Source organism: Schistocerca cancellata, chromosome 2, assembly GCF_023864275.1.
Source record: "Schistocerca cancellata isolate TAMUIC-IGC-003103 chromosome 2, iqSchCanc2.1, whole genome shotgun sequence".
Taxonomy (NCBI): Eukaryota; Metazoa; Arthropoda; class Insecta; order Orthoptera; family Acrididae; genus Schistocerca; species Schistocerca cancellata.
The window spans coordinates 357,724,260-357,796,348 of record NC_064627.1 but is presented as its reverse complement, the minus strand read 5'-3'; the positions used below and the strand labels follow the sequence as shown (position 1 = coordinate 357,796,348).

The following is a 72,089-nucleotide window of genomic DNA, read 5'->3' as shown; positions in this document are numbered from 1 at the left end:
AATTTCTCTCTGAGTGATATGACAATCGTCCTGAATCGATCTGTCAACATTTTGCTTGTGAAACTTGGTGGTTGCTGTCACAGGACGTCCAACTCTTTGTCATGCAGGTCAGATGTTCCCACCTCAACATCTTTAAACTTACTTGCCCAATTACGCACAGTACTCATATCAACACAATCACCTTTAACTGCTTTCATTCTCTGATGAATCTCCTTTGGGGTGACACAATTTGTTGTCAAGAATTCAATGACTGCACGGTGCTTAAATTGCATTGACTGACCATCTGTGCAGGGTTCCATACTTTACACTGTAACAACACAACTGTTCAATGCTAAGGCTTCCTGCCAACTGGAGATGTAGAGAAGAGGCTACAGAACAAGCCAGTACCTGCCGCATACCAATGCTGCCAACTGTTGAAGAGTTATGAAGGTGGAGGCATTATTTTTCAGTCAACCCTCGAAGATACACCGCTTTGTTAGTTAGCATAGTGTGTAGGGAAATGATTTTGCATGAGTGTAGACATGAAGATGGATAGTTGTGTAATAAAAGTCATCATTAAATTCTATTTTACTTAAAACTTAAGCAAATGGAAAATTCATGTTATTCTGTTCTAGGAGGAGGAGATTACAGTTTAACGTCTCGTCGACAACGAGGTCATTAGAGACAGAGCACAAGCTCGGACTGGGGAAGGATGCAGAAGGAAATCAACCGTGCCCTTTCCAAGGAACCATCCCGGCCTTTGCATGAAGCGATTTAGGGAAATCATGGAAAACCTAAATCAGGATGGCCGGACGCGGGATTGAACCGTCGTCCTCCCGAATGCGAGTCCTGTGTGCTAACCACTGCACCACCTCGCTCGGTATTCTGTCCTATAGTACTTTATTTTCTGTTATAAAATGTGGGGGTCACATGAAATAAATTGGCTGCTAACTACCTACACAGATGGCAGTGAGGATACACAGTAGTGGGTGGGGGTTACATTCAGACACAAAATAGACAGTATACAGCAGGGGATGTCTCCTTTGATTTTTATGAAACAGTGTAAACATGAATTGATAGCTGTTTACTACTATGGCTTGAAATTGACAATACTCTGAAACGGATGTAATCTGACTGACTAAACGAATACTTTTACGAAAGGAAACGCTAATGAAACAAATTGTGATGAATATTTAGTTAAAACTTATCCCACAAGCTTTTAAATTCATTACTGTTGACATTTGCAGGCTATGAACTGCCACTACTTTCACCTTTGTCTATTAAGTATCGGGTTTTTCTTCCAGCATTTTTATTTTGCTTCTTAAGTTTTCTTTTCTGGGACTTTGAGCTGCAGGAGTTTCAGTGTTTATACTAGTGCTGAAATTTTCGTTCATTTTTTCAACCTGAAAGTAACACATGGGTATTATTTACTTATCTATATGAAAAGTCATTAATGACAATTGGCAGCCATCTGACATTAATTCGAAATAAACTGGCATGCACTCATAGCCAAAGTACGATACAATGGCACTATGGCTGCTACAGCCATTATGAAATTCATGAAATGTATTTGCAGTTGCAAATATGGACCACCATCAGCAACATAATGGAATGATGACATTGTGCAGATTGGGACTTGAACCAGTAATTAACACTTATCGCAAGTGGTCACCTTACCAGTAGGCTATCTGAGGATGCTTCAAGGCCAGACCCAAACTTCCATATGTTGTCAACCATATGTCTGCAACCTGCACTTGTGCATCCATTATGTACACTCCTGGAAATTGAAATAAGAACACCGTGAATTCATTGTCCCAGGAAGGGGAAACTTTATTGACACATTCCTGGGGTCAGATACATCACATGATCACACTGACAGAACCACAGGCACATAGACACAGGCAACAGAGCATGCACAATGTCGGCACTAGTACAGTGTATATCCACCTTTCGCAGCAATGCAGGCTGCTATTCTCCCATGGAGACGATCGTAGAGATGCTGGATGTAGTCCTGTGGAACGGCTTGCCATGCCATTTCCACCTGGCGCCTCAGTTGGACCAGCGTTCGTGCTGGACGTGCAGACCGCGTGAGACGACGCTTCATCCAGTCCCAAACATGCTCAATGGGGGACAGATCCGGAGATCTTGCTGGCCAGGGTAGTTGACTTACACCTTCTAGAGCACGTTGGGTGGCACGGGATACATGCGGACGTGCATTGTCCTGTTGGAACAGCAAGTTCCCTTGCCGGTCTAGGAATGGTAGGATGATGGGTTCGACGACGGTTTGGATGTACCGTGCACTATTCAGTGTCCCCTCGACGATCACCAGTGGTGTACGGCCAGTGTAGGAGATCGCTCCCCACACCATGATGCCGGGTGTTGGCCCTGTGTGCCTCGGTCGTATGCAGTCCTGATTGTGGCGCTCACCTGCACGGCGCCAAACATGCATACGACCATCATTGGCACCAAGGCAGAAGCGACTCTCATCGCTGAAGACGACACGTCTCCATTCGTCCCTCCATTCACGCCTGTCGCGACACCACTGGAGGCGGGCTGCACGATGTTGGGGCGTGAGTGGAAGACGGCCTAACGGTGTGCGGGACCGTAGCCCAGCTTCATGGAGACGGTTGCGAATGGTCCTCGCCGATACCCCAGGAGCAACAGTGTCCCTAATTTGCTGGGAAGTGGCGGTGCAGTCCCCTACGGCACTGCGTAGGATCCTACGGTCTTGGCGTGCATCCGTGCGTCGCTGCGGTCCGGTCCCAGGTCGACGGGCACGTGCACCTTCCGCCGACCACTGGAGACAACATCGATGTACTGTGGAGACCTCACGCCCCACGTGTTGAGCAATTCGGCGGTACGTCCACCCGGCCTCCCGCATGCCCACTATACGCCCTCGCTCAAGTCTGTCAACTGCACATATGGTTCACGTCCACGCTGTCGCGGCATGCTACCAGTGTTAAAGACTGCGATGGAGCTCCGTATGCCACGGCAAACTGGCTGACACTGACGTCGGCGGTGCACAAATGCTGCGCAGCTAGCGCCATTCGACGGCCAACACCGCGGTTCCTGGTGTGTCCGCTGTGCCGTGCGTGTGATCATTGCTTGTACAGCCCTCTCGCAGTGTCCGGAGCAAGTATGGTGGGTCTGACACACCGGTGTCAATGTGTTCTTTTTTCCATTTCCAGGAGTGTATATTCCCGTACAGGGGAGACATTTGAATTCAAAGTTGCTTGTCCGGAATTGGCAGATAAATATGTATTTCACAAAACATAGAAACATTTTCATATCTAATATAGCATAATGTTCACACAACAACATAACGCACTGTTTCTCATTGTCCTAAGAGCTTACTAGCAAGAGCAACATGAACTGAACATCTGAACTGATGTGAAATTTAATTTTATTCTAGAAGCATCCTGAAAATTTTAAGATTTAAGACAGTATTAAATAAAGTTATATATTTTTGTGAATCAAAAACTTAAAAATATAATGAAAATAAAAAATTGTTTATGTGAGAATGAAAAAATTAGGTTATTTCAAAACATTTGCCATATATAAGTTTTACATATGTAATAGACTAACTTTAAACAAGACAGAGCATTGCTAGAGAGCTTGTGCAATAATGGAAACACGTTAATCATATACTTCATACCTGAAAATAGGTACAACTGTATCTGAAAACAGAGTGATATCGCAAGAAAGGTAGTTGAAAATCTGGGTTCATTATAAAATGACTCCTCAATGAATAGTGCACACAGCTCACTTTACCTTCCGCCTACTGCTGTGCACCTGCACTTCACTCATGTGGCATTGCAAGCAAATGCCACAGAGTGGGTTTTGCTATGGCTGGTTTTGTGAACACAGCAAAATTTGAAAATTGTGGTGAACCTATACACATTGTAGTCTCCATAAAAGACTGCAGTAATGCAAAATAAAGAATTACAGAACAGGAGAAAGTGAGCATTTGATAGTCTCTGCAATATCTTTCTACAAATGATTTAATGTCACCTTTCCCCAACACAGCAATAGTATTAAGAATATTTCTTACTCTATCATTTACTGTTGTATCTGGTGAAAGAAAAGAACCATTTAAAAATTAAAAATTATAAAACATTATTTAATATCACCAATACATCAGCCAAGGCTTCCTAGTTTGTCTGTTATTTCAATAGAACATAAGATCTTAAGACAGTTTAGATACTACACCAACAACAGAAGATTTTGCAAATATAAAGGTAAGAAAACTTCAGTCTTAAAGCAACTTTAATTCTCAAACTAAATCAACAAACATACGCAAATTAAAACACTCTCAGATTTAGCAAAATAATAGTTTGTCGCAGATAACACCAAACAAATTATGGCAAACAGAATCTCTGTTTCTAAAATTTTTGGCTTAAGAAAATTCAGTGTCATTAACATACTAATAACAGTAAATTGTTTGGTAATGAAAAGTGTTTCTTTGCCTTATCTGCATACTTCTAAATAAGTAAACTGATAGCCCTTTATGCAACTCTGGTCTTGAAGAAGAGGTTTGATGGGGGTCGGGGGGATGGGGTGGGGGAACAGACAGCATTATCAGATTACATCTGTACCGAGACACCAAAGGGGCTCATGACAGGCCTAACCATGCAAACTGTGTGCAGAGTGGAAAGTTAGGTCCATGGAGACCAATAAGTGGTGTGACAAATATGGGCAGAAGCATAGGGCTCCAGGAACATGAGGATCCTGCACCATAACTGGTCGTTGCTAATGAAAGTGTGCCTGTAATATGTGGGCTTAAAAATAGCATTATCACTGATCATGAAGACATCCTCTCAACTTCTCTGATGAGCTGTATGACTGTTCATTTTAGTTCAAACTTTAAATGTTGTGAGGCATACCAAGTGGCTTTGAGTGAACTTTATTTTTAAACTAGCCTTTTTCCAGTGGCTTCACCTACAGGTGCATTTGACACATATGCTGAACACATCTCCTCCCCCTTCTCTCTGTCCACCTCTTTCTCCATCTGTCTGTCTACCTCATCCTCCCAGCTCAATCTGTCTATCTCCTCCTCCACCTATCTTTGACTATTTTCACCTCCCTTCTCTGTGACAATATCTTCCTCCCCCTTTCTGTTTCCTTATTTGCCTCCCTCTCCTCCTTTTCCACCTGCCCCCACACCTCTACACTTTCCATCTGCCTCATGCATTTCCCCCCTCCTCCCTTTTCTCTGATCATTTCCTCCTCCCCCTCATTCTGTCCATTCCCTTTTCTGTCCATCTCAACCTGTCCCCAGCTGTGTTCTTCAGCACAGGCAATGCTGGAAACGGAAGCCAGGTGACACACCAAGGGCTTGAAAATCATTTATTTGCCCCTGATTTACAGGTCACCATGAAAAGCAGGTCAATAAAGCAGGCTGATACTACTCCAACACAATACACCTGTGATGCAAAAGCAGTCTACACGATGGGGTCTGGGAAACTGTTTCTTGCCCTCTGACAAGTGGGATGCCCCGCAAAGGAGATTGCTTTCACATGCCAATAATGTTCCCATACAACATACCCATTGTGCAGGACAGCCTATATGCCAAGGGCTGGAAAAACACTTTTTCCTCGTATCTCTGCTCTTCATTGGATCTAGAAGGTTGTAGACATGACAGCAATATTACTTGTGAGGCCTGCTGTTACTGTGCCAAATTTGGTTGAAATTGATCCAGGGGTCGGGGAGATGATCTCAGACATAAACACATACACTCAGCTTATAAAACAGACAGATGATAGTTGTTACTGCATCTGTTAAAATTTTGTTTCACTGATGTCTTCAGTCTCCTATGTCATTGTCACATTGTCTAGAGTTCCAAACATGTCCTACTATTGAAAACCTGATTGACTTCAATTATTAAAAGACAGTTTTAAAAGAGTAATGCTGTCAGTTTTGACTTTTTGTTTAAAACATGATTGAAAGTAATGACACCTCAGTAATTTAGTTATTCTTTTCCATAATAATCAGAGATAGTGTATGTTACTAAGACCCAGCTGAAGTAAAAAGTAAAGTAAATTTAACTAGAGTATTACTGGCATACTAATATTCAGTCTAAAGATACACATTTTGCACATTTCATTTTATGCTATTTGTCAGAATGTAATTTTGTGTTGGCTTGCTTGGTTTGTATTCTAGTATTGCAAATGTGCTGAAGGTTTATTGTTATTTGTACTGTAAATGTGTGCTCTGTTCATATAAGTAAATGTTACTGTGAGACAACATAATCCTTATTATAACAGTGCTTCCACCAGTCTATCATTTCAGAACAATGATTTAAAGCAATTGCTAACAATTTAATTGTTATTTTGACCGTATTGTTGTGCAGGTTGTGTGTGTGTGTGTGTGTGTGTGTGTGTGTTTTCCTTCTGTTGTCACGCATTTATTCCACACATTTATTTAAACAGACATGTAATTTTTGCTGCTCTCAGTATTGATTATATAACAAACAGATCTCGTCCAATTACTGTTGACCGTTTAATTTTTCAGATTAATTCCTTTTGATTTTGCTTTGTGCTACTTAGGATTTCTTGGTGCTCCTTTTTGTTTTGTACTTCATCGTGTGTGACTGTACTGTTTCATATACATTATTCAAAACTGAAGTACGATGAGGATACCTGAAGTTATTTGTAAGAATACCTTGCTATACATTTCTTCCCACTAATAAGTTATCCACTTTGGAAATGGTTGGCTTAAAATTTTCTTTTTGTGATTAGGCTCATGTGATCTCTATCAATGAATTCGCATTAAGCGATTAATACAGAGAGACTAATTTTTTCCTACAGGTTTTTATTTTATTATTTTTTTTTAATTTTTAATTTATTTCATTTTTATTTTTTTTATAATAGACTTGTGGTGTTAACTCCTTCAGGTATTTTAACCTTAGGTGTTGAATAACCGGAAGAAATTTTTTAAACTTCGTAGTTCGCCACATTAATATTAGGTGTTTGATCTATATGGTTTAGTGCACAATTAAAATCCCCAGCAACAATCGTTGGGGTTCCAATACTGTTTTTAAGTCTGACTATTTCTGTGGCAAAAAATTCCTTGTATGCGTGTTTCATGTAAATCTTAATAATTTGAATTCCTAAAAAGGCAACTGCAGTCTGATTCGTTAATAGCTACTGGTGCACAGTGTGGCCTGTCTCCAAAATTACTGACGTGCTGGGTGCTGGCTTCTCTTGTGAGATTCAGTATTGCATCATATTCTGACATCCATTAATTTAGGGGTGGTAATTTCCTCTAATAAAATACAGCTGACATCATTGGAAATTTATTATCTTAGACACCAATTCCGTTCTCTTTATGTTAACTGTTGTAAGAGTTAGCACCCTTGCATGCCTTTAATTGAACTTATCTTCCATATCATTCAACAAATCTGATCTGTGTTCATGATCAGATTTGCGCTTCTCCATATTTTGCTCCATCACTGACAGGGAACGATTCTGTTCTTTTTCCCATTTTGCTAGGCCATACCATTCTTAGTGATATTGGTGTCTCTTTCTCCATTTGGTTTGCTGGTTAGCCTACAGTGTGCAGTGTAATTTCCTTTCTCATTCTTTATGCTGAGTGTCAGTACACATTCTCATGATGTATTTGGTGCCACTTGTTACCACTGACTCGGTATAGTCAATGTCAGTCATATCATCTAGACATACAACCTGCGAAAGTCATATTTTTCGTCCGGTTCTCTGGTAATTTCACAATCATGTGGTGAAGTGTAATCTTGTGAATCAAAAGCTTCAGCCCTTCACAATCATGTTCTCTGTCCAGTTTCCCCTCTTCTAGTCACTTTTAATGAAATGTTACCTATTCCCTGATAATACATCTTCTCCACCTTGCCTGCACACTGTGAATCAGTCTGCATTGGTTTTTGTCAGTATTTACACACATTACATTTCCGGATTTCCGAGAGTGTTGCTTTTCTCGATTACTGATATGGACTTTGCATGGCTATACTGTTTACCCTTACTAATTGAAAACTGTAGGCTGACTGATCGATAATGTTGGTTGAAGGGAAAATCTATGTTGTTACACTGTGTCGTGTTCGTCTTCAAGTTTATTGACAGTTGAAATTTTGACCCCTCTGCTGGGATCTTCTGAAGTTTCTGGTTAGCTGAACACCATCAGAGACCAGTGGTGTGTTCATTTACAAAATAGAGGTTTTCTGTGCTTATCTGAAGAACTTGTGTTATTGAATAAAATTTTTCCAGCTGCTTTTGGTGAGCCATTGTTATTGGACAGGTAGTGATGACAGACAGAAAGAGTTGGGGGGGGGGGGGGGGAGGGGATGTTTACTAAAATACTATTGTCACACTACAGAGTTGGCTTCCTGCTAGTTGTTTGTATCTATTCCTCATGCACCATGGATGGGTATTTACTTCCTTGATGAGACTAAGTCATCTCTACCAAAATTACTTTTGTTCTAAAGGATCTCAATTGATTCTCAGACTTTACTTCTATAAATGCTGTCTTCTTTTGCTAGCACTTGTACCTTGTTTTAATATACATTCTGGCTGCAGTTCTCCTGATGTTGTTCTACCATATTCACACTTTCTTTTAAACATGTATGACATTTCTGCTCTTTAATCCATTCTTTATTGTCCTCCCAGTTTCACCTATATGCATTTTGCCACAGCCATCCTCACTTCATAGACTTCCAAATTGTGGAGATGATCAGATGCATCCATTTAATGTTGGAAAAAATCTTATTTTGTACTGACAAAATAAGAGTTCTGCATGCCATTTTTGTGAAAAGTTTTGCTTATTGGACAGTAACTATAGAAACAAAGCTTAGAAAGTAGAAGGCGGTTCTCACCCTTATTAGCATAATTAATACTACTTTGTTTAAGGCTCTATCTATGGTCAAACCATTACAGCCATTGGCCTTCACTATGTTCAAGAAATTCAGCTCTGACTGCCACTGATAGGGTAGGCACGCGAAGACTTTTTAACACTACTTCCTTCTGGGCTATGTGGTATTGGTGCAAAATGGCATCTAAATGCCTTTCTGTACACACAGTCCCCTAGAGTACTGTCAGATCTTCTATAGCTCAACACATCTAGGAATGGGAGACCGAAAGAAACACACACACACACATACACAATACAAGTAAAGAACGCATTATAGACAGGGAATCCACAGATGTAAAAGGGAAAAGGCTAAGAATGTAATGGATACCAGTTGGTCCATTAATAATAAACCAAGATAAGAGAAATAATTAAGGTCACACATGGGCTCTGCATGCAAAGGAGACACTGGCCCTCCCCTCCCACTGCCCTCACATCCCCTATCAATTACAGGCATAGTGTTAAAGAGGAGAACAGTGCTCACTAATCAGAAGAGAGCTACTCCTAAAACATGAAACAGGGTGCAGCAGAAAAAAACCTCCAGAAAGCAATTAAGACAGAGGAATCGAGGGATGGCAGAGGCAGTATGCAAAGGAGGCAGGGTCAAGGGTCCCCAGACCCAGCATGTGACCCCCCCAACCACAGCCACCTTGACCCTGCTCCAAAAGTAATTTAAAATGTTGTACCTGAGAAAAAAACCACTGTCACAGAGAAATTGTAGAACCAGTTCATTTATGTGTGAGCTGCCCACTGACTGAGAGGGTAAGACCATGCTAGAAGGGAGCATTCTGTCAGTATATGAGCAACTGTCAGTAAGACTCCACCACCACAATGTGGGGGTGACTCGTCACCTAAAATAAAACTATGGCTCAGTGTGGTATGTTCGGTGCAGAGGCGACATACAATGGTGGACTCTTTGTAGTTGCAGAGACCTTACTTTCATCCACAAATCCACACCTGTGATCTTCATATCAAATGGAGGGCCCGTAATTGCTTCTCCAGCCAAATGTTTGGCCTGTTCATTTCTGAGATACCCACATGACTTGATACCCAGAAAAAGTTAACCGAGCAAGGTGTGTGATTAAATTCTGAGAGGAGATCATGAATCGTTCCAACAGCGGATTGGGGTCCTTTGGTTTGGAGCTGAGTGGAGGGTCTCAACCAGAGGCTTCGTCGACTCTGTGATGGTCTTGGCTGCAGATTTCTAGACTTGCGCTATTGGGTGGGGAATTGTAGGACAAAGGAAGCGGCTACTCGGGTAGCAGAGTACTTGTGGTGCGCACGTGGGGGTTTTTTAGGCTAGGCAGTAGTGTGAGGTGTCCTGATGAACACTCACCAGTCGATGTGCAGGCAAGGAAATCAGGATGCACTCAGTATAAAGACACTTCAACTATCAAGATATTAGCAGTAAATTTTCAGAGTGTTCGGAATAAAGTTGCTGAATTTACTGCCCTCCAGGAAGCATGTGGCGCGCAAGTTATTGTCAGGACTGAGACCTTGCTGAACCCTGAGATAGGAAGTTCTGAAATATTTAGTGAGGGTTGGAACGCATATCGGAAAGACAGATTAGACACTGTAGGAGATGGTGTCTTCATTGCAGTTGACAAAAATATTGTGTCTACTGAGGTCAAAGTAGAGTGAAGTTATCTGGACACATTTAACAGAGCTAGGGGAAATAAAGTTAATTGTGGGGTGTTATTACCGGCCACCAGGTTCCACCGTGACAGTTCTAGAATCATTCAAAGGGAGTCTACATTCTGTATCACAGAAGTACCTGGATCATGCTATATTAGTCGGAGGCGACTTCAACCTACCTAGTATAGACTGGGATGACTATGGATTCATTACAGGTGGTACAGACAAGCCGTTGTGTAAATTACTTTTGAACACATTATCCAAAAACTGTCTTGAGCAGCTAAATCGACAGCCAACGCGTAATGGAAATATTTTAGATCTGGTAGCCACGAACAGACCAGACCTCATCGACAGTGTCAGTGTTGAGACAGGCATTAGTGATCATGATGTTGTCATTATGACTATGGTTACAAAAGTTAAAAAGTCGGTCAAGAAGGCTACGAGAGTATTCTTACTAGAAAGAGCAGATAACCAGTTGTTAGCATCCCACTTAGTAAATGAATCGACTTCATTTATTTCCGGTATGATGGACGTGGAAGAATTATGGGCCAATTTTAAACACATCGTAAATCACACATTGGACAAGTATGTGCCAAAAAAGTGGGTTATGGACGGAAAAGACCCACTGTGGTTTAACAGCGCAATTCGGAGAATGCTCAGGAAGCAAAGGCAGTTGCACTCGCGGTACAAGAAAGATTGGGAGAATGAGGACAGGCAAAAGTTAGTAGAGATTCGTGCTGCTGTAAAAAGAGCGATGCGTGAAGCATTCAACCACTATCACCGTCATACCTTAGCAAAAGATCTTGCTGAAAACCCAAGGAAATTCTGGTCTTATGTAAAATCGGTAAGCGGGTCGAAGGCTTCCATCCAGTCACTCACTGATCAGTCTGGCCTGGCAATGGAAGACAGCAAAATGAAAGCTGAAATTTTAAATTTAGCAGTTGAGAAATCATCCACACTGGAGGATCATACAAACATACCGCCGTTTGAGTCTCATACAGATTCCCGTATGGAGGACATAGTGATAGACATCCCTGGGGTTGTGAAGCAGCTGAATGGGTTGAAAATAAATAAATCGCCAGATCCTGATGGTATTCCAATTCAGTTTTACAGAGAGTACTCTACTGCATTGGCTCCTTACTTAGCTTGCGTTTATCATGAATCTCTTGCCCAACGTAAAGTCCCGAGCGACTGGAAAAAAGTGCAGGTGACGCCTGTATATAAGAAGGGTAGAAGGGTGGATCCTCAAAATTACAGACCAATATCCTTAACATCGGTTTGCTGCAGGATTCTCAAACATATTCTCAGTTAGAATATAATGAATTTCCTTGAGACAGAGAAGTTGCTGTCCATGCATCAGCACGGCTTTAGAAAGCATCGCTCCTGCGAAGCGCAACTCACCCTTTTTTCATATGATACCTTGCGAACCATGGATGAAGGGTATCAGGCGGATGCCATATTCCTTGACTTCCGGAAAGTGTTTGACTCGGTGCCCCACTGCAGACTCCTAACTAAGGTACAAGCATATGGGATTGGTTCCTAAGTATGTGAGTGGCTCGAAGACTTCTTAAGTAATAGAACCCAGAATGTTGTCCTTGATGGTCAGTGTTGATCGGAGGTGAGGGTATCATCTGGAGTGCCCCAGGGAAGTGTGGTAGGTCCACTGTTGTTTTCTATCTACATAAATGATCTTTTGGATAGGGTGGATAGCAATGTGCGGCTGTTTGCTGATGATGCTGTGGTGTACGGGAAGGTGTCATCGTTAAGTGACTGTAGGAGGATACAAGATGGCTTGGACAGGATTTGTGATTGGTGTAAAGAATGGCAGCTAACTCTAAAAATAGATAAATGTAAATCAATGCAGATGAATAGGAAAAAGGATCCTGTAATGTTTGAATAATCCATTAGTAGTGTAGCACTTGACACAGTCACATCAATTAAAAATTTGGGCGTAACATTGCAGAGCGATATGAAGTGGGACAAGCATGTAATGGCAGTTGTGGGGAAGGCGGATAGTCATCTTCGATTCATTGGTAGAATTTTTGGAAGATGTGGATCATCTGTAAAGGAGACCGCTTATTAAACACTAATACGACCTAGTCTTGAGTACTGCTTGAGCATTTGGGATCCCTATCAGGTCGGATTGAGGGAGGACGTAGAAGCAATTCAGAGGCGGGCTGCTAGATTTGTTACTGGTAGGTTTGATCACGCGAGTGTTACAGAAATGCTTCAGGAACTCGGGTGTGAGTCTCTAGAGGAAAGGAGGCGTTCTTTTCGTGAATCGCTACTGAGGAAATTTAGAGAACCAGCATTTGAGGCTGACTGCAGTACAATTTTACTGACGCCAACTTGCATTTCGCGGAAAGACCACAAAGATAAGATAAGAGAGATTAGGGCTCATACAGAGGCATATAGGCAGTCATTTTTCCCTTGTTCTGTTTGAGAGTGGAACAGGGAGAGAAGATGCTAGTTGTGGTACGAGGTACCCTCCGCCACCCATCATATAGTGGATTGCGGAGTATGTATGTAGATGTAGATATAGCAGATATCACAGGTTGACAAGAGTAACACCAGTCAGTACCCTGGATTTGCTCATTGAGTCACTACATATAACAGATTGGTCAACGGATGCCTGTTTAATGAAATGGAGGGCTCTGGTAATGGCAATCAGCTCTGCCAAAGACACACTACACTTTCTCAGCAATTAATGGTGTCACTGACTGGCAGGAAACGCAAAGCATAAACTGTCCTAGCCATGGTTTTAGAGCTGTCAATGTAGTCAGCAATTGCACCCTGATACTCCCGAGGAACAGACAACAGAGGGTCATGAAGGTGACAGACTAAGTCCTTGAAACAGATCGTTCCTAATTTGTGGCTTGGTTACCAACCAACCTAGATGAAAAAGGGGGGGGGGGGGGTGTTGTGAGAAAACGTGGGGAGTACATTCCAAGGAGTACAGGTGGAGGGCCTGGAAGATGGGTGCAAGGCACATACCAACTGGTAATCCCACCAGAAGGTGAGTATCGGAGTTGATGCTCCTCATATGCAAAAAGGATTAGATGTAAATTATAGAGTGCAGCAATCAGTCATCTGTTTTTAAATTTTATTACGCAAATCCAGATTTCAGCTAGTGGCTAGCCATTCTCAATGCACTATTTTCTATTCTTGATGCATGTAAGTTCCTGTTGTTTGGGTGACAGTCACATTTCTGATGCCCGAACATCAGGGACTTACATGTATCGAGAATAGAAAATAGTGCATTGAGAATGGCTAGCCACTAGCCGAAATCTGGATTTGCATAATAAAATCTACCAAAGGATGACTGATTGCTGCACTCTATAATTTATAAGCCACATAACAGTTGCTGAGTGCACCCACTTTCCATATGGAAGGTAACCTGATGAAAATTGGATATGTTGGCTAATCAGAAAACTGTTGAATGGTGATTGCATAGGTGAGCAAGATTTAGTACTGTCAGACCTGAAGAGAGAAGGTCCCCACTTTGGCAAGGAGAATGTTTATGGTACTAGTCTGGAAGGGGACAGTGGCCAGTCTGACTCCACAGTAATGGACTGGGTCTAACAACCAGAGATGGCACCGAGTCATAAACCAATTGAAGAGGGACTGGACCAGAGACTGGTAGATATCAAAGAGAGCAGCAGGATCTGCACCTTGAGAGGTGTGGGTAAGTAAGCAGAGAGATTAAGCTTTCACCTGCAGCTGGTCTTCAGTTGTCAAATATGAGGAAGTCATTTCAGCTTCCTGTCAAAAAGGAGTCCCAAAAATCAGGAATGTGCAACAATGTTCAAGTGCTGGGTACCTAAGTACAGTTCTGTGTCCAGCTCATCAGTGGTATGATGACAAAAATGCATGACCCACACATTTGCAATAGAGAACTGAAAACCATGGAAAAGGGCCAGGCAGAGGACCCTCAGATGGCACGTTGGACTGGCATCTAGCCAAGGCTACAGAGTAGGAGCTGTACCAAATGCAGAAGTTTTTGACACATAGCATGGGGGTGACCTTGAACTGACAGATGTCACTAGCCCATTGATGGTGTTGAGGAAGAATGTGACAGTCAGTATGAAGCCCAGGGGGTTGCCATTGTCTTCGACCAGTGGAGTGCTGATTGAAGTGGGATAAAAACTGTTGAAAGCCCTAGTCATGGAGATGAAGTAAAATGTGATGGCACCAGGCCATGTCACATGCCTTATGCAGGTCAAACAAGACTGAAATGAAGTTTTACCATTTAGAAAAAGTCTTTCAGATTGTGTTTTCAACCTAACCAGATGTTTGATTGTGAATCATTCCACCCATAAACCACACAGATAGGGGAGCAGAAGATCCCAAGACTAGAGAACTCAGCATAATCTTAGGCAACCATCCTTTCAAGGAGTTTACAGAGCACCTTGATGAGGCAAGTCGTCTGGAAATTGTTAATGGATTAAGGACTGGAGTGATGATACTATCTCGCCATTGCGAAGGAAAGACACCATTGAGCCAAATATGGTTGAAGACTCTGAGGAGATGTAGCTGTTGAGTAACAGTCAGATGTTGTATCATCTGAATGGGAATAGAATATGGGTCCAGAGCCGTGTTATGATATGAGGTAAGAGACTGAAGCAGTTCCCAGTCAATGAAAGGTTGACTATATAATTCAGTGTGCCAAGGGCGGAAGGAGAGGTTGATGTCTTCAATTCATCGATTACACATCTACAAGGCATCCACATAAGAAGAGGATTCTGATACTGTCACACAGTGAGTCACTAGGTGTTCAGCAAGAGCTGGCACATTAGTAAAGAGAGTATCTGGGAGGAAGAGACCTGGTACAGATGCGATCCTTTGGTGGTCCAGAAGACTGTGGATCTTGGTCCAAAAGAGGGATGAAGAGGCATGTGTTCCCAGGAGGGAGACATAGCTTTCTCAGCATTCTTTCTTACTGTGTTTAATTAGATAGCACACCTTAGCACAAAGTTACTTAAAAGAAATAAAGTTGGTCTGTGGGGGACGTTGGTTGAAATGTTTAAAGGCTCTTCAGCAATCCTAACTATCTGCTGCAACATCTTTGGTCCACCATGGCACCAAATGGCAATCGAGGGGACTACCAGAAAGAAGAATAACAGTTCCAGTGGTATTGGTGATTGTGTCAGGTACATCTTTCACAGCATTCACCGATGAAATCTGCTTGAGAGGGAGTGGAGGTAACAGCAGAGGCATACAACTACCAGTTGGCTCCGTAAAACACCCAGCATGGTAGTTCATCTGTATGGTGGTGGCAAGGAAATGACAGGATCACCAGAAAATGGTCACTGTCACAAAAATCGTCATGTAGTGACCAGTGTAGCGAAGCCATGAGATTGGCAGAAAAGATCATTAGATCGATAGCTGGGAGGGTGCCATGCCTAGCACCGAAGTGGGTAACAGTACCATCTCTGAAGAGACACAGATCATGATCATTAAGAAACTGATGAAGTAGAAAGATCCTACCAGATGAACTGATACTCCCTGCAGGGGAGTGCAGCACACTGAAGTCTCCAAATAGAAGGAAAAAAAGGAGGAAGTTGTTGAGTTAAGATGGTCACTTACTGTAAGTAAGTGGCCTGCCTGGAGGTAAATAAATGTTACTGGTTCCAAAGAGGTTCAAATGGGAATCCATTCTTTGATGACTACTGTATGAACCAATGTACAGATCCCTCAAATGCTCACTTATGGCTAGCATGGTACCGATAAAATGCACGATAATGATGGAGCATTGGGGAATGGGCATCACTGAAGTATGTTTCCTGCACAACAACGCAAACTGCAGAAGAGTACAAAAAAAGGTGCTGTTGTTCTGGCAATGATAGTAATATCCACTGATGTTCAGCTGAATGATCATGTTACGGGTGTCCAGGTTAAGTGTGGAGTCAGCAGGTGGACTGGTCACACTTCAGGATCACTGTCCATCACTGATGGGGACGGAACCATAACCGTGTCAGTGAGCATTGCTTCAGAATCAGACAGCTTTGAGGGATCTGGTGTATCCTGAGTAAACTTGTCCTAATTCTCCTTCTCCCCCTCCTCCTATTCCTCTTCCTTTGCAGCCTCTGGTGATTGGGATACTCGCAAGGATCTATCCGTGATCAGCATGGAGATGGATGAAGAGTGGACAGCCCTGTCACCCACAGGCTGCAGTTCCTTCAGCCACTGGCTGGTTTCAGTAAATTTCCAGGGAGAGGACTTCTGAGAAGGAGTCTTGTCACCAGTAGACACCAGAGGAGGAAGCTGCTCCTCTGGCTGGGTACAAGAAATGGTTCCAGAAGATGATGTCATAGAAACCACAAGAAAGGAGGGCCGGGAGGGGGGGGGGGGGGGGGGAGGACTTGGTATGGAAAAAAAATAAGGTGGTAAGAGTAATAAGGGCTGTACCTTTTGCATAACTGGTTGTCACATCAACAGGCTGTAAGTGTACATATCTCTTTGCCTCCGTATACAAGGGCTTATTAACAGATTTATGCCCCTGTCTTTTCTTTTCTTTCTTGAAGACTGGGCGAACTGGTGAATGTAGAGAATGGTATTCCGTGCAATTGAAACACAAAGATGGTTGTTCATAAGCACTACCTTTGTGGAATGATCATCTGAAGTTACTGTGTTAAGGGTCTGCCATGCAGTGGGATAATACGTGATCAAAGTGGTGGTGCGTAAGGTTTCATGACATAACTGTACACCAGGACTTTAAATTTTCACAGGAGCACATTGCCTTCAAAGGCTAAGATAAAGACATATGTATCAGTTTGATTATATTTGGGACCGTTTAGATGGAATGGTAAAAATGTATGACTAAGCACTAAAGACTGGCTTGTAGCTCCTTGTCTGTTTGGAGCATAAGGTTTCTGAGGACAATGATTCCTTTGACCATATTCAAAGTGTTGTGTGGGTCAGTGGTCACTGATACGTCACCCACATTTTCACACGCCTGAACAGCTGTAGATTGTGCAACAGAGGCAGCTTTAAAACGTTGACTGCAACGTGGCCACTAATGGCCACAGTGGAGGTGGTGGTCTTGGTGGTGGTGGTGGTGGTGGTAAGTTCCTACGGGACCAAAATGCTGAGGTCATCAGTACGTAGGCCTACACACTAATTAATCTAACTTAAACTAATGACAACATGCACACCCATGCCCGAGGGAGGACTAGAACAGCTGACAGGGGGAGCCATGTGAACCCTGGCAAGGCGCCTCAGACCACGCAGCTATCCGACATGGCGCCACAGTAGAATCACACTTCTGATGCAATGTTGCCACCAGGGGCCACAGGAGAGCCTCATGCCTAATGCACTGGGCCTGGTCTGGTGGTGCAAGTTCCGCCTGCCTGAAGTGCTTACATCTGGTGAGCAAAGTGCTGTACACATTTCCTCCTGCTGCAGCAACCAAAACAAGGATGTTACGGGTGATGTTCTTACTGACTGCATTTCTGCATTGACTCATGATTGACCTGCAAAGCCTTACTTCTGATAGTACTTGTTGTTGTTGTTGTTGTTGTTGTTGTCTACAGTCCAGATGCCAGTTTGATAAATTCTGTACTAGTTTGTCCTATACAACAATCATCTTTGCATAATTATTGAAACCTACTTCTACTTGAACCTGCTTACTGGACAGTCCCCACTCTTCATTCCATCACCAAACTGACTATGCCTTGATATCTCAGGATTTGCTCTATCAACCAGCTGCTTCTTTTGGTCGAGTTGTGCAACAGATTATTTCTTACTCCCCTCCCCCATTTTATTAAGTAATTCTTAGTTATCTGATCTACCTGTCTTCAAAATTCTCCTGTAGCATCACATTTCGAAAGCTTCTATTCTCTTCTTGCCTACACTGATTATCACTCACATTTCACTTCCTTTCAGGGCTACACTCAGGGCAAATACCTTCGGGACAGGCTGCCTAATACTTAAATTTATATTTGATGTTAACAAATTTCTCTTTTTCAGAAATACTTTTCTTACAAATGCATATATATCCTCTACACTTCAGCTATCATCACTTATTTTGCTGCCCAAATAACAAAAATCATCTACTTTCTGTTTCTCATTTCCTAATGTAATTCCCTCAGCATCACCTGATTTAATGTGAAAATTACTATTTTTAGTTACATACTTATTACAATAATATATTTTACAAAACATGTGGCTATGGTCCATAGCTTAGAATAGTATGCATTGTGGTTCCTACTGTGGTTAGTATTTTTAATGACACAATTTTTTTTTTTTTTTTAATTTGACTGAGTGTGATGTCTGCTAACTGTCTCTGTCATCCACAATTCTTGCCTTCAGGTTTTCAGGAAGCAACTTTCCTTGGTCCAGAGAACTCCAGTCTGGCTTTGATGTGAGTTTTTTAATACCTAAAATATGCAATGAAGAACCAAAGAAACTTGTACACCTGCCTAATATCGTGTAGGGCTCCCGTGAGCACACAGAAGTGCCACAAGACAACTTGACATGGATTCAATTAATGTCTGAAGTAGTGCTGGGGAGTACTGACACCATGAATCCTGCAGGGCTGTCCATAAATCTGTAAGAGTATGAATGGGTGGAGATCTCTTCTGAACAGCACGTTGCAAGGCATCCCAGATATGCTCAATAATGTTCATGTCTGGGGAGTTTGGTCCCAAATGGAAGTGTTTAAACACAGAAGAGTGTTCCTGGAGCCACTTTGCAGCAATTCTGGGCTTGTGGGGCGTTGCATTGTCCAGCTGGAATTGCCCAAGTCCATCAGAATGTACAATGGACATGAATGGATGCATGTGATCAGACAGGATGCTTACATATGTATCACCTGTCAGAGCCGTATCTAGACGTATCAGGGATCCCATATGACTCCAACTGCACATGCCTCACACTATTACAGAGCCTCCACCAGCTTGGACAGTCCCCTGCTCACACACAGGGTCCATGGAATCATGAGATTGTCTCCATACCCATACACATCCATCCGCTTAAAACAATTTGAAATGAGACTCGTGTGACCAGGCAATGTGTTTCAAGTCATCAACAGTCCAGTTTCAGCGTTTATGAGCCCAGGCGAGGCATAAAGCTTTATGTCATGCAGTCATCAAGGATACAAATGTTGGCCTTCGGCTCCAAAAGTGCATATCGATGATGTTTCATTGAATGGTTTACATGCTAACAGCATTGAAAACTACAGCAATTTGGGAAAGGGTTGCACTTCTTTCATGCTGAATGATTCTCTTTAGCCATCGTTGATCACATTCTTGCAGGATATTTTTCCAGCTTCAGTGATGTTGGAGATTTGATGTCTTGTTGGATTCCTGATATTCACGGAACACTCGAGAAATGTTCTTAAGGGAAAATCTCCACTTCATCGCTACCTTGGAAATGCTGTGTCCTGCACTTGTCCGCTGACTGTAACACCACATTCAGACTCACTGAAATCTTGATAACCTACTATTGCAGCAACAGTAACCGACCTAACAACTGAGCTGGACACTTGTCATTATGTAGGTGTTGCCAACTGCTGTGCCATCTTCTCCCTGTTTACATATCTCTGCATGTGAATATGCATACCTGTATCCATTTCTTTGGTGCTTTAGTGTATTTACTGTTTATCAGTAAAAATAAGTAAAGTCATATGGCACTGTTAGCAGGGAGACCCACATACACTCCTGGAAATGGAAAAAAAAACACATTGACACCGGTGTGTCAGACCCACCATACTTGCTCCGGACACTGCGAGAGGGCTGTACAAGCAATGATCACACGCACGGCACAGCGGACACACCAGGAACCGCGGTGTTGGCCGTCGAATGGCGCTAGCTGTGCAGCATTTGTGCACCGCCGCCGTCAGTGTCAGCCAGTTTGCCGTGGCATACGGAAATCCATCGCAGTCTTTAACACTGGTAGCATGCCGCGACAGCGTGGACGTGAACCGTATGTGCAGTTGACGGACTTTGAGCGAGGGCGTATAGTGGGCATGCGGGAGGCCGGGTGGACGTACCGCCGAATTGCTCAACACGTGGGGCGTGAGGTCTCCACAGTACATCGATGTTGTCTCCAGTGGTCGGCGGAAGGTGCACGTGCCCGTCGACCTGGGACCGGACCGCAGCGACGCACGGATGCACGCCAAGACCGTAGGATCCTACGCAGTGCCGTAGGTGACTGCACCGCCACTTCCCAGCAAATTAGGGACACTGTTGCTCCTGGGGTATCGGCGAGGACCATTCGCAACCGTCTCCATGAAGCTGGGCTACGGTCCCGCACACCGTTAGGCCGTCTTCCGCTCACGCCCCAACATCGTGCAGCCCGCCTCCAGTGGTGTCGCGACAGGCGTGAATGGAGGGACGAATGGAGACGTGTCCTCTTCAGCGATGGGAGTCGCTTCTGCCTTGGTGCCAATGATGGTCGTATACGTGTTTGGCGCCGTGCAGGTGAGCGCCACAATCAGGACTGCATACGACCGAGGCACACAGGGCCAACACCCGGCATCATGGTGTGGGGAGCGATCTCCTACACTGGCCGTACACCACTGGCGATCGTCGAGGGGACACTGAATAGTGCACGGTACATCCAAACCGTCATCGAACCCATCGTCCTACCATTCCTAGACCGGCAAGGGAACTTGCTGTTCCAACAGGACAATGCACGTCCGCATGTATCCCGTGCCACCCAACGTGCTCTAGAAGGTGTAAGTCAACTACGCTGGCCAGCAAGATCTCTGGATCTGTCCCCCATTGAGCATGTTTGGGACTGGATGAAGCGTCGTCTCACGCGGTCTGCACGTCCAGCACGAACGCTGGTCCAACTGAGGCGCCAGGTGGAAATGGCATGGCAAGCCGTTCCACGGGACTACATCCAGCATCTCTACGATCGTCTCCATGGGAGAATAGCAGCCTGCATTGCTGCGAAAGGTGGATATACACTGTACTAGTGCCGACATTGTGCATGCTCTGTTGCCTGTGTCTATGTGCCTGTGGTTCTGTCAGTGTGATCATGTGATGTATCTGACCCCAGGAATGTGTCAATAAAGTTTCCCCTTCCTGGGACAATGAATTCATGGTGTTCTTATTTCAATTTCCAGGAGTGTAATTAGAAAGGTTTTTCTGTTCTTCACCATACAATAGCACTTCTCCTCTGCAAAGTGTGAGACTTGTTTCTTTAAGAGAGTCTGGTAAGTGTATGTGACTTAAATGTATATTATTTTGTGTGTGTGTGTTTATGTGGGGACAGGCAGGTGCACACACACTCACACTGAAGAGATTTGGAATTTAATACAGGATACTGGCACAAAATCTGGTGATCAGGAACATTATGCTTTAAAGGCAAAGAGAAAGCTTTTTTGTAAGTGTGTCTACTTTTAAAGTTTTATAAAATAGGTATCAGCCATGTGTGGAAAGTTGGATGTTGCCTTACAGTAGTTGAACTATGAGTGTTTTGAAACATTGTAGCTTGTGATTTCATTGGGGCAATTACAATGCGGTAAAGAATAGTGGTGCTTAATGAGGCTCTTCCAATCATGTATAATACTAGCAAATCATAGAACTTGAGAATATTTTTGACTTTAAGACAGGCAGTGAAAATTGAATTTTGACTGTTAAATGGTAGAAAAGAGAAGGGGTAGTGGGAAAAGTTGACCAAGTAAAGGATGAACAGGAAAACATTTTTTTATAAATTCAAAATTTAGGTAAACAATAGATTTCTCCTGCCATCAGAATTCAAGATGCAAGAGCTCTATGCTAATGGATGATTCCATGTGAAACTAAGCCTGAAAGTTTTTAAATTTTTTTAGTTAAATTATGTTGTAGTTTTCTGAATCTACAGAAGTTAAATTTTACTGTCATGAAAAAACATTATTGAAGTTACAAAACTGTGTTTGAAAATATAGCTAAACAAAGTCAGTACTTCTGTAGATGATGATGATGATGATGGAGGGCAAAAAGTTTGCTTTTTTATATTGGCGGCTATTTAAATTTAATTTGCAGCCACTGTAGTTTGAATTGTTAATTTTCAACAGCACAACTTCATCTTTAGCACGAACTTCAGGTTTTAAAGAAAGGTAAGGTATTAAGTATGCAGCTAATTTACAAAAACAGCTATGCATTTACTGTCCCAGCTGGGGGGGGGGGGGGGGGGGACATGAAAGAGTTTACTCTTTAACTCAGCAATTCTGTTAATTTTAGGTTAGGAGTGAAAAAACCCAATCATTTAACACTTCTTGTCATTTTTAAGTTATGTTGGTATAATCAGAGCCTTGATGGTTTGCAATAATACTGAGGTGTTATTTATTCAGAAAATGGGAAAAACAATATCAGCATAGCATACAAGAAAATACAGAAAAAAGTTGCAGGAAGATGCCAGCAAATACAACACCACAAAGAAACAGAAAGAACTGGGCATAAAATGACAGGAAACAAGAAAATAAAAACATCCTTCAGTCAAAAATTTTAATTCAACATCGTAAGAATGAAGCTGAAAGAAAAAGGCTGTGTAGGCTTTAACTAAAACCTGTTTCAACTGAAGATGAGTCAGATACCTGTGCTTCCTAGATAGGATCTTCTGCCCTTCAGCAATGCTGTTTCTCAGGTAAAGGAAGTGCTTCTTTCAGTCCCTCGAAAAAATGAACAGCAATCATAAAACAATGCTTGCATGGGAAAGCCTGCCTAAAAAGGTCAAAAGCACATTTTCTTAGAAGACAAGAAAAAAGTATTAAAATCAGCAGGCAATTACCAGTATGAAGCATGTCAAGTCCATTCGAGACCCAGCAACTGAGGTAAGAGTTAGCTTGCAGGAATATTAAATGAAGAGAGTAAAGGAAGCCCCCTCCCCCTGTAACGCTACCGCCCTGTCGGACGTGCGTTAGCTCTATAAAGCCTGTACTGTAATAAGTTCACGGACTTCACCTTGTAAACAAGGATTTAGTACATAAATTGACCGCGTGTACCTAATGGAAGCAAGATCGGACCTATACTCAGTCAGTAACTACAGTGATGCGTCAAGCAAATGTAAAGTATAATTACGCGTTCGCATGGACAAGAAGTACACACAGTATATAATACCAATGATTAATAATACGGTCGCCAGCCTAATTAGGCATTGGGTGAGTTTTTCCTTGTACAAGTGTGTGCATGTACAAGCATAACAACACGTAATACTGTTGCGTTATAAGACAAAGTTTGGCATAGGAAAAATCCACTGAACTAAAGTTCTCTCCTTTTGTATTAGTTTGGACGAGCTAAATTTACACAACACCACACAGCAATGATTACTACGAACTGTACTTTGTATATTGATCAGACTGGAATCGGGCATAGATTACCCTAGAATTAGCAATTTTGAAAACACACATACAATGTCACTATTAAAATTGGAAAAACACTAATACACTTAGGTTTGATATAGAAATTGATTTTACTGTTCAAATCTGACCAGTACACTTCAAGATGTGAAAGAATGGGCAAGAGAAGGGGGGGGGCCCTGAAACTGTTATGGTCGTTATATTGAAACTAGTAAGTCCTGAAGGTAAATTAACACTCAAAATTATCAATCTGTGGATAACTACTCTTTTGTCTCGCTTCTGGATTAATTAATTGTCATTATTTCAGTCACACATTAATTAAATAACATCGCTAGCTCAATTCAAAATTTATCTTTCAATTTAATCACACTGTTGTTCTTTACTAACATTTACTTTAACACACCTACATTTAAACTGCTTTATAGCATAGCTTTGTCTACTGATAATTCTCGTTAATACTATCTTTGAACTTTCAGTTCGGGATACTCGGGTTGCACAATATGTGGTAAGGACCCTATCTAGGTCAGTGATAAGGATAAGTAACGGCTAAGGCAATTCTGGTAAAAGTCACGTTATTATTGAACAGTTAGAACAGTTTCGACACTGGTCCACACAGATACACTTCTAAAGATGAAATAAATGTTTGACCTGTGCACGTTGGTGCGGCGGATGGCGGGCAGCGAGATAGCGGGCAGCACAGCACACATACAAGCACGGCTAAGGCTCTCACAGTATCGGCACTTTCATTCTTCTTAGCGTCGTAATCTTTCCAATTTTGTGCCTGAGGAAATAGCCATGCCAAGTAGTCGTCGGAATCGGCTCATCCGAGGCTCAATGGAATCCGCTTTTCCTAGATAGCCTCCTCGTTACAGTACATGTTCCTCTGACCGATGCCCAACTCCGACTGTTATACTGAGCCCGTTGTGCCGAACCGCACCAGTGTGCTTTTTCCCGCGCTCGCCTGCATCCACCTTTTCCCGCTCCCCTACAGGTAGGGTATTCACCACAGGTTTTCTACTACACATATCCTCATGCATTACCTACGTATGGACCAAGTGTATAAATTACAATTTTCACATCATACAATAGTTTTAACATTACATACATTTCCCTTTGGTTATCAAATTGCTTGAAATCTAACATAAATAATAAAATTCATTTCAAAAGTTGTTTACAGTTTCTTTAACATGACACGAAAAGAAAAAGAAATTCAAAACATTACTTATATTACTTTACATAAATTCAGAAAGAAAAATTTATCTAAATTCATAAAGAAAAAAATTATTATAGGTACAGTTGTTATTGTTACACCCCCCCTTTTTTTTAAACACAAAAAAAGAACAAAAATACCCAAACACTGAAATCAAGTTTTTCAACTTACACCCCATGTACATTCCCCCATATATAAAGATTCTGAGATGAGTGATGAACAAAAGAAAGAGATCTTGTGGCCTTGCTGGCCAAGACAGTGTCTGGCAAACATGAAGACAAGCTGTAAGTACTCTCACTATATGCTGGCGGGTATTGTCTTGCCGAAATATAAGCCCAGGATGGCTTTCCATGAAGGGCAACAAAGCAAGGTGTAGAATATCTATGACGTACTGCTGTGCTATAAGAGTGCTGTGATGACAACCAAAGGGGTCCTGCTATGAAACAAAATGGCAACCCTTACCCTCACTCCTGGCTGTCAGACAGTAAGGCAGATCACAGTCAGGTTGATATTCCACTGCTGTCCGAGGTGGCTCCAGACATGTCTTCAGCCTGGATCTCATTGGCTAGAAAAGAATCATCTTCAGCAATGAGTCCCACTTCGAACTGATCCCTGATGACCAGTGAAGATGTGTCTGGAGGCACCCCAGACAGCAGTGCGATACCATCCTGATTATTGCCTATCATACAGCTCGACATCAAGGAGTGATGGTCTGGACTGCCATTTCATAGCAGGACCTGTTTGGTTGTCATCCATGGCACCCTTACAGCACAGCGGTACATCAACAATATTCACACACAAGGTGAAAGTACCTGCAGGTTATTTTCATGCTCGCCAAACTCTACCTTGGCCAACAAGGTCACCAGATCTCTCCCCAGTTGAGAACGTTTGGATCGTTATGGGCAGGGCCCTCCAACCAGCTCAGGTTTTTGATGATCTGATGTGCCAATTGGACAGAATTTGGTACAATATCCCTAAAGAGGACAGATAACAACTTATCAATCAATTCCAAGTCGAACAACAGCTTGCATTATGGCCAGAAGTGGACCAACACATTATTGACTTGTTCAATTATTGAGGCTCTTTCGTTTGAATAAATCATCCAGTTTTTCTGAAACTGTATTCATTTGTGATTCTTAAGTTTCTCCCGGTGTATTTGATAATCAAGGCCGGCGTGTACCAGATTCCATGTCAATGTGGCAAGTCGTATATTGGTCAGACGATGTGTACCATCGAGGATCGATGCCATGAACACCAGAGGCACACTCGACTGATGTATCCGAGCAAGTCGGCAGTCGCTGAACATTGTTCGTCAGAAAATCACGCTATGGAGTACGAACGCATGAGGATTCTGGTACAGATGTTGAGATACTGGGACAGCGTTGTTAGAGACGCCATCAAAATTCGCACCAATGATGACCTCATAAACCGTGACTGTGGCTATAATCTTAGCAAGGCTTGGGAACCAGGGATTGAGTTAATCAAGAGTAAATCGAGCAAACTTATAGTTGTGACGATCACGGCGGACAGAGCCATCACACCAACGTCATCTCAGACGCCTTCGCAATCTGTTCCACCGCGTGACCATGGCGCGGGGCGCGAACGGCGGAGGGAGTGCGCCGCGGGTGGAGGGTATTTAAATCGGCCGCCACCGTGATCGAAGCCAGTTCCCCCTGAGCAGCCATAGCGTACGGATCTCCGTACCTGCACATTCACAGGAGCTCAGTCCGTCAGTTCACCTGATGATGGCGACATGTATGATCGCCGAAATATTGTGCGCGTTGGACACTGTAGACCAGCAGTACACCCATGGATATTTTGATTGTATTCATTTGTTTGTTCATGTACATCACATCTACCAACTGCCATCCCAGTCTGATAATTCTTTCATGGTGCATTGTATTTTTTGTCTTAGAGTGCATATATTTTCCTTAATTGCTCCAATATTAAGTTAAAGTTAACATCATAAGTATTTTTGATATTTTGTTATTGTTCAGCCTGAAATGTTACTATCACTGGAATAGTTTGTGTTCAGATTAGGAGTGCTGTTACTATAAAATTCTCAACTGCTGCTTCTTGTTTAAACATTCTAACAAACTGTGTATTTTCTTTGTTAACGTGGACTTTTTCACCACTGCAGCTCTGCCTGTGCAGGGCTCTGAAAACTGTTCTCTATCTTCAACTTCCTACAAAATAACAGAAAGCACTCCTTGAGAAATACAATTTCATTGCTTTTTCAGTTACTGTATAGTAATATTTCATAAAATGTTTGTGTTCAAACATTTCAGTTAATGCTTGAGCTATAAATACATATAATAATATTAAGTTTTTAACTTATAAAAACAGATTCTACTTAACATGGATTCCACATGTGAAGGTCTTCGACTGGAATTTTTAGAAAGGGAATATTAATATTATGTTACATTTACTGATATTTCAGTATGTAGAGAATTGTTTTAATAGTGCTAATTCACTGTTTTCAAACAGGAATGAGTGCATAATTCATAGAGTTCTTTCTGCTGGACATTGAATTCCATCTCCTTTTGCTTCGCATGTGTGACAAGGTTTTAAAGATGATTAACTGCTCACTTTGTAAACCACTGTTCTTCATTTTTAAAGGGAACATAAAACATTTTTGTTGTATTAACTTCTGAGTGTTGAAAAATGTAGTTCAGCTGTCCTACACATGACAATGGAATGCCCCAAATGTAAGGTGCAGCACAACAAATCTGGAAACCTTACACAAAAGTTGGGAGAAAAACAGAATAGAAAAAGAGGTGTTCTTGTGCGAAGTAGCAACCGAAAAGGGGGCAGGGGTTGAATCCCAGAAGCTAAAGGAAAAATTACAGATTTGGCCAAGCTGGAAACAACTTGGCTATAAGTGTAAAATACAATATGGTGGGTGACTATATAAAATAGAACCAGTTACGAAACACACAAATGTGAGTCTTTTGAAGGTTCTGGATTTTCTCTGTTGTGAAACAAATAAACACAAATCTGGGATAATTTCATGGGACAGCTGCGAGATTATGTATTGGAGTTGTTCCAGTGGACATATAGAAAGATGGAGATATACTTCTCATGGGCTACACCTAAGTAGGACGACAAAGACAGTTTTTAGCAGACAGCATAAATGGGGTCCACCTGGACACAAATGCAAATTCTTGAGGTCATTAGGGTCGTTTAAATTGAGAATTCATGCAGACAGTATTAAAAGAAAAGAATGTTGACAGACTGCAAATTAGTCATACGAAAGTAGAAGAAAGGGGAAATCAACCTGCTTTTTCATAATATTATGGGGATCAAATTTAAAGTTAACAAGCTGTTAATGTATTTGGAATTGACAATGAAATATCATGTTTCTGTCTGAATGCCATGTAAGCACCGTGATAAAAAATCTTAACATAAATATTTAAAAATTAGCTTTACATAGAGAAAGGAAATGTTGTCATTTTCACAGAAGGATAAATATGCATTTAAATATACAGAATTAATTTAATTCTATATAGGTTAGTTTGCAGAAAAAATCAATTTTTGACAAAATAATTTAATTGGATAGATAAAAAATCTACTCACCAAGTGGCGGCAGAAAACACACGTAAAAGAAGGTTAAAAGTAGGCAAAATTTCAGACCAGTGGCTCCTTCACGCAGAAGGGTTGAAGGGGAAGGAAGAGGGGTGAAGGAAAAGGGCTGGAGAGGTCTAGGAAAAGGGGTAGATTTCAGGGAAGGCACCCAGAACCATTGGTCAGGGGGGACTTGGTACATGGGGTGAGGAGGAAAGACTGACTGTTGGGGATTGTATCAGACAAGATTTGAAAATCTGAGAGCTTAAAAGTAGAAGACGGGGTTATATGCACGACAGAGATTACTGCTTAAGCATCATTCATGAGTTAGTAAGAGTGAAAAGATAAGTGCATTGTACATAAGAGGTGTAGGGGGCAGTGAAAAGTAGACAGGTAAGACGATGAAAGATGTAGAAAACTAAAATGGAGTGAAGAAGAGTAGATACTGTGAAGAAATGCTGAGACAGAAAAAATTAACATTAGTTAAGGCCAGGTGAGTGGCAAGAACCAAGGACACGTAGCACTAGTTCCCACCTGCGGGGTTCTGAGAAGGTGGTGTCTGGAGAAAGAATTGATATGGCGCATGTGGTGAAACAGGCACTGTGGGGTCACAATTGTCTTGTTGTACAGCATGCTCTGCAACAGGATATTGCATGTTGCCAGTATACATCCTCTGCCTATGCCCATTCATCCTAATTGATAATCTGGTGGTAGTCATGCCAATGTAAAAGGCCGAACAGTGGTTACATAATAGCTAGCATATGACGTGTCGTTTCACAGGTGGATCTCCCTTTCATAGTTTATGTTTTGCCAGTTACTGGGTTGGTATAGGTGGTGGTAGGAGGGTGCATAGGGCAAGTCTTGCAGTGGTGACAGTCACAGACTTAGGAGCCATAAGGCAGAGAGACTGATGATGCAAAAGGAGCGTAGGGTCTGACAAGAATTGGAAAGCATGTCTTATTGTAATCTTCTTTTGTATGCATGTTCTGCCACCACTTGGTGAGTAGATGTTTCATCTATCCAATTAAATTATTTTGTCAAATTTGTTTTCATTGTTATATTAGCCCATGTGGCCATCATTCTTTCTTACGTAACCCTCTTGTCAGTTTTTGTTGTCATCTGTCTTGTTCAAACTGTCATTGTTTTCTACCTTATAAGCTAATCCATTTGTTTATTTACCTGTATCACCAAGATTAATCAACACTTTGCCCCTACATCTTTTCTGTTACTGACTTCTGTGCACATAGATGGGTCCACTACTATTTGCATATAACAATTCCATAGTTATTTATGAATGTGCATATAAAATTTATGATTCACTACAATGCATGACCTTCCCCGATCATCTTTCGCCAATTTATTTGCATATTTGACAGCTATTTTCTTTCCCATCCTCCACTTATCTTGTTTATACAAACTCCTTTCACATTTCTGTGCATTTTTTTTTTTCACCATACCGCTCTGATCGACTTTTGCTGCTGTCTCCTACATCACTTTAAATGCCAAGCTAAGTAGTTTGCAATTTCTCCTATCTCTTTCCTTTTCTGTTTACCCAGTTTTTAAAATTTTGTCTTTTCATGACTTGCACAATCAGTTTCTTTTCTCTTTTCCTATCTTTTTTTCATATCATACAGATGGCCCAGTCATTACCTCTTATTAACCATTTTACGTTCTCTCAATTTTCGTATAATTTTTTCTGACTTTTCTCAATTTTTTCCTTGCTTTTCTTCCGTGTTTGTCTTTTATCCATCCTCTGCTCATCTTTTTTGCCACTCCCACAATTTCTAACACTTCATGCTGTCCTTTCTTGCCATGATGAATCCCCCCTCATATTACATAAGTTCTTTCCGAAAACATGCTTTTGGACTATCAAAACTAAGGTCCCAAATTCTGTTTCATGAAACCTGCTTGGCCGTAGGAGTTACTCCAAAAGACTTAACATTGGAAGTCCTGTTTCTGAATATAATCCTATTCTACAACAGGCTCTTTTCAGTTTCAAATACAGCAATCTATTGCTCTTACCCAGCTAATCTGTGACCTATATGCCTTATCAGCCAATTTCCACTCCACCAGACTTCTCTCCTTCAACAAAATCCTGGAGTTATCTGCCTCTCATGTTTCTTTGGATGGTACCATTTGCCAAACCAACTTCAAACTGAAAAAAATGCCAGACCTGACCTCAAAAAGCTATCCCACCTTCTCCTAAACTACCTGAACAGCTGTGTTTCCCTTCCTGTCACTCTGCAGCTCCCTAAACAGCCACACCAACCACCACAACTCCTCTCCTACAAACCAATCTTGTCCAACCTCCTTAACATCCCACAGCCTTAACCACTGCATCCCAGACCAAGAATAGCCCATACACAAGAACCAGTGATAACAGTACAGTGCCCGCAACCTCTCGTCTAAAGCACTCCTCATCCTGAACTATCTAAGGGTCTCACTTTCAGCCCAAAAAACTGCATTTTGTCATGCTGCTTTCGTGAAGGACCTACTTTCTTTCACACATAATATCATCTGGAAATATCACTCTGCAACCCAATCCCAAAACCTTTCCAACAGCAAACCTGACATTTAACCCTGCCTTGAACAGTTCCAACTACAATCCCAACTTGACCCATCACCACTACCTCAAAATCATCCCTCACCAGCCTTCCAAGAATTCCTCACATCCAGCATTGTTTCACGAAACTTCTTCAGGTCCCTACAACATGACCCTAATCTGTCCTCTGCAGAACGCCAGTCTCTGTGTTTTCTAAAAGCTGATGACTCCATTGTTATCCTCCCTGCAGACACAGGATCTACCAATGCAGTACATGACTGAAAGGAGTATGTTAGTGAAGGTCTACGCCAGCTGTCTGATGCCTTTACATACATCGTCTACCGTCAAGATCTCATCCCTGTGATTCAAACTGACCTACAGTGCTTAAAACCTGAGGACCCTCACAAGGACTAAAACCTCAATCCATCGAACTTCTCACCCCATCCAAATCATGCACCCCATCTTTTATCTTCTTCCTAAGATCCACAAACCCAATCACCCTGGCCGTCCTATAGTTGCTGACTTCAAAGCACTCACAAAATTTAGACCTGCCTTAGTTGATTGGCACCTGCAACCCATAGCACAAAGACTTCCTTCCTGTATCAAAGATACCAACCATTTCCTAAATTGTCTAAAATCTGTGCCCATCCCACTCCCAACATACACCTTGCTTGTCACAACTGATGCCTCCTCCCTCTATACCAACAACCCCATGTACATAGTCAGTCTGATGCTGAACATTTCCTGTCACCGCCCGACTGATTCCAAACTTATGACACCCTTCCTACTCACCTTAATCAACTTCACACTTACCGACAACTACTTCACCCTTGAGAGGCAGACATACAAACAGATCAGCGGTACAGCCACGGGAACCAGTATGGCTCCTTCCTATGCCAAACTTTTCATGGGTCGCTTGGAAGGGGCTTTCCTGGGACGCGTAGCTCTTCAGCCCTTGGTTTGGCTTAGATACATTGATGACATCTTTACCATATGGACTCATGAGGTGGCTGACCTGCTAAAATTCCTGGAATCTCTTAATACCTTTTCCCAATAAAATTTCACATGGTTCTATTTTGAATTCTGTGTCACTTTCCTTGATATTGATTTTGTCCTCACTAAAGGCCAGCTACAAACTCCTGTCCATATTAAACATGCTAACAAAAAACGATACTTACATATTTCAAGGCAAAATTATTTGTTAGGATGCTGACTCTTTACAGCCATACACTACCATTTTCACCACAGCTTTCACTGGACGTAATTACTCCACCAGCCAAGTTCAGATTTCCCGGGCCACCACATCCAATCGTAGTACAGCTGATCCCTCCAAGAAACAACTTTGGAGCACACCACTGGTCACTCAGTATTATCCTGGTCTGGAATGTATTAACCAGATACTTGACAACACCATGACTTCCTAAAATCATACCCTGAAATGAGATCCATTCTGTCAGATTTTGCCCACCACACCTAGAATAGCTTTTCATCACCTTTCCAATCTCTGCAATGTTCTTGTCTGACACTATGCTCCTTCTGCACCCATCTCCCTACCCTACGCCTTCTACCCCTGTTACTGTGCCTGCTGCAAGGCTTGCCCTATGCACTCTCCTATATCAGCCCAGTAACTGGCAGAACATTAACTATCAAAGAGAGAGCCACCTGTGAAATGACACATATCATATACCAGCTGTTGTGTAAATGCTGTTTGGCATTTTACAGCAGTATGACTACCACCAAATTATCAGTTAGGATGAATGGGCATGGGCAGAGGATGTCTACTGGCAACACGCAATATTCTGTTACAGAGCACGCTCTATAACATGACAACTGTGACCTCGGGGCCTATTTCACCACATGCGCCATTTGGATTCTTCCTCCAGGCACCAGTATCTCAGAATTGAGCAGGTGGGAACTAGCGCTACAGCATATACTTGCCTCTAGCCACCCACCTGGCCTTAATTTGCATTAATGCTTTCTGTCTCAGCATTTCTTCACAGTAACTGCTCTTTTCTTCACTCTATTTTAGTTTTTTATGTCTATCATTGTCTTACCTATCTATTTTTCACTGTCCCCTCTGTTCCATACAGTGCACAATGTTCAAGTAGTAATTTCTGTCTTGCACATCACCCTGTCTTCCACCTTTAAGCTCTCAGGTTTTCAAATCTCATCTGATGCAGTCCCCGAGAGTTAGTCTTTCTTACTCATCCTACCAGTAAGTTTCCCCTGAGCCATGGTTTTAGATGACTTCCCTTAAATCTACCCCTTTTCCTAGACTGTCTTCAGTTCTTTCCCTTCCCCTTCTGCCTGAAGGAGGTACTGGCTCCGGACGCTTGCCTAATTATAACCTCCTTTTATGTGTATGTTCTGCCGCCGCTTGGTGAGTTCTCTATTTATCTGCCCAATTAAATTATTTAATATACAGAAACACGTACGTGTGAGTTAATGTTAGAACTGAAATACATCTTGTGACAGTGTATAGATCTTCACAGGAGAATTGTAAAATTTACGTGAAAAAGTTATTTTGAGAATTGCACCAATAAAAGTTCACATGACACTTCTATTTTTTTTATTTTTGACAAACTGCATGATATATGACTCCATCACAAAGTCATTGATTTGTCAGTGCAAAGTTTTTTGTCTGGAATTTAATTACTGCTTGTGATGCTACTGAAATGGTTCACAAGTTGTCTAATTTTGTACAGTCTGCCATTCAGTTGCAAAGAGTGTCTAAAAGTAAAGATATTTGAATAACAACTTAAAATTATTCCTGATCATAATATACACTACCATTAATCAGCATCACGACGTCCAGAAGGAATGGTCTGAATCACTCCAAAATCTGAGGTTGTGTACAAGCAGTGAAATCTTGATACGCTAGTAATTTTGCAGAGAGGGAGAGAGAGAGAGGGGGGGGGGGGAGAGAGGGGGACAGAGCATGTACACAGAATTAGCAGCATCCTATTTTGTGTGAGCAAATAGGTCAGTGCTATGTCACATGTATTCAGCGCAGAGTTGTCACAGCAGAAATGTGTAAGCAACTGATGGCATGAATTGTCTACATCCAAGGATGTAATATCAGCACGAGTGCATTCGGAAATGGTAGAATGTCTGTGATAACAGTGAGGGATGACCTCCATCTTGTCCGCTTGGCTAAGCACTGATGCACTATAATGGGTGTGGACATGCTTGTCAATGGTTCAATGCCAATATCTACTGAGAGCGACAGGTGACACACATGCTGTTGCTGGTGCTTTGTTGCTGCCACTGGCAGGCTGAGTGGCAAAATGCAGTGTTTTTGGATGAGTCAAGCTTCAACCTGTTCTACAGTCATGGTCACTTACGTGTTAAATGCTACTTTGGTGAAGGCAGTTGGCAAGACCGCATTCTTGAGGAGCTTAATGGACAATTATCAAGTGTGATGGCTTGTGACACTTTCCTTTCTGCTGGCATCTCTACACATATTTCAGCAGGACAATGCCTGACCATATGTGGCGAGGGATGTGGAAGCCTTCCTAGTAGAATGACTGCTACCACTGCTTCACTGGCCTGCACATTCACCTGACGTGGCCCTCATCAAAAATGGCTGGGGTACATTTGGCCGGAAACCTGTCAGTTCTGATCCTCCTGCAACAACTGATGATGCTTTGGGGACACACCTACAAACCACACACGAGTGTGTTCCCCAGCAGCATATTCAGGTCCTCTTGATTCCACATCACAATGTACAGAATGACAATTATTAAACCATACGAAAAAAATATAAATAAATTAGTTACAAACCATGGCATGCACACACGCTATTCAACAAGTAAACATCATTACACATATTCGGATTTGGGTTTGACATGTTCGGTATGCCTGCCATCCTTGATGATGATGATGATGATGATGATGATGATGATGACGACAACGATGTGACACAGATGAACAGCAAAATTCAGCATGAACAGCGAAATTCTGCATGACCCGCTGAAGTGTTGGAACACTCAAGCTGTCAATGACCTCCTGAATGGCTGTTTTCAGCTCAGCAACGTTTTTTGGGTTAATGCTGTACACCTTGTCTTTAATATAGCCCCACAAAAAGGAGTCACATCTGTTCAGATCCAGAGAATATGGCGGCCAATCAAGGCCCTCCCCAGTGGCCTCTGGGTACCCCAGAGCCAGAATGCAGTCCCAAAAGTGCTTCTCCAGGACATCAAACCCTCTCTTGCTTTGCGGGGTTGAGCTCCATCTTGTCAAAATCAGAGTCACTTTGGATAATGGGAGTGAAATCATCTTCCAAAACCTTCACATACCATTCGGTATCACTGTGCCATCAAACAATATCACACTCCTTATTCTGTGACTGGACACTGCACACCACAAAGTCACCTGGGTGAGAGAGAAGAGACTTCTCAATCATGAAATGTGGATTCTCAGTCCACAAAATGCGCCAATTTTGCTTACTGACAAACCCATCCAAATGAAAGTGGTCTCTATCACTAAATCAAACCATGCATGCACATACTAATTCCCATCATGCACTGCATCCAACCGTGCCATTTGAATGTCCTAATGCAAACCATTCAGAAGTTGACAGTTTTATTTCCTACAGTTCAATAATTTTCGACCTGTATGTTAGCTCTGATGCACACGGCAGCTTCACACCACACTTAATTCTGATAGTCAACATGCATCTGCAGAAGTGTAGTTCTAATCAGTTGAGTGTTGTCATGTCCCTAACCTGTACAACAAATTTCATCGTAATAACATGTCTTTCAAGTGTTGCAATTTTCACAAACATTAGTGCACCATAAGGATATGGCAAATTAAGGATGATTTTTACTGTAGTAATATTTTACTGATGATAAACAGCAAAATCTCATATGCAGCAACAGTCTCACCAACCCTCATTTCAACAACATCTGCATCCCTTCACCTCAAGTGTCTCATTTATCTCCACCCACATTTTCCTGTCACCTGCCTCACATACAAAGTGGTCAGAAACAGTCTGAAAAGCTTATATAAGTGTTGTAGGGAACGTTTTGCTGAAAAATAAGTCTTAAGAAAAAACTGGATACATTATGTCATTTCAAAGTTAATTAGCATTGAAGTTAGCCAATCAGGTCATTACACTTGCAAAGTCAAGTGGCCTGCCAGACACAGTGTCAGTTGTTCTCACAGCATCAATGATAGCACACAAGACTGCTCACCCTTTGGCTCTCGTCCATTCCTTACTACAGTCCCATGTTAAATATATCATTGGGTTTTATGAAATCAAGCAAAGTGCACACTTTGTGACATAGTGTCTGGCAGACCGCTTGAATTTGCACACACAATGGCCTCTTTGGCTAACTTCAATGCTAATTAACTTGGAAACCTGATCATCTTCATTGCATTCACTGTCTTCTGTCTCAGTTCTGAATATTGACTTGAGGACAGTTACTATACACGCACTCCAAGAAGTCAAACATAATTCCAATCTGATTCATTCATGTTAATTAGTTGTTCAAGTTTCACATCACCCTTTTTTTTCTGGCAATTCTACAAAGAAGGCAGATCACATGGCAGCATGTATCAGTTTATTACCTGCAATGAAGAGAGGAACAGTTATTGACACCATTGCAATGATAATATGAACTAAACTGTTGAAAACACACAGAAAAACAAAAACCGGGGACTTGTGTTGTTGTTGTGGTCTTCAGTCCTGAGACTGGTTTGATGCAGCTCTCCATGCTACTCTATCCTGTGCAAGCTTCTTCATCTCCCAGTATCTACTGCAACCTAAATCCTTCTGAATCTGCTTAGTGTATTCATCTCTTGGTCTCCCTCTACGATTTTTACCCTCCACATTTCCTCCAATGCTAAATTTGTGACCCCTTGATGCCTCAAAACATGTCCTACCAACCGATCCCTTCTTCTAGTCAAGTTGTGCCACAAACTTCTCTTCTCCTCAATCCTATTCAATACCTCCTCATTAGTTACGTGATCTACCCACCTTATCTTCAGCATTCTTCTGTAGCACCACATTTCGAAAGCTTCTATTCTCTTCTTGTCCAAACTAGTTATCGTCCATGTTTCACTTCCATACATGGCTACACTCCAAACAAATACTTTCAGAAACGACTTCCTGACACTTAAATCTATACTCGATGTTAAATTCCTCTTCTTGAGAAACGCTTTCCTTGCCATTGCCAGTCTACATTTTATATCCTCTCTACTTCGACCATCATCAGTTATTTTACTCCCTAAATAGCAAAACTCCTTTACTACTTTAAGTGTCTCATTTCCTAGTCTAATTCCCTCAGCATCACCCGACTTAATTTGACTACATTCCATTGTCCTCGTTTTGCTTTTGTTGATGTTCATCTTATATCTTCCTTTCAAGACACTGTCCATTCCATTCAACTGCTCTTCCACGTCCTTTGCTGTCTCTGACAGAATTACAATGTCATCGGCGAACCTCAAAGTTTTTACTTCTTCTCCATGAATTTTAATACCTACTCCGAATTTTTCTTTTGTTTCCTTTACTGCTTGCTCAATATACAGATTGAATAACATCGGGGAGAGGCTACAACCCTGTCTTACTCCTTTCCCACTGCTTCCCTTTCATGCCCCTCGACTCTTATAACTGCCATCTGGTTTCTGTACAAACTGTAAATAGCCTTTCGCTCCCTGTATTTTACCCCTGCCACCTTCAGAATTTGAAAGAGAGTATTCCAGTTAACATAGTCAAAAGCTTTCTCTAAGTCTACAAATGCTAGAAACGTAGGTTTGCCTTTTTTTAATCTAGCTTCTAAGATAAGTCGTAAGGTCAGTATTGCCTCACGTGTTCCAACATTTCTACGGAATCCAAACTGATCTTCCCCGAGGTCGGCTTCTACCAGTTTTTCCATTCGTCTGTAAAGAATTCGCGTTAGTATTTTGCAGCTGTGACTTATTAAACTGATAGTTCGGTAATTTTCACATTTGTCAACACCTGCTTTCTTTGGGATTGGAATTATTATATTCTTCTTGAAGTCTGAGGGAATTTCGCCTGTCTCATACATCGTGCTCACCAGATGGTAGAGTTTTGTCACGACTGGCTCTCCCGAGGCCATCAGTAGTTCAAATGGAATGTTGTCTACTCCCGGGGCCTTGTTTCGACTCAGGTCTTTCAGTGCTCTGTCAAACTCTTCACGCAGTATCTTATCTCCCATTTCGTCTTCATCTACATCCTCTTCCATTTCCATAATATTGTCCTCAAGTACATCGCCCTTGTATAAACCCTCTATATACTCCTTCCACCTTTCTGCCTTCCCTTCTTTGCTTAGAACTGGGTTGCCATCTGAGCTCTTGATATTCATACAAGTGGTTCTCTTCTCTCCAAAGGTCTCTTTAATTTTCCTGTAGGCAGTATCTATCTTACCCCTAGTGAGACAAGCCTCTACATCCTTACATTTGTCCTCTAGCCATCCCTGCTTAGCCATTTTGGACTTCCTGTCGATATCATTTTTGAGACGTTTGTATTCCTTTTTGCCTGCTTCATTTACTGCATTTTTATATTTTCTCCTTTCATCAATTGAATTCAATATTTCTTCTGTTACCCAAGGATTTCTATTAGCCCTCGTCTTTTTACCTACTCGATCCTCTGCTGCCTTCACTACTTCATCCCTCAGAGCTACCCATTCTTCTTCTACTGTATTTCTTTCCGCCATTCCTGTCAATTGTTCCCTTATGCTCTCCCTGAAACTCTGTACAACCTCTGGTTCTTTCAGTTTATCCAGGTCCCATCTCCTTAAATTCCCACCTTTTTGCAGTTTCTTCAGTTTCAATCTGCAGTTCATAACCAATAGATTGTGGTCAGAATCCACATCTGCCCCAGGAAATGTCTTACAATTGAAAACCTGGTTCCTAAATCTCTGTCTTACCATTATATAATCTATCTGATACCTTTTAGTATCTCCAGGATTCTTCCATGTATACAACCTTCTTTTATGATTCTTGAACCAAGTGTTAGCTATAATTAAGTTGTGCTCTGTGCAAAATTCTACAAGGCGGCTTCCTCTTTCATTCCTTCCCCCCAATCCATATTCACCTACTATGTTTCCTTCTCTCCCTTTTCCTACTGACGAATTCCAGTCACCCATGACTATTAAATTTTCGTCTCCCTTCACTACCTGAATAATTTCTTTTATCTCGTCATACATTTCACGTATTTCTTCATCATCTGCAGAGGTAGTTGGCATATAAACTTGTACTACTGTAGTAGGCATGGGCTTTGTGTCTATCTTGGCCACAATAATGCGTTCACTATGCTGTTTGTAGTAGCTAACCCGCACTCCTATTTTCTTATGCCAACTGGACAAATATTAGCCACAGGAAGCAATTTTAACATTAAAGTTTATTTCAGTCAAATGTTCACATATGTTATTTAAGGACAATACTGGTTTTGACTGACTGCCATTACCACTAGACCTATAAAACATAAGTAACAGTATAAAAGAAGACATAAGGACATTTTACTGATGAATTATGTATTACTAACTGACTGTCCTGGAATCCATTACCAGTTGCAGGTTGCCTACCTAACAGCTTCCAGGAGCATCATTTCATCTTCAATATATATATTTTTTTAAATTATTATTACTGACTGACTTTAAATATTTCAAATAGTCACAATCAACTCTTTGAGAGAGAATCTTGTGTTAAAAGTTTAACGTAAAAAGATAAATATTACAGTTAGAAACTGTGTTTGTCTTGACGCAGCATAACTGATGGCACACAGATACCTGAAGTTTATTTCTCCAGTAGTTGAGAATGAGAGCATTTAGCGGCTTCCAACAAACTTCAAACCTTTATGAAACTTTTTCTTGATTGACCCCCCTTTCCCTGCACAAAATGCTGAAATAAAAAAAATTATCATTTACTACATTTTTGCTTTACACGCAGTAAAACTTCAATAACAGACATGTTTTAATTTCTTATTTCTTTACTGCTATCTCTATTCACAACACAGTTTGCTAAGAGTGTCAATATATATATATATATATATATATCACTGAATGTAGATGCAACATTATATCTTTGAACAACACATAGTTCAGGAGATATCACATCACAAACATTGATATGTGTGAAAAACTTGCTTTTGCTTAAAATGAAGCAGTGACTATATTTGAGTGTTTCATAATGACAGCGCTTAGGCCTTCCGACAAATTGGGCTTAACACAATTTCAAACCTTTTATAACTTTTTCTTGTTTACATGCTTGATGTAAAATATTTGACCCTAACTCATTTGTAAAATAACCAGACATTTGAAGCTGTTTTGTACATGGGAGATCCTTTCTTTGAAGAATTTGAGGTTTGTGGTCCAAAATTAAACTACTAATTATTAAAGGTGATAGCACAAATACTCCTTAGCCAATGGGACCATATGACAATAGGAACTACTTACCTTTTTTTTATCTTTGAAAGTCATTATTTGCCACTGGCTGGGGTTTCTGTGGATGTGGAATACTATACATTCATTTTAAAAGATTTTTTTAAGCAAACACACTTGTGTGTTATTTTATGGTCACCTCATTTTAAATAAAGCACACAAACCGAACTATAATGGTACCCCCACCCCATCTGACTACCCAAGCAGTTCTCTAGTCTGAGCCACATTGGCATGTTGACTCTTGGTACATTCTGACACAGTCATCAGCCAGTCAGTATGTAAGGGGGGTATCCAGAAGAAATTGAATTTTTTTAAATTTGTTTATTCACATTTATGCACAAACCTTCAATTCCCTTTAAAGTACTCTCCACTTGCACTAAACACACTAGTCTAACGTTTTAATCCAGTTTTCAAAACATTGTTTGAATTCATCTTTTGTGATGCTTGACAGCACCTCAGTAAATTTTTTTTTTTCCACCTCAGTGAAATGCTTTCCTTTCGTGTCTTTTCATTCTAGGGAGCAAAAACAGTTGTGCAGGGCAAGGTTGGGTGAGTATGGGGGCGAGGGACAGGGGTCCTACCAGTTTTGGTCAATAATTATCATACAGACTGTGCGAGCAGGGGCACTGTCATGATCAAAAATAAACAGTCAGCCGACTGCCATAAATCAGGCCATTTCCATCACACATTGTTGCACTATCTTTTCAAAACTTAAAAGTAGAAAGCCAGGTTAACTGATGGACCCTCCAGAACAGACTCTGAATGGATGAAATGAATCGGTATTGTCTTAATGTTTGATTTCACCTGACAAGCTTTTTTGGGGCACGGCAAAATTTTTAAGCCTTCCACTGGCTTGACTGTTGCTTTGATTTAGGATCTCAAGTGTAGCACTAAGTTTCATCACCTGGGACAATTTTTGAAAAAAATTGTTTGAATCATTTCAGGACTATTCTTTCAAAGCACAGTGTGCTTCCATGCAACGTTGTCTTTGTTCAGCAGTCCGCAATCATGGCACAAATTTGGCACCCACCCTTTCCACTTGCATTTGCAAATCTTCTATCACAATTCACTACACTGAACTCTAAGTCACTCCCAACAGCTCCACAACTTCTTCTGTCATCATCATCATCATCATCATCATCATCATCATCATCATCATCATCATCATGTCTTATCTGATGATTGCATGAATGTTTTCAACATTTTCATGTGCTCAGGCTGTGGAAGGACGACCAGGAGGAGGTTTATTCAACAATTGACATTTCACTATTTTTGAAACGGAAAATAACACTTGAGTTTTCCCCATAGCATCATCCTTGTATGCCGTTTTTAACATTTTAAGAGCTCCTGTTCCAATTTTTCTGAGCAGAGAGCAGGACTTCAACACCACACGCTGTTCACAAAAATCAGCCATTGCAAAAACAATTACACAAAACAGTTGTCACTATGAATGCTGCCAAAACTAGTCTTGAACTCCATCAGCGATGGCACTCTGTTCACTGTGTCTAGAATGTTTTCTCCATGCGCTACTAGCAGCAAAATGCGGCGCTACAAAAGCTCTGCACACCACCAAAAAATTCGTTCAGTTTCTTTTGGGTGCCTCCTTACATATGGTATCACTACAATTTTATGTAGTTACATTAATCAATGTAATATCATGTGTACTTTTATACTGCACTTCTTTTAACCAACTAAAGCAATTAAAGAATTTACATTATCATTTGACTGAAAAACTTTAAACACTGAAGTTGTGTGTCTGCATATGTCCTCTACCAATAACATGACAAATACGGGGAAAAAAGTTTGATCTCTATCAAGCTTATGTCTAGTTCCCTGGGAAGCCAGTGCTCTTTTTGAGGAACACTATTAGCAAGTAGAGAACCGGCATCTGGAGTTGACTGCAGAATGATTCTACAGCCGTCAATTTACACTTTGCTTAAGGTCCATGAAGATAAAATACGAGAAATTAGGAAGCATGCAAACAGTTATTTTTTCCTCGCTCTATTTGCTAGTGTAACATGAAAGGTAATTACTAGTAGCAGTACAGGATACCCACTGCCAAGCTCACAAAGGTACCAAATACCACATAGGCTCTTCCAGTAACACCACACTGATTCTTTCATTCATATTTACAAAAATGAGTTACTTTTATTCTACATTTGCTATATCCTTATTTTCATATTAATGTTTAAAAAATCTAATATTGAAAGAGATGTGTCATGGATGTGTGCACTACAGTAATTTATTTAAATGAAAATTATCCCTGGAGATATAGTGAACAGTGAAGTAAACAGTTTGTGACAGGCAAGAAAAATGAGCAAAAATAACAATGAGTGAATGATTTAATTATATTTATAATTATGTGATCTCCAAAAATTCTCATAATAATAAATAAACAGTCAAGATTTTTCATTACATGTGTGTGACTAGCATGTTACATCATTTTCATACACGAAATATGTTTTTCTGTAAATAGAATTTGATATCAAGACTTGAGATGGCATGATTACATTGAAGTTACACATTACATAAAAAAGAAAAAGTTAATAAGGAAAATATTACTTTTCATGTAACAAAAAGTTATTTATTATAATCAATGTGACAGACAAAACATTAGAATATTTTAACAATCAAAATGTGCAATAAACTTTTTAATATCTAGTTACACTGATTATTTTCTTAAAATATACATTAATACTATCAAATAGAAAACATTTCTTTTCAAAAATTTGACAGTAATTTAGTATGAGATTTTTTGAAAATATTACAGCAAGGCCAAGGTGGATGGAGATGAGTAATTGCAATTTAATGCAAAAACAATATGGTTCCTTTGTCCAGAACAGATCACAATAGTTGCTGCCATAGAACAAGCCCCTATATCACTTAAAATACAATCAATATTATAGTGAATTATTTCCCAGATGGCTACAGATGAATCAGTATGGAAAACAATTTAAGTTTTAACAACTTAAAGAGATGGTTATCAGAGAGAGAGAGAGAGAGAGAGAGAGTGACCGCATCATAAATGTGGGTGAGAGATGACCAACACCAGAAGGCAGGAAGTAGCACAAATGAGTGGAAAAAAAGTTTGTTGTTGGCACTACTATATATGTGAAGATAATACCTGAAATATCAAACTGTCTAGTAGTCTTCCTTACTGCACACATTTCAGCTATGATGAACAACAGATGTTTCTCATTTTAAGTGTGTTATTGTATTATGTAGTAAATCTTGCAGAATAAGAATTATCTGAATGACACTGTTACGCAGAGAACTGACTGTTCAAAATTTTAAATTTTCAGTTACAGGCACAGCCTTGAATATGAAAGCTTCCATTAATTACATATTCAGTAGTTTACATGCAAAGCAGTGTAACAGAAACATAAGCTGTCGTTACAACACAGCCAAGCCATCATTTTCTCACAAAAAGCGTTCAAGTTAAATAATGCTGAACTCTAGTGCTGTGACAACACATGAAAGCCACTTCCAATAATTAATTAGCATGCCTCTTAAACATTCTATACAAGAGAGTTAGCAATATGGCTATTTTCCCAAGTTGGAGAGTTGATCCTTTCTTTTCATGAAAAAACTTTAAAGTGATTGCTGAATACAAATTGTAAACGACATCTTATTTCAATAAGCATGCCTCTGAAGTTCTCGTAACACCTGGAGTGGACAGTTTAGTCAAACAGTTTATTATGAAATGTTATAGGCAAAAGATACCATTAAATATTGTATTATAAAAATATGTATAGCTACATTTAATGTAATAATTAATAAGTAACCATAACTTCAGTCTGCAGTAAAGCTGTACCAATCCACAATATACCCATTGCATTTTAAGCTGAACTGAATTAACCATTCCACATCAAGAGGTAAGATGCCTAACTAAACCCAGTTTTTGCAGCCAAACAAGTTATTCCTCTAGGAGAGTGGCTTCTCTTCTGGTATGGTTGGTGTTGTAGCAGGTGTTGAAGCACTGTTACTGGGTCTTCGGTTTGCCTCTGCCTCTCTCAGAGCCTCATCAAAACTCTGAGTTGAGTTGGAGCGTGAAGTCACCACTTTTGTCTGTAAATGAATATTGAAAAGTTTCTTACTTCATTCCATCTTATCAAATACTCTGGCATATTACTATGGAATTTACTTGTTTTAAATACAAACAACAGTTAAATATTTTAAAGAATATAGTTTGTATGCTGCTGTTCAGTAGGATCTCATTAGACACTTTTGCACCAACCTTCACATTTTCATATGCTGACCCAACCTTCTCTTCTAAAGAGCGAAAAGAATCTGAATTTTTCAGCTGCCCAATTTTTGTTGTTACACTGGAGCCTAAACCACCTAGAAGAGTAGTAGTTTTTTCAGCTGTAGTTTTAATCACAGATTCAGTCTTCTGATACCTAGAAGCAAAAGAATGAAGAACAGCCAATGACCAAATGTGCATTATGAAGCTAAGTTCATCATAACTACTTGCTATGCATGGAGACAAATGTAATAAATCATAAAACACACACATACACACACACACACACACACACACACACACACACACACAGTTACTTGTTGAGAAGTCATCTTCGTTTATCAATGTGAATTAAATGTTATAGTAAATTATTTAGACATTCTGAATTTCAACAAAGAAAAAATTTATTGATAACTGGACTGAAATGATATGTAACTAATCTTTAAAGAAAAATTAGTATTACCTATCTTCTCACAGGATAAACTGTTAGAGTAAAAGGTAAAATAATTTAGATAGCTAAGTATAATTACAATTTTTAATGTTGCATCTGAAGTAAACATTTTAAAAATGAAGCATTCACTTAACACAGAAGTAGCACTAATGTCATGTCTACAAGCACATAAAGCAAACATTAGAAACATACAAAACTGAAGGAATTTCATGTATGAAAGTAAATCAGATTGTTTCATAGCTACACTTATGGTAAAGTTTGTGGACTGAGATTCCTACAACATGAAATAGTACAGAAGAGATGAGGAACCATGCACTGAAGGTGTACATTTTTCGAAAACAAATTTTCAGCACAGAGATATAGGAATTTAGAATGACATTATGAAGACATCAAACAATGAAGGGTAAATTGCTGTACTCATCTAAACTGGTTGTCATTAAAGAGCCATCACAAAAACTCAATGTGAATCACACTGGGCTTTCATAGCAAGTCTCTAGGTGATGGCAGCAATCTAAGGAGGCAGGGTGAGGGAACACTGGCTACTCTGGCAAGGATACATTACATGACAAACACCCGCAACAGAGGAAACATAGCCGGCCGAAGTGGCCGCGCGGTTCTGGCGCTGCAGTCTGGAACCGCGAGACCGCTACGGTCGCAGGTTCGAATCCTGCCTCGGGCATGGATGTGTGTGATGTCCTTAGGTTAGTTAGGTTTAACTAGTTCTAAGTTCTAGGGGACTAATGACCTCAGCAGTTGAGTCCCATAGTGCTCAGAGCCATTTTTTGAACCAGAGGAAACATCAAACATTGAGGAAAATGACAAGTGACTGAAGGAACAGGACATCAAGAGCCACCAAAATGTCACAACTTATGTCTCTGTAACAGCAAATTGTTGACTGCTTAAACTGCAATAGCAATGATGAAGGATAAATCAACCTAAAACATGAGGCAATAAACACACCTAGTAACTAAAATTAATTATCAGTGTATGTCCCTACAAATAAAGCTCAACAGTTACCATGAAGTCAGCTTATGAGATACTACATGAGAACATCTTATTAATATTTGTAGTCAACAGATAATGTATTACCAAACCACTTGGATCGTAAGTTGCACATTGAAATACGTACAAAAGTGCTTTGAGTAATCTCTCCAAAATATTAATGGGGTTTACTCCCATTTAAATCATCTTTAACTGTTTACAGTCTCATACACAACTTTTTCTATGAAATAAACACTTTATATATGCAAACATGGATAGGCATGATGAAGGTATGTGTAGCGACAAATTCCAATTCAAAATTGGTAAGTTTTGAATCAGAAATTATGCCATCAGTCTCTTGAAACATAAAAACAAATTGATTTCAATAGGTATTATTTCTCAGTTCCAAACTAATTCAGTTTCCAACTGATCACATTACAGCAAACAACTAAAAATAGGAAAGTGTGCATCATGAAAGTAGCATTTACAGTACTTACAATGGTGCTTCTGTAACAGCCCTGCTGAACTTCCCTAGTTTGTCTTCAACATTCTGATAACTGTTACAATAAAAATAAAAATAAGCAAGTAAGGAGTGCAGAACACAAAACTGAATGTGTGTCCATAATCTATGTGGTATTTTCTCTGAAATGTTATTTTCATTCCTTGCTAATATTTACCTCTATTTTAACAAAGTTCCCTCAATGTACAAGACAGGAGGACAGGTGATCACTTGCCTGCAAATCGAATAGCAATTTTGAGCTTTCATTCCTCTTACAGCTTTGGAGTCTGCAAATACATCCAAAAGATGCATGAAAGCAAAAAGCTAGTAAAGTTATCTGGTCTAAGGTTGCACCACCTACCATTCATCTGCAGATGGGTGGTAACAAGTCTGTATTCTTTCTGTTTCCATCATAATATTACCATCAGTCTTATTTAAAAGGAAACAGTCTTAATGACAAGTATGACAATCAGGTTCTGGATATTCTACTTACAAATAGAAAGTATTTCACAACACAGGGGGTGGAGGTACCAAAAAATGTCATGTTTCTTTATTATGGTACCATCTGAAACACATGAAGTGTATTTTGGGACAGTAAGCATAATTCTTTGTTATGTCACATTAATTTAAAAAGTCTAGAAAGTCAGCTAAGGAAAAAAATTGATTGATCTTTGTTTTCTTCTTTCTCTTTTTCCCCCTAGCATTTATCCTCTCTAGCACAGGGTCTGCTTTTTGGGAATTTAGCAGTATTATTTAACTATGTGATCAGATGGACTTCCTAATGTCCCAACTGTCAATGCAACCTAAGGGATCACTCCATCAGTCTGTGAATCATGTAAATTTTGTTCTCTGTGTAAATTAACTGTTTGTGTATCGTATTCTCTGAGGCACAAGCTAGGGACCAGCCCAGAATTTGCCTAAATGAAATTTGGAAACAGCTGAAAACCACCCTCAGGCTGGCCTAGGTAGCATCCCACCACATTAATCCATTGCACACATTCTATATGGAAGTGGCCTACCTTCCTGTCTCAGAAGGTAGCACACTGCACATTATGCTGTATGAACTGATCTTTAATGTTTGTTTTAGTAATGAATATTTAGTGTTTTTTATTTTTTGACTATGGGCAGATGAACAAAGTAATTTGAATTTCAGATTACGCTCTGAACACATTTCTAGGTAATTAGGCCACACGAGTGCACAGAATGACAAAAATTTCCCTACTGGCCTACATCCATTACTGTTGTACACAATTTCAAGCCAAGAGTCTATGCCGTGTGGCTTTCTTTAATGAGATAAACAAAGGCACTTTAATTTAAGTCAGAGAAATAAGGGAGATTCAGCATCCTTATCCACTGTCCAAACACAAACGTGACCACCTGTCAAAATACTCACCTTTTGCAGTGTGGGGCACTGTGAGACATGTAGGAAGGGTGTCAATGATATTCTGGAAGGTACCATTAGGGATGTGGAGCCATGATGAGTCCAGTACTGTGGCCAGCTGTGCTAAGTTTCTTGGATAGGATCCATGGCATGAATAGTCTGAGGTTGTCCCACAGATTCTCAAACATTTTTCTCAATTCCATAAATTTTACCAACAGCCATATACACTTTAGGTTATTTTATTTTATATTGAACACTACCAGTTTCAGCAATTCATTTTGCCATCTTGAGGCCACATATGCCTTTATCGTACCAAAAAGCTTATTGCATGGTGCCATAAGACTGGAACCATGAATCCGAATCGTTATGCAACTGATTCATAAGAAAGGGCGACACTGGTTCAACTGGTAGCATTCGACATAAAATAAAATAACCTAAAGTATATGGCTGTTGGTAAAGTTTATTGAATTGAGAAGTATGTATCAGCCGGTGTCCCCTGGCCATAATGGACCAACAGAGACTGGAGCTATGCAACACATTGTATTGTCCTGATGTCCAATGTCATCAAGTCGAGGAAAAACAAAATGCATGTGGAAGTGGACATGGTCCTTAAGAATGGTAGATGCCGTGTTTCTTGACTTCCGCAAGGCGTTCGATACAGTTCCCCACAGTCGTTTAATGAACAAAGTAAGAGCATATGGACTATCAGACCAATTGTGTGATTGGATTGAGGAGTTTCTAGATAACAGGATGCAACATGTCATTCTCAATGGAGAGAAGTCTTCCGAAGTAAGAGTGATATCAGGTGTGCCGCAGGGGAGTGTCATAGGACCGTTGCTATTCACAATATACATAAATGACCTGGTGGATGACATTGGAAGTTCACTGAGGCTTTTTGCAGATGATGCTGTGGTGTATCGAGAGGTTGTTTTATCATTTAGCTACAAAATAGCAGGTCAGCAACTGGAAGCAGTTAATACCATAAATTATCTCGGAGTACGCATTAGGAGTGATTTAAAATGGAATGATCATATAATGTTGATCGTCGGTAAAGCAGATGCCAGACAGATTTATTGGAAGAATCCTAAGGAAATGCAATCCGAAAACAAAGGAAGTAGGTTACAATACGCTTGTTTGCCCACCGCTTGAATACTGCTCAGCAGTGTGGGATCCGTACCAGATAGGGTTGATAAAAGATATAGAGAAGATCCAACGGAGAGCAGCGCGCTTCGTTACAGGATCATTTAGTAATCGCGAAAGCGTTACGGAGATGATAGATAAACTCCAGTGGAAGACTCTGCAGGAGAGACGCTCAGTAGCTCGGTACGGGCTTTTGTCAAAGTTTCAAGAACATACCTTCACCGAAGAGTCGAGCGGTATATTGCTCCCTCCTACGTATATCTCGCGAAGAGACCATGAGGATAAAATCAGAGAGAGATTAGAGCCCACACAGAGGCATACCGACAATCCTCCTTTCCACGGACAATACGGGACTGGAATAGAAGGGAGAACCGATAGAGGTACTCAAGGTACACTCCGCCACACACCGTCAGGTGGTTTGCGGAGTATGGATGTAGATGTAGAATAGATGTATACTATTGTTGATCCACTGTGCCTTCCAGAATTACAAGATCACCCATGGAATCCCCCAGAACATGAAACTTCCTCCTCTGGCCTGGACTCTTCCACCAACTGTTGCAGGGTGTTAGCTTTCAGATGGTTTGTGCTAGACACTCCAACAGCCGTATGTCTGATGGAGTGTAAAACATGCTCCATCTGGAAAGGTCACCTGTTGCTGCTCAGTGGACATCCAATTTAACAGCAGTCAGCATTGGCGCACCAGCCAGGTGCATGCTTGCGGAGGTCAACGTGCGGTAACATTCATTCACTGAATGGTTGCTGAGGAGATACTGTTGGCGGCCCCACGGTTCAACAGTTGCACATCTATTTCCCTATACATGTCTCCGCAGCCATCATTCACCCCTGTCACCTATGGCCTGTGGTACACCAAAGCTGCCTTGGCATTGGTTTTGCATGGCACCATTTTGCCGTGCACAGTATACTTTAACCATGGCGGGATGCCAACAATTTACAAACATAGCTGTTCCGGAAATACTTCCACCCTTGGTCCAAAAGCCAATGATGGTGCTGTTCTGAACATAAGAAATCGCCCCATTTCTGCATTACGACAATGACTGCACTGTTTCCCGCATCCTCTGACATGCTTTATGTACCCACCACTGCTAGTGCTGCCATCTGCTGCTGTGAGCGGTTATGGCATGTTGATGTCTAATGGAGCCAGTGGCCATATTAATGTGATTGGAGTGTGTAGAACCTCTAATTATCAAAACTCATTCAAGACACCACATCTGTCCCATAGGAAGAATGTGACTACAGCAGCATACAAATAAGAAACGTATATAATTATCAACTGATCGCTTCAGTGTGGATGCACACAGTTCTCAAACTCTTAATGGAAATCTGTGAAATGCTGTGAGTAATAAGAATAATAGGCAAGGGGCATTACATTAGTAGTGTTTGCCTAAGTTGAGAATTTGGGCCTGACAGGAAGCTTGCTAGGGTAGCCATGCAGCTGCGATGACCACTTTCCCAATTGATTTTAATCAATGCCTACTGGCAACTAATACCATTAATTTCTTTGTGTCTGACTAAGACAAGGGTGACAAACATGCAATTCATTCCACTACTCCATTAATAAATTATTATACAATGCTTCTTTCATCATATGACTTTTCCTGAAAAATTAATGTGTAGTGCAGGTTTTGCATGTGACTGTACATGTTACCAGCAATGGAAAAAGGAAATTCAATATCAGGAAGAAGATGTATAAAAGTAATCTGCAGATGACTTGGAACATTTGTCAAATGCAATATTGTGAATTACAATAACTTCACCATTATGAACTGCACAGTTGCATAAATTACTTTCACCAAAATTCTCAGTCAAGTAAACAAGAAGTGTAGGATATCACTCTGAGAAAACAAGTTTATAGCATTGTCACTGTAGATGATATTCTACGCAATTTACACTTTTATGATCTTGGCTTGTAATAATAAAAATACCACCACAACCAAAAAAAACACTTTTCCGGAGAGGTAATATAAGCAAAAAACTGAATTTAGAGATGGATACAAGAAAAGATTTCCTCCGGTAATGACCAACATAAAATTGAAGTAATAATTGAGAAAAACAATGGAGTAATGTCCACAAACAAATTACCATGACTACATTACTACTGCTACAACCACCACATAAGAACCACATTTTATTAGTGTATAAATTCTTGAGACATCAACTAAGTCATTGCTGCTAATAATCAAAACTCAACCTTAAGGAGAACAACCTACTAAAATGTCAGAGATTACTGAAAAACTTAGTCATTATGCAAGGGAGGCAAAAGGGTGGGGGGTGGGGGGCTGTCAAGAGTCCTGACAGCTGTGGTGCTGAAAGCAATTCAGAAATTATTTGGAGACAAGCTATTAATTTCTACAATAACAAGTTTTCTGGTTACTGTCAAATTATACATGCCTAGGAAATACAATTTTTAAAAATAATTGAAGTTACAATCATTAAAGAGAACAAGTGATTAAAGTAGATTGGCTAGGGGGGTCGCAAACAGTATGCTGAGGAGAGAAAACAGCAAATATCTACAGCAACTTTGTTTTTCTTACATCACTTCCTTGCAGCCATTTTCCCCAATACTAAAAAAAGAGGGGGACAAGTATAATAAGTATGCTGTTTGCTTTTATTTACTTGAAATGATATTATTTGGACCTGTTTCATTAGTAAAAATTAAAGTTATCTGCAGTGTTTTGTTTCATCTATGCTATCATCATCATCATCATCATCATCATCATCATCATGTAAGTTTATGGCCTGCACTGCGTACAGATTAAGTTTTTGATTGTTGTTTCCCTGCTTACCTTTTGCTAATATAAACCTTGACTAATTCCACATCCCCAAAAAAGCTATTGCCCGTAAGCTAGCGTAAATGCTGTTTTCACACATTGATCCTCTGTTTCCCTTATTTTACATATTTCTCCATTCATAATTTCCATTCTTGTTTTACATGACAATTTGAAACACCCCCAAAACTTCCTTCCCTACAGTTTATTTTGAAGTCTTTCCCATCATTAAAAAAAAGTGAGTCCCGTTACTCTTTTTCATTTTCTCAAAACCAGAAAGTAAGTAGTTATTTTCATCATTCACCTTTATGAGAAAACTAGCTAACTCGGCAATGCTTCCCATCTGCTAAATATGCATGGTAATTGGATGCTCAGTATATTCTAATCTGTGATATACCTGGGAATTTTGCAGGGGACAAATTTCTGCTCCTTCACCATTTTCAAATTATAATAAATCATATAGCACCTGAATAAAAAGACTCCTTTGTTTGGGTTTTTAAGTCCCTGTTTTTATTTGTATATGATATAAGACTTCATAATATACAACATATTTCATTTTTTGAATACTGTGTGGTAAGAGTATGAAATGGTTTTTTGCACCACCAGTTCATGAAAGAGCAACATACAAATGACTATGCAAAAATTTGTCTAATTGTTTAAATGCCCCACTATTACAGTTAACACTGACTGTGAAGAAGAAAACAAAACAGTATATCTAATATAGGTTATTGTTATGTATTAATTGTTGTTTAAAAAATATTTAGCACATGCCCCAATATTGTATAGTTTTAATTTTTGGGATACTGTGTGTCAGGAGTTAGTTAAAGATCAGATATAACTGACAATGGTAAAACACTGATCATAAATAAACTCCAGCGTGATTGAATGTTGGATCTTGAGCTTTCCTTATTGTTACTGCAAACGAAACCTGGAGGGGTAAACTGGTTGGGACATCAATATACAGAGTATGAGATAGACTTCTTTATCTGCTGGCTCTGTGAGGAGAGCACCTTCAATGACATCATTACTTTGCATAGTTTTAATCTGGGAATGGGTCGCGTTACAAAGTTTTGGATGATTCAGATTGCGTAGTAGTATTCTTTTCAAAAACCCGTAAGGTACAAATACAACATTATTAACATATAGGTTTTCTGTTAAAACTGGCAAAGGAAGAGATCAAAACAGCACATAGTTGTGTACATAATTTTTGTTTAGAATTTTATACAGAAAAGCAAAAAGTATGGTGGAAAAATTTGTCTAATGGTTTATACACTCTGCTATTGTAGTTACAACAACTGTGAAAAAGAAAATACACTTTCAAAGCATAGTGCAGCATTTTCTTTCTTGCAGTTGGTTTTAACAGAAAACTTTTACACTATTTTTTAAAGAACAATATAGCCTATGTCCGTCCGAATGTTTATTAGAGTATTGTGTCAGAATTTGAAGTAAATCAGTCACAAACATTGAGATTTTTTTGAGACAATATTTCCTTTTTATATATTAATATGGATTAAAGATCATTGCAGTCTTTAAAGAAAAAACTTGAGAGAAATTGCTTCTTCCTTCTGTATAAAATAGTATCTATAAATAATTCCTTTCATAGTCCCCTTGTGCTACTTAGGGATGATACCATGTACACACATCAAAAAAGAGTCTCTCTCGGATCCAAGAGTTTCAGAACACATACAGAAAAGGAATAGAGAGCAACATAAACGTCATTTCCGCCCTTTTTAATGTTCATGAAAATCACACATTGCATGTTGTACCACCATACAGCAAGATGACCTGAGATAGTGGTCCAGATTGCTGTAAACACCAGTGCCTCTAACACCCAGTAAGACATCCTCTTGCATTGATGCATGCCTGTATATGTCGTGGCATACTATCCACAAGTTCATCAAGGCACTGTTGGGCCCGATTGTCTCACTCTTAACGGCGATTCAGCGTATATCCCTCAGTGTGGTTGGTGGGTCACGTCGTCCATGAACAGCACTTTTCAATCTATCCCAGGCATATTCGATAGGGTTCATGTCTGGAGAACAAGCTGGGCACACTGTTCGAGCGAAGTCGTTATCCTGAAGAAGTCATTCACAAGATGTGCACGATGAGGGCGTGAATTGCTGTCCATGAAGACAAATGCTTTACAAATATGCTGCTGATATGGTTGCACTATTGGTCGGAGGATGGCATTCATGTATCGTACAGCCATTACAGTGCCTTCCATGACCACCAGCAGCATACGGTGGCCCCACATAATGCCACCCCAAAACAGCAGGGGACCTCCACCTTGCTGCACTCACTGGACAGTGTGTCTAAGGCGTTCAGGCTGACCAGGTTGCCTCCAAACACGTCTCTGACAATTGTCTGGTGGAAGGCATATGCGACACTCATAGGAGAACGTGATTCCAGTCCTTAGCGGTCCATTCGGCATGTTGTTGGGCCCATCTGTACCAGACTGCATGGTGTTGTGGTTGCAAAGATGGACTTGCCATGGATGTAGGGAGTGAAGTTGTGCATCACGCAGCCTATTGCACACAGTTTGAGTCCTAACAAAATGTCCTGTGGCTGCACGAAAAGCATTATTCAATATGGCGGCGTTGCCGTCAGGGTTAACCCGTAGGTAGCTGTCATCTACTGCAGTAGTAGCCTGTGGGCAGCCTGAGTGAGGCATGGAATCGACAGTTCCTGTCTCTCTGTATCTCCTCCATGTCCGAACAACACTGCTTTGGTTCACTCCGAGGTGCCTGGACACTTCCCTTGTTGAGAGCCCTTCCTGGCACAAAGTAACAATGCGGACATGATCAAACCGCGGTATTGACCCTCTAGGCATGGTTGAACTACAGACAACATGAGCTGTGTACCTCCTTTCTGGTGGAATGACCAACTGATTGGCTGTCGGACCCCTTCCGTCTAATAGGCGCTGTTCATGCATGGTTGTTTACTACATCTTTGGGAGTGCTTAGTGACATCTCTGAACAGTCAAAGGGATTGTGTCTGTGATACAATATCCACAGTCAATGTCTATCTTCATGAGTACTGGAAACTGGGATGATGAAAAACTTTTTTTTTTAATGTATGTACTACAGAACTTGCTTCATGAAACATATCTAATTGCACAGAACCCCTAATTACCAACAACAAAATACAAAGTACAAACTGATTTACACACTTGCTTCAACTCTAAGGCAGTCACACTATGAATGGACCCAGTGTACTGCTTTGGATACTACAATGCTCTTTCACATTCAAAGCTATTAGCAAAAGATTTAACAGTTAACCAAGATGAAAAACACACACACACACACACACACACACACACACACACACACACACACACACACACACACACACACAGCCCCTTCCTATCATTTCCGTAGATTCTACACTGAAAATTATGTTAGGAAATGGCAATGATAGGTCAACAATTCATATGTTATTGATCTATGAACCAACAAGGCACACCCAAGTATAGTACATGAAAAAGCTGTAAGAAACATGATTCTTCTCAAATTTGCAGTACAGTTTAACAGCAGGAAGCCCTTTATCCCTCCACACCATCACATTTTGCCTCAGCAATTGTGCAAGCCAAATTTACCGAAAGAAACTGACACTGAGCAAATACTTAAAAGTCCTCAATGAAAAGCATAGATTATGAACACACAAGCAAGAAAAACTAAACTACACTAATTTAAAAAGCAAATATGAGCAATAAAAAGGAAGAACATAACATTGCTTAAGTGCTAAAGGTGAATAAATGACCGCTACAAGTGTCATAGAACGTTAGGTTTCTCTTCGTGTTTCTTGTGATCGGATTTATGTACACTGTTAATTACAGATGTCAGTTGCTTTTGCCGTGTACACCCATGCAAAATTACAACCATCAGTAAATGGTATCATTGTTACCTAACTGAACAGCAAACTACCAGCTGTCTATCTCAAAAACAGTGATACCCATTGTAAATTGAAAATCGTTTATAAACATAACACATACAACTTTCCTTACATGAAAAAATGCAGTGGTCCTTAAAACAATTCATAGGTTTACCATTAGTGAGTACAACATGTTGCCATGAATTCCCGATCTCACGTGTTACAGACAAAGTAAGTGTACTGTTTATAGAAAGGCCTATTGCCCAATTGTTAAGAGGTTTTCATACAAGTGCCATTTTTTAAAAAAAATTCCTTCTTTCTTCTGTTTCTTATTAAAGAAGGAATGTCCTGATCTAAAGTTTGGGACTTGGACTCGGTCTTCAGTCCTGAGACTGGTTTGATGCAGCTCTCCATGCTACTCTATCCTGTGCAAGCTTCTTCATCTCCCAGTATCTACTGCAACCTACATCCTTCTGAATCTGCTTAGTGTATTCATCTCTTGGTCTCCCCCTACGATTTTTACCCTCCACGCTGCCCTCAAATACTAAATTGGTGATCCCTTGATGCCTCAGAATATGTCCTACCAACCGATCCCTTCTTCTAGTCAAGTTGTGCCACAAACTTCTTCTCCCCAATCCTATTCAATACTTCCTCATTAGTTATGTGATCTACCCATCTAATCTTCAACATTCTTCTGTAGCACCACATTTCGAAAGCTTCTATTCTCTTCTTGTCCAAACTATTTACCGTCCATGTTTCACTTCCATACATGGCTACACTCCATACAAATACTTTCAGAAATGACTTCCTGACACTTAAATCTATACTCGATGTTAACAAATTTCTCTTCTTCAGAAACACTTTCCTTGCCATTGCCAGTCTACATTTTATATCCTCTCTACTTCGACCATCATCAGTTATTTTGCTCCCCAAATAGCAAAACTCCTTTACTACTTTAAGTGTCTCATTTCCTAATCTAATACCCTCAACATCACCCGACTTAATTCGACTACATACCATTATCCTCGTTTTGCTTTTGTTGATGTTCATCTTATATCCTCCCTTCAAGACACCATCCATTCCGTTCAACTGCTTTTCCAAGTCCTTTGCTGTCTCTGACAGAATTACAATGTCATCGGCGAACCTCAAAGTTTTTATTTCTTCTCCATGGATTTTAATACCTACGCCGGATTTTTCTTTTGTTTCCTTTACTGCTTGCTCAATATACAGATTGAATAACACTGGGGATAGGCTACAACCCTGTCTCACTCCCTTCCCAACCACTGCTTCCCTTTCATGCCCCTCAACTCTTATAACTGCCATCTGGTTTCTGTACAAATTGTAAATAGCCTTTCGCTCCATGTATTTTACCCCTGCCACCTTTAGAATTTGAAAGAGAGTATTCCAGTCAACATTGTCAAAAGCTTTCTCTAAGTCTACAAATGCTAGAAACGTAGGTTTGCCTTTCCTTAATCTTTCTTCTAAGATAAGTCGTAAGGTCAGTATTGCCTCACGTGTTCCAGTATTTCTACGGAATCCAAACTCATCTTCCCCGAGGTCGGCTTCTACTAGTTTTTCCATTCGTCTGTAAAGAATTCGTGTCAGTATTTTGCAGCTGTGGCTTATTAATATGGTTGTTTGGTAATTTTCACATCTGTCAACACCTGCTTTCTTTGGGATTGGAATTATTATATTCTTCTTGAAGTCTGAGGGTATTTCGCCTGTCACATACATCTTGCTCACCAGATGGTAGAGTTTTGTCAGGACTGGCTCTCCCAAGGCCGTCAGTAGTTCCAATGGAATGGAGTCCACTCCGGGGGCCTTGTTTCGACTCAGGTCTTCCAGTGCTCTGTCAAACTCTTCACGCAGTGTCGTATCTCCCATTTCATCTTCATCTACATCCTCTTCCATTTCCATAATATTGTCCTCAAATGCATCGCCCTTGTATAGACCCTCTATATATTCCTTCCACCTTTCTGCTTTCCCTTCTTTGATTAGAACTGGGTTTCCATCTGAGCTCTTTATGTTCATACAAGTGGTTCTCTTATCTCCAAAGGTCTCTTTAATTTTCCTGTAGGCAGTATCTATCTTACCCCTAGTGAGATAAGCCTCTACATCCTTACATTTGTCCTCTAGCCATCCCTGCTTAGCCTTTTTGCACTTCCTGTCGATCTCATTTTTGAGACGCTTGTATTCCGTTTGGCCTGCTTCATTTACTGCATTTTTATATTTTCTCCTTTCATCAATTAAATTCAATATTTCTTCTGTTACCCAAGGATTTCTACTAGCCCTCGTCTTTTTACCTACTTGATCCTCTGCTGCCTTCACTACTTCATCCCTCAAAGCTACCCATTCTTCTTCTACTGTATTTCTTTCCCCCATTCCTGTCAATTGTTCCCTTATGCTCTCCCTGAAACTGTACAACCTCTGGTTCTTTCAGTTTATCCAGGTCCCATCTCCTTAAATTCCCACCTTTTTGCAGTTTCTTCAGTTTTAATCTACATGTCATAACCAATAGATTGTGGTCAGAGTCCACAACTGCCCCTGGCAATGTCTTACAGTTTAAAACCTGGTTCCTAAATCTCTGTCTTACCATTATATAATCAATCTGATACCTTTTAGTATCTCCAGGGTTCTTCCATGTATACAACCTTCTATCATGATTCTTAAACCAAGTGTTAGCTATGATTAAGTTGTGCTCTGTGCAAAATTCTACCAGGCGGCTTCTTCTTTCATTTCTTAGCCCCAATCCATATTCACCTACTACGTTTCCTTCTCTCCCTTTTCCTACACTCGAATTCCAGTCACCCATGACTATTAAATTTTCGTCTCCCTTCACTATCTGAATAATTTCTTTTATTTCATCATACATTTCTTCAATTTCTTCATCATCTGCAGAGCTAGTTGGCATATAAACTTGTACTACTGTAGTAGGTGTGGGCTTCGTATCTATCTTGGCCACAATAATGCGTTCACTATGCTGTTTGTAGTAGCTTACCCGCATTCCTATTTTCCTATTCATTATTATACCTACTCCTGCATTACCCCTATTTGACTGTGTTTATAACCCTGTAGTCACCTGACCAGAAGTCTTGTTCCTCCTGCCACCGAACTTCACTAATTCCCACTATATCTAACTTCAACCTATCCATTTCCCTTTTTAAATTTTCTAACCTACCTGCCCGATTAAGGGATCTGACATTCCACGCTCCGATCCGTAGAATGCCAGTTTCCTTTCTCCTGATAACGACATCCTCTTGAGTAGTCCCCGCCCGGAGATCCGAATGGGGGACTATTTTACCTCCGGAATATTTTACCCAAGAGGACGTCATCATCATTTAATCATACAGTAAAGCTGCATGCCCTCGGGAAAAATTACGGCCGTAGTTTCCCCTTGCTTTCAGCCGTTCGCAGTACCAGCACAGCAAGGCCGTTTTGGTTATTGTTACAAGGCCAGATCAGTCAATCATCCAGACTGTTGCCCTTGCAACTACTGAAAAGGCTGTTGCCCCTCTTCAGGAACCACACGTTTGTCTGGCCTCTCAACAGATACCCCTCCGTTGTGGTTGTACCTAGGGTACGGCTATCTGTATCGCTGAGGCACGCAAGCCTCCCCACCAACGGCAAGGTCCATGGTTCATGGGGTGGCTACTCTTATTATCAGTAACAATCTATCAATAATTTCACCTCCTGTGAGTGTGATTTTGTTCCTTATTTTTTTAATGTCTTCAATGATATTTTTATTTAGGTATAGAAATATAATTACAGCAGTTTTGGAGAAGACTATAATTTTTGGGTTAGGTAATTTAAAATGATGGCATTATTAACACAAAATAATCCTGCAATGAAATACAAGTACAAAGTATGGTGTCATCTCAGATTAAAAAGACCTGCAGACAAATTTCTTAAAAGATAAGAAATGTATTTCAATTGTCTGTAACCCTTGCTGGAGGGTGACAGGCAGCACCTTAAGAAGACAGCAAATTTGAGTTTGTCTTCTTAAATCTGAAGGAGGTCTTTACATGAAACCACAGTAAAATTTCCAATTTTTTATTCACCCTCTATTCACCCAGTCATTAGTAAGTACTGGTTTACTTTATGACAACTGGCATATCATATACACCTTATGTCCCATCCCAAATTTTCCAACAATTAATACTGAGCAATCTACTAAATAAGGTACTCAATCATGAATCTTTACACAACACAGACTGCAGTTTGTGCTCATATGTGGATCAGTAGGCATGACAAAATACTTCACGATTTGTAAAGCACTTTAGAACTCAGGCTAGCTGATTACATTAAATTTCAGTGATAAGGCAGCTTTCCACCTGATCATGACTGTCAGTCATCAGAACTTACAGATTTGAGGCACGTTCTGCACAATGAGGGGGCTCTTTTTTTCTTATCATAACCCACTACTAACTATACATGGTAGCCATTCAGCTTATAACGTCTAATACAGCAGTTTAATACGACCATGTTCCCACCCCGATGTTTACCAATACCGGAGTAGTACTGGACCAGTCACGTAGGAGATTAGGATTTTATTCTGCCTCCATCACTGCTAGTTTTAACACCTCTGCCTATGTTACTAACTCACCTTTCTTGTAAACCCACAGTAAATGAAGTCTGAAAATGTGCATGTCCTACACGACATATCTGATACCGTGTAATATGGGAACCCCACATGGAGAGATGTGGACCACTAGTTGGACATGAGTAAGTAACATGGTATGGCACATATCAACCAAAATTTACTGAAAGTAAGTTTAATTTGTGGTTCTGTACCATTACAGTTTTTGTACATCGGTTCAATAAAGAATTATCAAGCTTTACTTTTTGGCTCCCTCTTTCTGAATAATACTGTACATAAATAAGCCACATTTAGGTTAAACATGCTGAAGCAATGGTTAGTGAACAGTTCTAAAAATGAACTTCCGTCTTTACATTACCTTATAAAATGAGACAGGGCATGTGTTCTAATGTATATGCGTCTATTAATAATGAGAAAAATATTAAAGTTTACCAGATATGTTTGGAATTTGAAATAGACTGTACACAACATTCATTTGTTAAGAAGGCCTTTTCCTTGGCAGTAATTATTTGTGAACTTTATGAACTCACTACCTAAAGTTATAGAATTGGAAACACAAAGGAAGCTAACATAAATTAAGGGTATTGCCCTTAATTATGATTCTAATAATTAAGTAATTCTGTAGTAACTAATCAATCATGCATCTATTTATGATATGATATATATTAAAGTAACATCTATTGGCAGTCACCTCAGATACTCAAGCACATGCTCTACAGAATATTTACAAAGACAAAGCCAGTGTATAGCCTGTACTAGAGTGCATGAGAATTAATAATCTGCTAATAAACTACATTTCAAAGTTTAAAAAGTGTATCTGTCATCATAAAATAATCAGTAAATAGGTACACCAGCAAATGTGAACAAATTAGTCATTTTCAACCTGTATACTCACATATTTGATTCCTTCACATTTCGAATGCTCTGTGACATATCATCTTGAAATTCCTTCCACACACTTATTCCAAGTTTACGTTTAAGTTCTTGAGAATGTTTTATTTTTGATGCCAAGACATGGCGGAGAGTCTGAATTTCCTCTTCAACCTGAAAATGAAGAACATCACTAACATTTTCAAATAATTGTTCTACCTCACTAAAGGAGATTATGTACTTGCATATTTTTCACCTAGATCGCCTGAATACTAAATTGGACACAGAAATTTTTTATAATCCTAGGCATCAATATATTCACAAAAGGTTCACTATTTAGGTATAAGGACTTATTTGTGCATAAACACATTGTTGTATTGTCTCACATCTGTGACTTCATTCGATTGATAGGAATAAATAATCAGATTGATACAATTTTTTTAAATTGTATTTGTACTCTGTATTCTTGCTTTTCATTATTTAATCACACTGCAATTCAGAATCTATGATCCACCTTCAGATGGTATTCAGATTCTTTTAATGTTTAATGTACTTTAGTTTCTACTGACATAACCGAATTATCTTTTTATATAGAACAAAAATTCTGGCATTCAAATGTAACAGTGAATTTTGAAAAACATCACACATCTTGATTTTTAAGCCTGCCAGCAGCTGGCAATCCTGCAAATGGCAGGGTATGCGCTGGATTTCTTGTCTGACACACTGTTGTTCCAGCTTCAATTTTAAGCACTTGTCAGTCAAGAAAACTTTTCACCACATTTGCTTTTGTTTGACAGACGTCTGACATTTATGGAGGTATTTTTTTTAACTAGACATCATAAGCATTCAAAACTAACAACCTTGAGTTATGGTATTGTATGATCTTGTCTTCTGGGATATTCTGATAGTGTTATTTGGTGATGAAAGTTGTTTTTAATGCATACGTACGAACAAACAAAAAATTACTAACTAGTTTCAGGTAACTTTTCTCACCTTCGGATGGGCTAATGAACTGTGTGTATTTAAGTTCATGGCTAGCACACGCATGATTTTTGGGAGCTTCACAATTCCACACAAAATGACTCATTTATTAACATTGTTTATTTGGCTTCTGACAAATATCTGTTATTTGTCCTCTTAAAAGGTACAACCACTGACATCTTTTTATGCAATGTCCTCTGTTGTAAATCACATTGTCAGTAGTTCTCATTTCAATGCATGTTATACAAGTTATTTAAACTTGAGCCATGGCCCTTCTACACAAGCTGAACAGTAATCTTTCCAAGTGTGTGGCATATACCGCTAACCAACCCAAAAGAAAAGCAACATCATCCACTAGCCTTATTAGAATATCACAAGGTTTTACTTGACATCATACTGGGAGCTACCTTCCCCTGATCTGACAATTATCTGTAATTTGTCCTCTTAAAAGGTACAACCATTGACATTTTTATGAAATACATTTAATTAAAACACACAATACAAAATTAATAAAAATCACCAGTTTAACAATGGGCTTTCTGGTAAACTAAAGGCAAAAATTTTGATGGAAATAATATGAAGAGAGGAATAGAATGGTAAACAACAGTATGGAAGTGCAGATTTATCAAAAATAATTATTTGGTAGAAAAATAAAGGATATGAAAAGAGAACATAATAACAATAAATAATAGTGATGGAACTGCTAAATACAATTTTTACACACAGTTCATTTCACAATAACTGCTAGCATAATTCCGAGCAGGGCATTTAATATATAAGGATTCCTTGTTGGCTTGTAAAAATTTTGTGAACTCTTTGTAAATAACAGCACTTGTGCATAAATTCTACTTTCAGTAGCCTGTTTCTTTCTGACTTTGTGCATGTCAACAGTATGTAGTTAATGTTACCTTCTGCAGACACTGTGTGGTCACAGTATGAGATTGGATTGATTTTAATGCAGCGATGGTGTGGTAAATTATAACAACACAAAACAACAGACTTTCAATTGTTGGTGTGCTGACTAGATGTATATAATCACTTTGTGGGGAGAGGACCAAGTATTTGTACATATAGTTATAAAGTGCTTATGCTACGAGGATTTTTGTGGTCAGGTGACAAGGTTTGAAATACGTAGAGCATGAACTGCTATACTATTTTGGTAAATCAAGATGACAATTTGGGTTTTGTGATCAGATGGTTTTTTGAAATAAGTGTTTCTGTATGTAAGAATTTGCCTGCCAGTAGCTGTCTCTGAATATATAATGGCATTTCTGTAGCTTAAATTAAGACAGAATTTGTGGAGGTTGAGACCACAGCATCCAATCACTGACGAATACATCTAAACTTAAGTATGTATAATTTCCACAGGCTATCCTTGCACCCACTGTGGACTGCCAAAAATCATAGTCCAAACTGTATGGAATCTTGTAGAATCAGTGGTGGTAGGGTGCAAGACAAGCCAAACCTGGGAGACCAGACGATATTTGATGCCTTTTCAAGATCGATAATTTTGGTCTTCATGTGAGGAACCCATGAAAACTATGAATCAAAAACAATTACTAAATATAAGGACTTCTCTGATGCTAGGCATCAGTGATGTAGAAGTATCTTCAGGAAGGCGTGGGTATCATCAGGAAAGCATGGATATGAAGGCTTAGAAAACACAATAAGATAAGATTTATCTGTCAAAGCTTACAAGTTGTTAACTCATCGCCAGCTTTTCACTGATGCAGCGACTACATAGTGTTAAACACTCTGGATCGTTCCTTGTAGCAGAACAGTTTAGCCACTGCAAAGGAAAAGTCAAATTTTATTTTCCATAATCACACAGTCAATTCTGCAAACATCTTTTTCCATGAAGCCTAATGCCATTAGTTTGTATAGTAAAATGTCCACATTTACTTGGTCATATGCTCCTTTGATATCCAGGAACATGGCTTGCTAACTCTCTCAAAGAGAGAAATGATTGCAAGTGCCAGATGACAAAAGGACAATATTGTCAATTGCACCTTTTCCCTTCTGAAACCAACCTGAGAAGAGGCCGAGACATTCTGCAATTCCAACCAACACCCTAGTCTTTCATTTTCCTAATTGTTCCAGTCTTTTAGCGAGACAAGAGGAACATGCCTCTAAAATAAAGGCAGAAGTTAAAGAGTCTTCAAAATGTGGATGTCTGGATGGTAAAGGAAACAATTTAGTAAGTACTGAAGAGTGATATAATTGAAAATTTTTCGAGACAAGCTGTTTCTCCATTACGAGTGTTAACAGAATGTTTGTTTTTAAATGCATTTATCTTGTTCCGTAACTCTGATACTAATTTTCCTAATTAATATCTGTTTAATATTTTTTCTCAAATAACTTACTATTTAACTTGTATGGTTATAAAGGAAAAATTACCACACTGAAAGCTAAAAAACACCAAGATTTGTTAGTAATTATGTGTCTGTGATCTTTACATTTTAGTAATTAACTTAATTTCCTGAAAGAATGTCCAGAATGTGGGACTTCACACACTTTTCAACTGTAAAGAAACATCTGGTACCCTCACAGTATATGAACACAGATGTGTCTACACACTGGGTTTAATTAAGTAGTGTCTTTAGAAACAGTGGCAGACAGTTTTGTCCACTGGTGGGTCAAGGATTTTGGAATATTAAAGCTGCTAAGTTTTTCCTGCTACTTATTCATGCATCCACCTTCCACTAGGCAGCTTAGTCAAATATGTAGGAGTCAGTGTGTTTATATGACCAGTCAATTTCAATGCAATAACCATCTCAATGAAATTCTGAACTCCTGCTCATCTTCTGTCTACCTCAGATGTCCCTACAATTGGTTCAGGTCATCTTTTCACTACTAATAATATTTTTATGATATTATGAATTAAACTGTAATACAAAATGTATGTAAATAAATAACTCTGATACAATTTAAGCAAATCAAATAAACAAATTAAATATTTCTTCCAGGTCCATTTCATTATTCACAACATTTTCTTTCTATAGTGCATTGCACAATTTGCATTTTGTCCTTTATTTTATAAAGAAATAAGGAAAACAATACATCTCACTTTCTTCCAAAAGAGAGAAACTCAGATTATTATTTATGTTCAAATGCAATTGCTGTGCTTCTAAGAGAACACACCTTATTTAGAGCAGCACTCTTGTCATCAACAAAAAAAAATCTCCCGTGTATCTTTATCCCAGTACCTTTTGAAGGGTCTCTGCTTCTGAATACAAATATTCGTTTTGTCTCACTGATGTATCACCAGCATTTCCACTCCAACATTGACACTACTACTGCGGAACAGCTTCCAATAGCACGTTGAGTACTTCAATTATGTGAACTGCCTCACTGTCTCCCAATCAGAGACCAGCATGCTTCTGGTATTATATCAGCAGCACAGCTACTCCCATATGTGACTGCTTTCTGTTTGATAGTGGGCCACATAATACATTACATATTTTTTCACTGTATCAACACACTCAGCAAAAATTTTATTTGACTCAATAAATAAACATTCTTCTTTTGAGCAATTTTCTTATAGCTCACCTTGGGTTCATCAAACCCTCAAGTTGCCCAATGAAGCTACTGATAACCTTCAATGTTTTCCTTTCAGGATACTGATTTTATATGGTTTTTGTCTTTAAACATTAATTTTGAGCACTACACTCATACTAATTTGACTGAGTTGTTGGACAACTGTGGCAGTCAAAACTAACTGAAGATATTTTGAATACAGAATACTGACAACACATTTCCTTCTCCTCACAGTTTAACAATTTTAACACCTCCCCACATAGTGGAACATACTTCTGGTGAATTATCACCTTATCTAACTCATTCTTCTGTTCTGTTGATCTCATCTCCAGGCTGGCTGTAATGATGCCATGTAATATCTGAACTGGCTGAAAATTACACCCAACTAGCAGAACTGCATGTTTTGATATGTTCATAATTCAGATTTTCTCTCTTATGATGATCTCATTATGCTTTATGATGCACCTCTATCTGAAGAAACATCCTGATAACAATGAGGTCATTAGACATACTGCAATCATGTTTTGTCTAGTGCGGTAAATACTAAACTGCTTCTGTTGAAGCTTACTTGCACATTAGAGAGAGATACCTTTACAAGCTCCTGCTGCCATTCCTGTTTCTGTCTCTCTTGTTCCTCAGGACTCAAACCCTGAAGTTCATTGATACCAGAATCGGGTGAGACGTCAGTAGGGGCCTCCTCAGCTGTAAACAGAAGAGAATATTTTAAATTATCTTACTTGTAAAGATTTTAGCTGTCACTCATGTAAAATTATTTACACGGAAGCCATCATTTTAGATATGGTTTAAAATTATCATGCACATGGAGAAAGTAACACATGAAAATGCCTGCAAATATTCCTGCCCTGTTCTACAACAACAACAACAACCATATACAGGTAATAAAAATAAAAAGGTGTAACATTATTCTACTTTTTTCGTATCTGCTCTTTAAATCTCCCGCTGAAAGAGATACAGTTAAGAAATCAACTTTTCCAAGTGAAAATTAAAGAAGACTGCCAGTGCTGAACTGTCTGCAAAACAAAGGGAAATGTGCTACTGTAACCTTTCCACAGGTCATTTACTTCTGACAGTTCATACAATTGTTTCATTATATCAGATGCTATTAAGATAATGCAAAAAATACCAGCACAAAACACTAATGCGGATCGAATATTGTAACCACTCAAGGGAAACTTTGCTATCATTTATAGAAGCTATATGAGCTGTAATTAGTGCACGTGAATCCAATATTTATGCACGCACATGAGGAGGAATATTTATCGCAACTTCATCGATCTACCTTGGATTACATAAATGTAAAGAAACCCTACATGTTTCCTACACAGCATAAAGGTATTATTATTATTAGACATATAGAAGATGATTCGTAAACTAAGAGACACTGTGAAACTGATGGCAAAAATCAACATGTTCAGCGTAGTGCTATAAACAAATCTTAAGTTTAAGTAAATTTGTGACTGCTTACTGGCAGAAATCTCATCTATAGTCATGTAGTCATTGCACGACTAATTTTTCATTTGATCACCTCTAACAAACTGCCATTCACTCAAAACTGTGTGAGAACACATGACAATTAGAATGGCCAAATATCCACACTGTATGCTGCATTCTTCTGGGCCTCTAGCTGAATGTGCTGAAGTGAACCAGACACATTATGTGTGGGAGATTATATTTCTATGGACAACAAGAATGAGTATGCTCAATTTCTGAGTCTCAAGTGTTTGTAGTGGCTTGCACAGTGACCTAAATATTTGGCAATAAAAACTGATATTAACATCTGTGTCTTTTGCCCTAAACAATGAACAGCTGGGAACAGCATTATGCTAGTAACCAGGACCAGGCAATATATTTAGCTAAATTTCTATTATTACACATGAGAAATATGAGTAATTTTCAAGAACTTAGTTGTCACTGCCACATTGTTGCACCTTCAACGTGTGTTTTGTATCTGTGTCCAGTTCATTTTAACATCAATGGAGGTATATAGCTCTTGACTAGTAACATGTACTTTCATTTCAATCTGCTACAGTGAACTAAAAATATGGAGCACAGTCAGTACCTCTAATATCCCGCAGTTTAGAGACAAACATCTCTTCCACGTGTTATTACTTGCAAGAAACATTTTGTATTAATAGCAAAAGTCATAATTAATAAATGACAATTTTTCTTTATTATGAAAAATTACAATCCCATTAGGATGCAAATTAACCGAGTGAAATGAAACAACATATGATAATAAAATAATTTTAAAATAAATACAGTTCCCATTTAAATGCGGTGAGAAAAATTTAGGTTGGCATGGAAATATGCTATATGCACGAATTACTGAACACTGTCTGACATACAGATTGCTAAGTAAGTATGGACAAGATTGAAAGCAGATGTTGCAGCATTTTCTTTTTTTAAATTCTCTTTCACACACTCAAAGATTAATGCTACATTATAAAAACTGAATACCTTTCACAAGTTGCAGAAAACGCCTGTAGTTTTTGGGGCTGCTGACACGAGCAAGATAGGGCTTTGAAATATCTTGAAATGTTACTTTGACATTATGTGGCTTTTTCTGAAACTCCGTTTCCACACTACATGACTCTGTTTCCAGGGATGATTCATCATGTTCATCAACAATACAGAAAGTACTTGAATCTACATCATCTGGCCAATTATGATCAAAACTTGGTGTTCCCGATCCTGATATGTATGCATAGTAGCAATCTTCTTCATATTCGAGGGACTGAGGCTCATCATCCATATCTTTGGTAGTTTAAAACATTATAATGTATTTAAATAATATTCATTTGGATACTATCAATTTAATCGGTGGTTCTCAGTCTATAACCTCCTATGTGTCTTTTATGCAAACTATCATGCATGTGCACTGATAATGCTTCAACAGTTTTTAAAAGACATATAGATCTGACTGTAAATTTTCTCTCTGGAAGATTATATGAGAGGTACAAACATTTCAGTATACACTTTAAATGCAGATGCAACTGCATTTACTATGTGATCTGTAATGTTTTATTTACAAATTTACTTACTGGCAATTACAGCCAAACAAACTGTGTGTCAACTTTTTTGATTTTGTATTTCTGCAAATAAACTAAGTTCCTTTGGAAATGTGTGTGACGTTTTAAATCTAAGGAAATGAAAATGGCCACACATTACTAGTTTGTGGCATAAGCATTAAGCTAATCCATTATAGTTTCTCATATTACACTATATGGGAATTACTCAGTTACGCTCGAGTCAAGATTAGCAGTTAAAAAAGAACTTAACTTTTTTTTTAACATACATGCTTCACTGGCTTAGAAAAATGGACCTTAAGAATAATAAATCACGGAATCTTGGCTTAAGCTCCGACTGAACCAATTAAAGTTCAACTCCTATAGCTGCACAATTGTTAATAAAATTTGTCAATGTTGGATCAAACACTGCCTGCTGAACATTTTAGAAAGCGGAAATATCATTCAGTGAGCTGATAGTCCTGATCTATTTACTGTCAACGGCATCTTTACATCAAGACCACCGAACTGGGCCGCAATATTTTTTGCTCTATGTTCCGTATTTGTGCCCCTGTCGTGACGAAACACTCAAGTAGCTTCACTGCAAGTGATATACTCGCAACGATGTAAAGCGATAACAGACTAATTTCCAGAGGCCGAGCTATCCCTCCATACGAAATGTATCATCACTGGTGCATAGTGAATTTCAACAATTCCACACGCAAGTGCTCTGTGAAACACTTTAAAAGGAAAATCGTTTACTACACGGCGTTGACACCTAGTGCAGAGCGCCTGTCAGACTGGACTCCGCACTGAATGCCACGTGTAACGGTACACAACGGCACAGACCACACGCGCACTATTCGCAGGTAAAACAAGACTGACCCGGCACGCTGGATCCAGCTGTCTGGCATTCTCCTCCCACGTTTCTTTTTCTCCAACTAGCAGCCGCTACGTCACCACACAGGTATTCCGCCCCGCCAGCAACTCAACTCTCAATTCACCCTTGCGTACCCAAACTATTGGAAGGAGTTTTGCTGTAAGAGAGATTTTTAACGGTGTCCTCTCTGTTTCGAACCACCTTCTCTACACAACTTCTGTAAGACACCGTAACCAGGACAGATTTTTATTCGCATCAAATGAGGCATAAATGTTGCACGCAAATGCATTTTGCATTAAAGGTTTCCGTTACGCCGACCATTGTGCGTTTACATTTTTTTCCACGAGGGAAGCGCTGTTTCCTCCCTCCAGTCACAGGTACACAATTTACTGCGAAAGCGTTATAATTTATTAAAGTTAACAGATTATTGTGTGTGCGATTTTATACGTAAAGTAAAGCGGTCATCAATCACAATATTATTTGACCAGGCATTGTCTTGTTGGAGGTGATATATATGGTTGCCTCCCTTCAAGATGGCCGACCCAGTCATTTATAGGGATACTACAGTTTAATCGTCGTACTACCGGGGTTTTTTCTCGCTGAGTATCAAATCGCTCTGGCCACTATGGGACTTAACTTCTGAGGTCATCAGTCCCCTAGAACTTAGAACTACTTAAACCTGACTAACCTAAGGACATCACACACATCCATGCCCGAGGCAGGATTCGAAACTGCGACCGTAGCGGATGCGCGGTTCCAGGTTGTAGCGCCTAGAACCGGACGGCCACTCCGGCCGGCCTCGCTGAGTATCCCTGAGGTGATACAGACCCCATGTAATATACACCGGATACATTGGCAGTATTTTAATGATATAACAAACACGTTCATTACAGTTCTTCAAACTAACATTAATGATTCTATTTTAATAAACATTAAGCTCAAGAAACAAAAGTAAATTTAGGTTGGGGTCCTACTGGCCCCAGTGGTACTCAGTGCAAAAACCATGAATAAATTTTAGTGTGTTGTAAACATAAAAATATATGCAACATCAGTGGGTGCAATTGACTCAGCAGATGAATGTCATATTTTGCAAATAATAGTTTTGAAAACATTTCCAATGTGCTTGTGGGGTCATATTGACCACAGTGGCATTAGGAGCGTTAACGTGGATTCAGCCCTCGAAGTGCACTCAGCGATTTGATACGTAAGTTTAGAATATAACTGCTGCTTACAGGTTCATGTTTTAGTCTCTGGTTGTATGATCTGCAAGTGCTGACAGATTCTGAGGGTCGTGCAATAAGTAAAGCCCCACATTTTTTTCTCACTACATATTTATTGTTAAGAGTCAGAATTTGGTGACAATATACCATCAACATGTCTCGTCCCTGTCCAATTTATCTAGGTAGTCTCCATCACGTACTATGGCCGTGCGCCAACGCTGTGGAAGAACATGTATTCCCTGCTGGTAAAAGCGGTAGCCCTGTACGTGTAGCCATGTTTTCACTGCATGACTAACACCCCCGTCATCTTCAAAATGTGTTCCCTGTAGAGAATTTTAAGCGGTCCAAAGAGATGGAAGTCCGAGGGTGCCAGGTCTGGACTGAAGGGTGGATGAGGCAATGGTGTCCAGCCCAATTTGGCGATGTGTTCCCAGGTCCTCAGACTTGGTTGTGGGCATGCATTATCGTGTTGGAGCAAGATTTCAACTGGATTCTTGTCTGATCGAATACGTCGGAAACGATTCGTGAGTTTATTCGAAGTCTTCACGTATACCTCTGAATTTATGGCTGACCCCCTTGGCATCACATCCACGAGAATGACGCCATCACAATCCCAGAAGACTGTCAGCATGACTTTTCCGGCAGAAGGGGTCGTCTTGAATTTCTTCTTTTGTGGTGAATAACGATGATGTCACTCCATGGACTGCCTTTTTGTTTCCGGCGCAAAGTGGTGCACCCAGCTTTCGTCCCCTGTAGCGATCCGTGACAAAAAGCCCCCCCCCCCCCTCTCTCTCTCTCTCTCTCTCTCTCTCTCTCTCTCTCTCTCTCTCTCTCTAGGTCTCAAAATGCTCCACCAATTCACATGAAATGGCCTTTCTTTGAATCTTGTGGTCCGCTATGAGCATTCGGGGAACCCATCGTGAGCACCTCTTTGAATATCCGAGATTCTATCATTGCAGACGCGCTTCCAATGCGGACCGACAACTTAGAGCAATTATCGAGTTGTGATGCGCCGATCGGCACGAATAATGGCAAACGCACGAGTCAGCATGTCTGGAGCAGTGGCTGTAACGTCCCGAGCGTGGCTGATCATGGAGCTCTGTTTCTGCATTTCCTGAGGCTTTAACTTTCTTTACC

At 40.0% G+C, this 72,089-nt stretch overlaps 1 protein-coding gene across 2 annotated transcripts; it reads right to left on the bottom strand.

Moving 5' to 3' along the window:
• Positions 1–42,814: 42,814 nt before the first annotated feature.
• Positions 42,815–69,732, bottom strand: LOC126161746 (tumor protein D54-like). 2 transcript variants are annotated; one of them, XM_049917786.1, is made up of 6 exons: positions 68,305–69,732; positions 66,416–66,528; positions 61,334–61,482; positions 46,663–46,722; positions 44,728–44,890; positions 42,815–44,558 (listed from the first exon to the last, which is right to left on the bottom strand). In XM_049917786.1, the coding sequence occupies exons 1-6, from the start codon at positions 68,597–68,599 to the stop codon at positions 44,415–44,417; spliced, it is 924 nt and encodes a 307-aa protein (XP_049773743.1). In that variant the 5' UTR covers positions 68,600–69,732; the 3' UTR covers positions 42,815–44,414. The 2 variants fall into 2 exon arrangements, with proteins under 2 accessions (XP_049773743.1, XP_049773744.1); XM_049917787.1 differs by lacking the exon at positions 46,663–46,722 and having other exon boundaries at positions 68,305–69,728.
• Between the last annotated feature and the right edge of the window lie 2,357 nt (positions 69,733–72,089).

Excerpts from the sequence above, each read along its gene's own strand:
- LOC126161746 (XM_049917786.1), bottom strand. The coding sequence starts at position 68,599 with ATGGATGATGAGCCTCAGTCCCTCGAATATGAAGAAGATTGCTACTAT. Across the intron at positions 44,891-46,662 it reads GCTGTTACAGAAGCACCATT|GTATCAGAAGACTGAATCTG; the intron begins GTAAGTACTGTA and ends TTTTGCTTCTAG. Across the intron at positions 44,559-44,727 it reads CAGCATATGAAAATGTGAAG|ACAAAAGTGGTGACTTCACG; the intron begins GTTGGTGCAAAA and ends ATTCATTTACAG.